Source organism: Pavona decussata, unplaced genomic scaffold (genome assembly GCF_977016875.1).
Source record: "Pavona decussata unplaced genomic scaffold, jaPavDecu1.1 SCAFFOLD_87, whole genome shotgun sequence".
Classification (NCBI taxonomy): domain Eukaryota; kingdom Metazoa; phylum Cnidaria; class Anthozoa; order Scleractinia; family Agariciidae; genus Pavona; species Pavona decussata.
Genome location: NW_028145504.1, coordinates 796,878 through 868,068, shown reverse-complemented (window position 1 = coordinate 868,068; position 71,191 = coordinate 796,878). Strand labels below are relative to the sequence as shown.

Here is a 71,191-nt window from a genome sequence, read left to right as displayed (position 1 = left end):
TTCCACCGGCTATCGGTAATAGCGACGTACCCGCCATCAAATATTTCGCTCGGTCGAAGCTCTCTCTCCACTGGCGATGAAGCGACTGCACGTCATCAAGTTCCATCCTTGCTGGGTGTTCCACAAGGTTAATGTAGATCGCACCACCAGCTATAACTCCAGTAGCGACTGTAGATGCGAATTTCAAAACCTTGAGAGCGTCCTCGGCCTCCATGCTTCAATAAAGATTGATTACGATTCACGACACAAGTTTTGCCTTCGCGCGCGATGTCCGTTCCGGCTCGCAGTCTCAGTACAGCTTACGTGAACAGACACTGGTGAATTTAATTACAGAAAGGGTGGAATTTTTAATTCATGATAACAGCTGCATAAATTACACGCAAAGGACGTAAACACAAAAAGTAATAAGAAAAAGAAAATAGAAAATGAAATAAGTTCAAAAACATAATATACTGATAGGAAGACAAAAAGGAATTCTGTTATAGTAAATCCGGAAGCATGTTTGCGGCTTCCGAAATTTGTGGGGCTTTCATTCAGGCGGTGGGCTTTAATTTTCGAAGGAGCTTATATCCGGAATTTATCGGTTGGTTCCAGTATCATTGAACGTGGAATATCCATCTACAGTCTAATACAATGTGAAATACGTTTATTCACCACTTTTGCAGGCTACGTGTAACTGAATTACAGTGGGGGTCAGATTAGTGAATTATATTTATTACAAAATGAAATATATATATCAACGCAAAGAGCGAAGATTATGAGAGTCCGGCATGGAAATAATGTTTAATTTGTTTGTTCTGTTGACATACGGCTAACTGGTGCAGAATTACCATAGCACAGATTATAACCGTGGTGTACGTGTGTAACTAGTCTGTAGTCTAAACCTTGGTCTCTTTTGTGAGCGATTTTGAAGGAGTTTGAGTTCGCCGTTGACTGTTCCATATATATCGCTCACAAAACCGCTTTTGAGGTAAAAGGACGACTATATACCACAGATAAGGTAATTCAACGTTTGTTTATCATTGATTTATATACATAGTTAGCGATATATCGCTATAGGTGAAGCAAACGGTAAATCCAGTGCATTTACTATATAATAACAATCGGCTACACAGACACATTGTGTGGGCCCCCTATGGTTGATATGGTATAAAGCGCCGCGCCAGCCATGATTCCCGTGGTTATTGTTGAGGCGAGTTTGATTAACTTCAAAGTGTCTTCTGGTTTCATTTTACAGCTGTGTTACTTTTGAGGTCAGTTTTCTGTCTGAGTTGAACACAAGATGGATCGTCACAGAATCCTCGGCTGATTTGCATACGCTATTATTGTACCAGGGAGGGATCACTTACGCTTTTTAAATTAAACTTTTCTTTGATATTCCCTTTGAACTTTTGACCCATTCACGTCTCAGAAGTGAAAAGAAAATATTTTATGGTAAAATTTGGAGAAATAAGCAGCACTATAGTTTAATTAAGCTGCCGGTGCATGAAAATTATTTGTATTGTTACGCTGCAAGGTTAGAGCGGGGCTTACATTGTACATCGGCTCTAGGACTGAGAAGAAAGGAGACGTATTTCGTGACTTGTTACCAAATGAAACCCCTGCTGTCACAAGTTGCGTGTCAATAACCTGCCAATGTAAATTAATTTCAACCGTATCTTGTCCATTCTACCTTCAACAAGATAATGACCAATCACAATTTCGCTTTCTCACCAATAAATTTGGGAATAGACGGCTTGATTTATTTTGATTATTTTCTGCATGCACACAAGAATTTACGTTGCTCTTGGCCTACCTGCCCAAGAACCTAACCCTTTTCCATTATTGACAACTGTCACAGTTTTTCTTTGCTCCTAAAAATTAATTTAGGTCATGTCACGCTATCACGCCATGGGTGGTGTAATGTGATTGTATATTTTGACAAGCGGTTAGCGTCCCTTTGCCAAATGCTAATTATAGTAAGCGTCAGTTTATACTCTCTAAATTTTTTTTCGGCGATCAAAAGTGCAACCAAAACGACTTTGCTATGGCAAGCTTTGACGTGTCCGATTTGAATCCAGAGAAGATTTTTCTTCTGATCGAGTTCATCAACACGTTTCTTTGCGGCCTTATGACGGGCATAGCAATGTACGTGGTAGCTGTGGAGCAACCGTCACGAATGACCATGAAAGACCCTGTAGCAATTCACCGCCAATGGCTGACAAGCTTCCATCGCTGTGCCCGTCTCATGATGAGCCTGTCCGTGTTCCCTCAGCTCTCCGGTGTTGCCGTGTACTATATGGACCGTTCCCGGGGTTTTCCTTGGCTGATCGTCGCTGGCTTGCTCTTGTTTAACATGCCTTACACCTTGCTGGTTTTGAAGCCGTATTTCATCGATCCTATCCTTGATGAGAATACCTGCTCCAAGAAGGAACACGCGTATGTGGTGGATCGTGTTGTCAAGTGGGCTAGGGCTCATTTAGTGCGAGTTCTGATCAATGTTGCTGCCTTTGGAGTGAGCGTTTATACTGTTGTTTACACTTGACTGTGCATCAGACCTTGCGAGATATATCATTATTCATGAGGAACTGGACGTAAATCGCTTTCTGGCTTAACCTGAATACATAGTATCGGTTCATTTACCGACGGTAGCGCGGTCTCATTGTAACTAAAGCAGTTTAGTGTGCATTTACTCTGTTGAACAATTTTGAACTGACTTATGCTAATGTAAAATTCTTTCCTCACTTTCAAAGATAGTGCTTATTAAAGTATGTTGTTATAGTAAACTGTTGATTAAAAGCTTGCTAATGTAAAGGCTTCACTAATCCTTGATATAATTATATATAATTAGTTCATACTGTTGTTTAAAGTGCAGGTATTTGAAGCCGTCTTGTAGAGTATAGGAGGGTCTTTAGTTCTAAATGTGGGGAGCTGAAATCTCTTCACAGTTATCCGTTAAATGTTTGACCACTTTTTAGCTTTATGTTAACGTTTTTATAGTTATTCATCAACTTTCAATAATTTGTTTGGCTTCTTTTCTCACGATTAAGAAAATGCGGCTTTTCTCTGTTGACAGTTCAGGATTTTTGGCCAATTCCATCCAGCAATCCGGTTAAACTCCATCACTGAGCAAATCCCTGAATAAACCCATGATATTTATACATGCATGCTTATATTTATAGAAAATATACGTACGGTACTTGATCTTGCTATAGTTATGATGGCTAACGGTGTACGGTGACTAACTACCAGAACTACAGGTTGTGAAATAGAATATGTCTTATCAAGAGACATCCTCTCTTGGTCTTATATAAATGGGCGTAGTTTGTTGTTTTCGGATTACCGGAAGTTTCAGTACGTAAAGCCAAGACGGTCTGACCATTCCAGTGAAAATTGACTGGCCTTTCCGGGCCAGCCTCTTCAGTCCACCTCTCCATCCAATGCTGAATTCAAACTTGCTCTATTTCCTTTTCTATTTAAACAACAGAAGCAACCGAAGGGTTCAGATCGGCTAAAAGTCGTCGGCAAAAATTTGGAAGCTGATATAAAAGCAAATAAACCCGAAGCGGACTGCAAGGGATTAAGTGCTAAAGGGGCATAAAAAAAAGTTTCCAGGGGACACTATCAGACCGCTAGTCGTGCGAACTAGAATCACTCTAAATTATTTTAATTGCAGAATTTTCAAGTGAAAATTTACATTTCACCAATTTGCCTTTTAGGCGATAGATTAAAATGAAAAGACATGGTAAACCATGCAAGTTGAATAATGCATTTCTATTGTCCATTGTCTTGAGGATTGAGGGGGGGGGGGTGGGTGGGAGGTACTCCCCTATATAAGCTATGTAGGTATGCGGCGCCAAGGTATAGGGCGCCGTTTAGGTCAGAAATAGGGTGTAGATATTAACCCATTTTGGTCCTCGGAAAGTCTGAAAAACGGGTATAGATTTTACAGAAACGGATATGGATCCTAGAAACCAGGTCTAAAAATTAGTTTTAATTTCAGAGGTCAGGTCTGAAAAAGGGCACCGGAAAATGGTACATTTTGCTTTGGAATAGGGTCAGGGTTTGGACAACCAAACCACACACCCCCACCCAAAATTCCTTGGCGTCCCCGGCAATCCCCCCCCGGGCTGGTGGATTCCCTGTACCATATGAAGCTGTTATTTCGAGCTGATGTTCCTTGCCATTTATTCTTCATTTGTTGATGTTTATGATTATGTTCGTGATCAATTTAAACCAATCAACTTGGAGAAATTTAGTGTTTAACTGTTTTTGGTCTCCTTTCATTACCTACTGCAACACATTACTTGACGGAACAGAACGCCGGGTATATAGACTACACTGCACTTACTTATATTACTTTTTCACAACACGATTACTTACAACACGTACACAGTTCTTGCTACGACTTTATTAACCGTTAGTACGGCATAACAGTACATTTCGGACATTGCGTTGTACCAAACGCTTCAGCAAATTATACAACTTGAAGTGTACGTTCATAGGAACATGTTGGTCTACTCACGATCAATGAAATTATTTATTTTACATGAAAGGAAGGAGAAAGTTCCATGATCTTAGTTTTCTCGTTGTAGGAATATAGATAGATATCGATAGTTTAAAATTGTAGGCACTCAAGCAACCTCAAGCAACCTGGGGATACCGGCTCAACCGGTTTCAATGCCAAAATGTCAATTTTTCGATTTACCTCAGCGTGGAGACTGGGCTCCGGACTAACCCTTGAGATTTCGCTGGGCCGCCCCTTTTATTCAAACACACGTGGTACATTCTCTCTCTTTTCGCCGGCCATCTTGAATTTACGATAAAATGGTAGGTGGAAGGGAATAATTTGAACTTTTTGTATCCTTCTTGTTCATGTAATAGCATAAATGTAGTTCAAATAGACTCATTAAATTCCAAGTTACAAATATGCCAGATTTGAGGGTAAAACATCCACAGATTCTATCAGAATGTTCTGTGTAGTTGGCCACTGCATTTCACGAATTTCACAACGTGGATTCTCGTGAGCTTCTATGTCTTATATATAAATTCGGTTTTGGTATAAAAGATCAGTTGTAGGTTCGTTGGATCATATTGGACTGTTCCTATTGAAAGCCTTCAGCCGGTCCAAACGAACAACCTTCTTCAAACTTCGTCCAAGTGTCCCTTTTATCCAGGAAGTTCGATTTAAAAAAAATTATTCTGTGAATTGCTCCAGAACATTAAAGAACACCTAGCGGGAGTCTATTGCTTGCTTTCAATAACCCAACAGAATTCACTGCCAAATTTGGAGACTATCAATTTTTTGGTTGCTGTGTTTATATATTTGGTACTGACGAGATTATTTGCTTGTCAAGTGAACTTATCCGAAAATCATTTGTAAGCACTGCCCCCCCCCCCCCCCCCCCCTTCCTTCTCCTAATAACATTGCTGTTATAGTTTGATTACTGACACAGTTGTTGATACAGTAGCACCATAATTTCTTGGTGATTATTATTTATGTCTTGTTGCACTGTATTTGCCGGATTACATGGTGAGATGGCTTGGCCTGATTTCTTAATCCAGCTAGAGCAGATTGTGTTTTTAGTCACCCAATTTATAGCTGATTTGTGAAATGGAACTTAGCCCGATTCAGAAAGTCTGATTTTTTTTTAAATCAGGCCAGCAATCTCAAAGAAACTGCCATGTCAGTCCAAATTCAACATTGAATTTGGTTGTCAAAATAGATAAGATTTGATACTGTCGAGCTGACTAGTTGGGCTGGCAAATCACGGCGTGTACACCGGCCTTAAATCCTGGTTGTTTGGCAGTTTTTGCTGAATTTACTCCAAATTCATGTTGTGTACAGTTCAAAACAGTCAATTTAGGCAGAAATTTGGCAGTTAATTTGGATATGAAATTGAATCTGCTGTACAAGGAATTAGTTGTTTCACTTGGAAATTTCCAAAAATTAGCAAAAATGTCAAAATGAGGTTACTTGTATCTGTCCGCAACCCTGAACTTGTGCTGATAATTCAACCAAGAAGTCTCTAAGCATTACTTTCAACTTCCAAAAGTGAAATTGCTTGGTTGATGAATGAAAACCAAATTCTTTGTTATAAGAATGTTTCTAATTTATATTTGAAACAAAGTAACTTCTTACTGTCAATTCATGCCTTCGTGACTCTCAAAGGCAGAGGGAAATAATTTTTTTAAAAATCCCCTTCAAGATTACCTCAATTGTGGTATTGATTCTGTTCTGTTTCATTATTAATAAGGCGGCTAGACCTTTAATAACGATCTATGATGAGGCAGGAGAAAACGCAGGTCAGACCACCCTCCCTGCTGTCTTCAAAGCTCCAATCCGTCCTGATGTGGTCGGCTTTGTGCACACCAATATGGCCAAGAATAAGCGGCAAGCGTACGCTGTAAACAAGCTTGCTGGCCACCAGACCTCTGCCGAGTCCTGGGGTACAGGCCGTGCTGTGGCCAGGATTCCTCGTGTGAGGGGTGGTGGAACCCATCGCTCCGGTCAGGGTGCTTTTGGCAATGTATCCTTTCCACAATAAAATATTCAAATTATTGTACTGTAAAATTGGTTCTGCTGTATGAGGTTATCTTTGTTGACTCCTGGTGAACAGGCCAAGGGTGGATATAGTCACATTTATTGTTTTGGAAAGCTTCAGAAATTCAGATAGTTTTGTGCTTTTGCTAGGTTTTGTTGGTACTGGAAGTTTCAAACATTGGATTGTTTTCATTACTTATATGTATGAACACACAGTGGCTGAGTTGAAAATGCAGTGCAAAGCAGAGTTTGTTGGAAGAAATAAGAGGTTTTTGCTCTTGTCTTTTAGCAAGGACTTGGCAGTATAGTATTTAAAACGCCTTCTCCAGAAATTAAGCATTCAGTAACTTTTATGTGATAAAATAACTCATATTTCATTACCATATCTCCTTCGTTAAGTACCCACCGTTGATTAAATGTTCTTTTTCAAACACTGCCCCCTTTGGTCTTGTGATGACTGACATAACCTCAAACCTTCGTCACTGAAAATAAATTAGAAATAGTACATGAGGTAGGAGAGGGTTGAATCTCCTTCAAAATGACATTGTGCAAAATAAAAGCAGTTAATGAATTTTGAGAAGTCAAAAATGCAAATTTTATACTTAGTCTCCTGTTAATTAAGAACCATTATAATTATACACAGTGAACTGAGCTAGATGTTCTTATGATAGCATTATCTTTTTTGTTGTTTTTTAGCATCCTTAACTTGTAATTAATTTTAGATGTGCCGTGGTGGCCGTATGTTTGCACCTACAAAGACCTGGCGCCGCTGGCACCGTAAGATCAACCAGAAACAGCGTCGCTTTGCCATGTGCTCAGCACTGGCTGCCTCAGCTCTCCCCGCACTGGTCATGGCTCGTGGTCATCGTGTGGATGAGATCCCTGAGGTCCCACTTGTTGTATCTGACAGCATTGAATCCCTGCAGAAGACAAGTGCTGCTGTTAAACTGTTGAAAGCTGTTAATGCGTATGGGGATGTCGACAAGTGCAAGGAATCTAAAAAGATCCGTGCAGGCAAAGTAAGTTGATTATATTCGCGTTAGTGCCAGGGGTGAATTTAGTTCTTTCTCAGTTTTTCAAAGGAATATGGTTGGCATATTTCTTTTTCTGCTGAGACTTCCACATTGTCTTTTTTTGTAATTAAATCACTTTGTTGCTCATAAAATTCCTTATTATATAAGTTAGATGATCACATTATTAAGTAATTTTAATTGTTATGTTTACCGTACCGGTTAAAAGTAAGTTGAGAGTCTCTTTTGAGTCCCATTCGTTGAGTCGAGTATCACGTCTCATGAGTTTGAGAAAAAATAATGAGCTTGCTGCTTAACTGATTCCTCGATAAACTTTATAACCAAAACAAAAAATATTTAATGCCAATCAATGAAACATTGAGACTCCAAGAGGTTGCTGCCAAGTTTTTTTGAATGGGTTAGGGTTAAAATTGGCTCAAGTTGGCAAGAAGTGAAAAGGCACTGTCGCTCTTGTGATGATCAAATAAATAAACAGCGAATGTAGGATTCATACTAACTTTGCAAAACTGCCGAAGGGAGAAGCAGTAATGCTGCCTATAATAAATATTGATGAAAATTTATTAATTTTGCGACTCCCTGTGGTAAAAACAATTAAAAAAGATTTGAAGTAAAAGTGAAATCTTCCCAGAATTTTCAACAGGGCAGTTAAAAGGCTTCTGTTTTCGTTTTATGACATTGAAAGGGGTTTCTGTTTGTAGAAGTTGCTATTTTGGCTTTATCCAACCGGAAACTTTACCTAGAAGTTGCTCCATAGCCCACTTTGAAAAAGAGTGATGGCCTGGGTCGAGAGTAGCTGCCCAAGCGATTGTGGGATTGTTTGGGGGGACGATAACAATAGCCATCGTCCCCCCAAACAATCCCACAATCACTTGGGTAGTTACTCTCGACCCAGGCCATCACTCTTTTTCAAAGTGGGCTATTGAAGGTTTTTATTTGCACCCAGTAGGCCATAGAGACCATTCTTGTTACCCAATCTTTCACATGCAGATTGATTCCACTGACCTGATCTGCGGCACAAGCCTTTCTATTTTCTGTGCTTGTAAAGCGACCAGCATCTGCAATTATTGTTTTTTCCTCAAGATATAAAGAGTTCCTCCAAAACTAGATTCTTGTATGAATAATTAGGGATGTTTTGAATCAGCAATTCTCCTGAAAAATCTACATGTAATAGTAGGGGTCAAGAAGAGTTTGAGTGAATCAAGTTGCGATTCTCCACTTGATCCTCGTTGTCAACTTTTAACTGGTACTGCAACAAACTAGGGATCTTATATGTAGTAAAGCAAGGACTACAGGTATTGACTTCTGTACCTGACTGTTTGCTTAAGTTGTTATTTACATTTACTGTTTCTTTCAAAATTTTAAATCAGGGCAAGATGCGTAACCGCAGGACCGTCATGCGCAAAGGACCACTCATCATTTACAATGAAGATCATGGGATCAGTAAAGCCTTCCGCAATTTACCAGGCGTTGATATTCTGTCAGTGGATCGTTTGAATCTCCTCAAGCTTTGTCCCGGTGGTCACATGGGCAGGTAAAAGGAATTTAGTATCATTACAGTTGAACCAAAGCTAACAAACACCTCCTGTAGGCGGACACTTCTTGTAACCGGACACGTGGTCATGTTCTCAGCTATATACAAACACTACATTAAATTTTTTAATTCCCCATAAGTGGACACCTCTCTTAAGTGGACCAGAAGTTTACAGGTGGTTCAACTTTTTATCTTGTTTTATAGTTCACTACCAAATTTTCTCAAGTTTCTGGCATAAAAGTGTTCATACGTGGTACATCACTGTTTGATGTAGGAAAAGTGATGCAAAGCTTGGAGGACTTGTAGGCTAGTTTTCAGAACGTCAAATTTCCAAGGGAAACTATCAGACTGATAGCCTCAAGAAATATGCACTCTAAGGTTTTTATAGTTCACTAATGAATTTTCTTCTGAACAAAACTCTCTGAAGCTTGCATATTTACGGTTCAGCAATATGACCTTTTAGGTGAAATATGAAACTTGTGATATCAATAGCATAATATTCTGGCACATTATTTTGGAAATAATTTGAAATCTGAACAAAACTGAAGAAAGGCAGAAAATTTGACTTGAGTCAGTTGCTCCCAGTAGCTCACTATGTTAGCAAAAAGTGTCAATACTGCTAGCCCCAAGGTGTGTGTTTTCAATGTATTTCTTGGCAATACATTTACTCTTAGGTTCTGTATCTGGAGCAAAGGAGCAATTGAGAAGCTTGATGGCTTGTATGGAACAGGGAAGAAACCATCCACTGAAAAGAAGGATTTCAAGTAAGTTAATGATAATAATAGTAATAATAATAATAATAATAATAATAATAATAATAATAATAAGGCTTTCTTCAATCTGAACAATGTAAACATCGATACCATGAACAGGAGATACCAGAGGTTATCCCTATCGAGGGTATCCCCTTTTAAATCAAAGCAATTTAAATCAATTCAACTAAACACAACACAAATCAAATCAAATCAAATGTTAGTTTTTTATAAGTTAATACCTCATTGTTGATGTTATTTCATTTGATAGTCAAGCCTTTGCTTGGCTTGATGCTCGCCAAGTAAATTCTGGTGAATGAAACATGCTAAATCTTGTATAGAACTAAGTAGCATTTATTTGATAGTTTTGTTTGTTTTAACAGCCTTCCACGGCCAATCATGAGCAATGCGGACCTCAATCGTCTGATCAACAGCGAGGAGATACAGTCTGTTATCAGACCTGCAGGGTAAGAAAAAGCACACTATCTTCCCTTGCTTTGTGAGGGCCTTTAGCTGTCACTTTTTGAGGAATGAGATTTCATCAAATGCTTGTAAGAACTTTCATTTAGCTGCTGCCAGATTTCTCTCGTTATCACACAGTGGTATTTCAAAGGGCTAAAATAGGCCACAGTTTTTGGTGATTCTTGTCTGTCTGGCTCATTTGTGGGCTGTTTGCTTGAAAACTAAGGGCAAAAACAATATTTGTTTACATATGAAACCAAAATCTATACACTGAAAGTAAGAGGTAAGATTTTGCAGCGTTGTACATATGTGCCACTATTAAAAAATGTACAGATTTGTAGATGGTACATTTTATCCCTAGCTTTAACGTAACAATGATTGTCAGATCTTCTCTAGAGAGTTTCTCCAAAGTAAATGTAAATTTATTTATAATGTTGACAGAACCCTCATGGGTAATAGCTTTTACATGTAAAGTGACTGAAGTACAGGAAATGAATGTGAATTAAGCACATATTGCAGTGGTTACCAATAACACACGACCTTGGTGGACATCAATCATAGAAAAGCCATTGAAATTATTTGATTTCCAAGCCAGTTTATCTAAAAGAATGGGCATTGTTTAGATGAAACCTTTTTTGTAACATTTTATAATAGCTACCCATAATAATTTTGCAAAATCAGTGACGTGTGCAAGTGAGCAAATTATCACGTGCAGTAAAAATTAGAATTTTTAATTCAAAAATACCTTTTATTTTCCGTTGATCTGGCTCAGAAATCAATTTAAATAAAGTTTACCTTCTCTTAAAGATTATTAAGATTATTATTATTATCTTAGCGAGGTAAAATTCTTAGTTTCTTGCTGGGTTACCTTGGAATCTTGTCAGAATTTAAAATAATTGAGATGGCTTTTCGTTGATTGACGTCCACCATAATGTAACTTTATCGGACTCTTTTGAAGACGGTAGGTCGCGTGTTATTCTAACCCCTGTAAAATTAAGGATCCACAACACCCCCGTTTAGGAGGCCTGTATACTAGAATTGAATGGGTGCCTGAAAATAAAGCCCTTAGTGAAATCCAATAAATTGCCAGATTCTCCTTCCTAATTGCTTTGTAATCACTTGTGAAACAAAAGGAGAATTTGATCTTACATCAAGTGTCAATTAGGGCCTTCTTCCATGCACCCCTTCAATTAGTAAATACAGGAAAGGGAATTATTACATCAAGGTTAGGACGGGAAGGGTAATAAGTTGCCAACTTTTTTTTCAGGCCATCAAAGACCCGCCGAGCCATCCGTAAGAAGAATCCTCTGAAGAACATCGGCATCCTAATGAAGCTGAACCCTCATGCGAAGAGCGTAAAACGAGCTGAAATGCTTACAGTGGAGCGGAGGAGGGCAGCTAAAGAGGCTGTGCTGAGTAAGAAGAGGGAAGGAAAATAAAGGCTGTAAACAGATCAACAATAAAACAGCTATGAATTCACTGGAAAATGGATGTGTGATTTTGACTATTTTAACATAATTAATATTTGTTGTGGCATGAAAATGTTGTGTACAGGGTCCATTCAGCTCCTGGAAATCTAGTCTCTGCAGCCGCTCGGGCCGGAGTCACGCAACGCTCCCCACAGGGAGCATTGCGCGACTCCAGCCCGAGTGGCTCGAAGGAGACTACTGGAAATCCTGAAAGGCCTGAGGTTCTGTTGTGATGTTTTCTAGTAATAGAAGGTCTTGGACAATATTATTATTTTAGTGATTATCTTGTAGATATGTTGGTCCAGTTGTTTTAGTTGGAGAAATTTGGGCTCATCTGGAGCCCTTGACAATCTTTAGTAGTTGTTGAAAGCCCTAGAAAATATTAAAATAATTGTTGTACTTTTAAACCCAGAATTGCAGAATACTCAAGAACACAAACTTGGGTTGGTTTATTGGAAGCTATCTTTAAATTCTCATTAGACATTTGTCTCCTCCAAAGAATGCCAGTTTGAAAAGTTTGTTGCTAGTATTTACTGTTACATTTCACTCAGGCGAGACAGACTACAGCTGAAAACTGACTCTCGAGCTTAATATACATTTTTTTTAAGTTACATCAAGGAGGTAATGCTACAAACGTGGCCTTGGGTTCCCATTTCAGTAGCTATAAGTTAGCACTGTGTGCATGTGCAGTACTAGTGACTGTCATTCTTAGCCACATCTCACAAGTGTTACACCAAGGCTGCTGCCTAACGGGCGCCCGGTCGCCAGAGGCGCCCAAGGTAAGAGCATGGGCGACCAAATTTCGGTACAAGGAGCCCGCGCGGGCGCCTGACTTAACACACGGCATTAGACTTAACCTCCTTGTACATTATATTCCTTTAGCTGGAGTAGGACTTTAAACAGTGGAACTGTTGATATGGTTAGCGATGATGCGATTAGGCAGTATAAAATTTCCACAAGTAAACCGTAAATTATGTAAACCTAACGTGTTCAACTGTGAAGCTTTGTCGAAACGAACGAAGCCATCGTTTCCGAGTCCGGATGGCAGTTGAAGACTGGGTCTGAGATTTGACTTCCAAATATGGAATAGCAAAATTATGGGCTGTTTGTTGCCTATGTTGACATTCGTGCAGTTCATCGTTTGCTTGGGTTTTCGTCGATTTGATAACTTTTTTGTGGCGAGAATGGGAAGCTATCTTGCGTGCTATCGACTGGACGTGCTTGATGTTCGATTTCATGTACCAGTTTGCAACGTATCAGCATTTTCAAGAGACTTTAAAAAACAACACGCCAGAGAACGCAGTATGATATTTCATATTTGTAATGTGATGTCTTTACCTTGAATAAAGAAATTAAAGTAATGATCAACTTTGTGTTGGTTGTATTTCTGCCTTGCTGCACGTGCTTAGCGCCCTTTCCCGCTAAAATCGGCAAAGGTTCTGCTTTTCCCGCTAAAATCGGCAAAGGTTCTTCTTTTCTCGCTAAAATCGACAAAGGTTTCAGCAATTTGTCTTAAGCCCAGTGACTACAATGGAATTCTCGCAACAGGTAAGCAATGTTTATTTCTTACGACTCCGTATGTGAACATTTATATTAATATAGATAACGATTTGGAAACTGTCTCTTTCAAAACAATGAAATATATTTCCCGCTTTTAAAACACAACCGAAGATGCTGTGCCTTCATTTGACCTATATTCAATGCGGTTTTATTTAATCCGTAGTGACAACTTGACATTCTTGACCTTCTAAACGAAATAGCAGATCAGCTAGGTAGCTGTCTGTGATTGCCTCGCAAATTCATGCAAATTTTCTTTGACTAATGAAATTTGAACCGCGTTTGTTTTGAGATCAAAGATACTGTAAGCTTGATATTTCACTTATAATAAAAACGGCTTCTTTTCGCGTACAGTTTCTACAGCTTCGATACACTGATGTTGAGTTTGGTTCTGGAACATGCTCACAGAAAAGTGCAGAAAGTTTAAGACAGTAGCGCTTGAAATGTAACAAATATCATTTTCGTGACACGGCTATTTTTGTCGTGGAAGGAAATTTGATCGGGGCAGATTTTGATCACGTGCTAGGTAACCAGTTCTGACGGCTCAGATGGAGAATCTCTCTTTTCCATAACCAAACCAGGAATTTACCTTCAAGATGACCATGCAACGATGAATCTCTTGTTTATTCATTCTCATCTTAGTTGAACATTAATTATAAGGAAATTTGGCAAAGTTAAATTTTGTTGCGGGAAAATACTCGGTTATAAGACGCACCCCGAGTTTTGAGAAAATTTTTATCGAGCAAGCACAAATTTTCGTAAACAAAGGTGCGTCTTATAAGTGAATAAATACGGTACTTCGGTTATCAATTGTTTTCTTCTGATACTGACTTGTAATTGGGCTATATTTTTATTCGCTTACAAATACAAAATCTTTCGGGGTTTGGCCGCGGGAATCTTTATTCCTTTAGTGACAGATATAAGATATTTTAAAATGAAATGCCACTTGATATCTTTATAGTAACGCTACACTGTGTATAACTGGTCTAGCCTCATTGAGGCCAAGGTCCTCAATAAAATATAACAAGTTTTGAACAGTTCACAGAGTGGGCCGGTTTTCTTTATATTTCAGGTTGCTGACTTAAAAACTTTGAAAGAAGCCCTGATTAGCAATAACCAAGATTTGTGTTGCAAGTTAAGGGACAAATATTCGCGAAAATTAAACCTTAACCAGTCCTTCCCGAGATCTGATAAGCTAAAACAAGACCAACTGGCACAGTCCCTTATTCCGTGTGATGCACCAACTGGCCTTATTGCTCATGAAGTCGCTGGGGATGGAAATTGCCTGTACCACGCCATTTCTCTGGCCCTTGTGGGTACAACAGAATACTCTACTTGTCTTCGTATTCTGACAGCCATTGAGCTGTTTGAAAATACTGCCTACTATGGAAACCATCCGCGATTCCGGGAAGCTCTTCAATGTGGGTGTCCCTTTGGAGAAGTCACCGTTTTCACGCTCGCACTGAAAGAAAATGGAATAGCAGAGTGGGAGCACAGTGGCAACCGTGAGTCTGCTATCCAGAGTGAGGCAATTGGGGGATGTCAGCTAGGTGAATGGTCGTCGCTGATGCACATCATGGCACTTTCCACAGTGATTTCCAGGCCTGTCTTTACAATCTATCCAAGTTGTGCAGAAGCTATTCGCCCCCTCTTACATGGCTTAGTGAAACCACGTATTAACAGGCCAGACGTGTTTTCCAATAATGATTGCTTTCATATTCTGTGGTCAAGGGATGGTGGATTAGACAGCCGCCCAAATGCTATTTATGTTCCTAACCACTTTGTCCCCCTTTTTAAAAAGGAATATGCCGATCATGCAGTCAAAACTGCTAAAGACTACCGCAAAGTTGCTGACCAGTCCACTAAAAAAGCATCCCCCCCGAAAAGGTCGTTTAGTTTGGAAGACTTTTGGTTTCCAACAGAATGTAAAAAGAAAAAGAGAAATGAAGCAGGCATAAACAATAAAAGAATGAAAATGGGGGATGATGGGAAGACAGAAAAGAAGACAGAGGACAAAATAAAGATGAAGGAAAAAATGCTGGTGGAGGAAGAATTAAAGATTCAGGATGACATGAAGATGGAAAAGGAATTGAAGATGCAGGATGAAACGAAGATGACAGATGAATTTAAGATGCAGGACGAAACAGATATGGAAGATGAGAGAAAAATGGAGGATGATCAGGGGAAGATGGATGCAAGAAAAATGGCTGCAGAAAAGAACATGGAGGGTGAAAGAAAGGTAAAGAGTGCAACGACGATGGATGATAAAAGGAAGATTGAGGTGAATAGGAAGATAGAAGAAGATGGAAAGGATGAATCGGATAGGACAAGGGAAAATCACGCTAATGCTATGGACAAACGTAAGGAATATGAACAAAAACGGACAAGGTCATTTCAGTGGAAGTGGCTTCAAGCCCATTCTTGGTTGCGTATAAACCTTGTAAGAAAAGGCACAATGCAGCCATTCATTACTAACACACCCTACCCAAATTCACAACCTGTTGGAACAGCAGTGAAATCAATGTACTGTGGTGTTTGCTCGAAGCACCCTTCTTTAGCATCAAAGGACAGTGAAATAGCTAAGAGAAGTGGGTCAAGCAACTTCAAAAACGAAACATTAAAAAAACATGAAACAAGCCAGAACCATAAAAAATGTATTGCTGCGGACAAAGCCATAAATGATCCGAAAAAAACTGAAATGTACAAGTGCTGTAAGCAGTTATACGAAAAAGAAGACGAAAAAATGGAGAAGAAATTTAAAACAGCCTTCTACATTTCAGCATTAGAACGGCCATTAGATGACTATTAAAGTCTCTGTGCGCTTCAAAAGTTAAATGGGGTGGAGCTGGGTGAAACTTACTTAACACGATCTGCATGTACTGAGTTCATTGAGCACATAAGCTCTGTTATGAAGGAGGATCTCGCAGACAAATTGAAGGAATGTAATTTTTTCTCCCTAATGATTGATGGAAGTACAGATCATGGTGTCATTGAGGAAGCCATTATGTATGTGCGCTACTTGGAAAAGTCAGTTGGAAGACCGGTCACTGCATATCTTGGAATCGAAGAACCTAAGGCTGGAACTGGAAGAGGTTATTTAGATGCGGTTGATTCCTGTTTCCAAAGAGTAACCAACATGAATTCAGTCACCTGGAAGGAGAAAATTACAGGCCTGGGAACTGATGGCTGTGCGGCAATGACAGGTGAGAAGAACGGAGTGGTTGGTTTATTGAGGCAAGAAAATAGAGAATTTATGGGATTCTGGTGCGGAGCACACAAGCTTGAATTGGCAGTTGTCAAGTGCCTAGAAAAATACCCAGATTTTGTGAAAGTACGTGATGTCCTTCGCAGTTTATACCAGGAATATCACTACAGCGCCAAGGCCCTCAGGGAATTAAGAGAGTTAGCTGAAGCACTAGATAACCAGATCTCTAAGCCTACTAATGTGTTTGGAGCTAGATGGTTGCCACATCTTCAAACCGCACTCCAGGTACTGTTTCGGGGATATAAAACTCTCATGATGCATTGCCAGAACACAAGAGAGATGCGTGTAGGATCAAGTGGTAGACAGGGGCGAGCATCATTTTCGGTCAAGTTCTTAACCTCATTCAGAGGGTTGCTCTTTACCAGTTTTCTGTGGGACATTGCGGAGGAAGCAGCTCATTTAAGTAAGGTTTTTCAAGCTGAGTTTCTTACAGTTACAACCGCAGCGGCAGCAGTTCGAAAATTTGAATTACAGTGTCTTAATATGAAGTCGTTAAATGGTCCAAGACTTGAGGCGTTTTTGAAAGAAGCAGGGGATGGCAGTGTGTTCAGAGAAATTGAGATCAAAAGGGAAGACAATGATATTGAACAATTTGAGAAGATCAGAAAGTCTGTTTTGGATGAAATTGGACAGAGCATGGGGGAGCGATTCCATTACCTCTTTAACGACCCAGTTGTAAAGGCTTCTTCAGTTTTAGATCCAGACACGTGGCCTACAGATCCTGAAGAGTTAGCGTCTTATGGTTGTGATCAGCTCTGTGTAATCGCTAACAGGTACCAAGAGCAGTTGCAAAAAGCTGGTTTTAAAGCTGAGTCTGTCAGTAGTGAGTGGCAGGGAGTTAAGAGCCTTGTGAGTCTAATGAAGCACAAGACAACACCTGACATTTACTCTGTGTTGTTTTCTAAACAAGAAGAATTTCCTAACTTCCTTTTGATTGCCGAGATTGTGTTCACCTGGCCTTTGTCCACCGCAGCTTGTGAGCGAGGTTTCAGCTCCATGAACCGCACTAAAACTATTCAGCGTTCAAGTCTTGCAACTAGGACACTGGACAACAACTTGCGTATCTCAGTTAAGTACCACAGCCTGAACAAATCAGAGAGAGTCAAGGCCTTCGCTCAATCTGGGCACCTTGCCAATGCAGTCAAGCATTGGCGAGAAAACAGTGTCAGAGCCCGACGAGAGAACTGGGTGGACAAACATCCAGAGGCTAGAACCTGGAGTTCTCTTAAGGGGACAAAACCAAAAGACTGATGAACATTGCTCAATGCTGTGATTTAATTTATTGTAAACTACACTGTGAATTCAAAGGATCTGTTTTGGACCCAAAATTGGGAGTTTTTCCTTGAGTAAAATACAGTACTATTTGAGGGGCTAATTAAGCTCTTCTAAAATGGAGCTGTTTTGGACAACTCCGAGCTGTTTTGGAGAACTTATAAGACTTAAAAAAATGATCTTTTGAATTTACAATGTAGTTACATTGACATAAAATTCTTTTATAGCACAGAATCAGATAGGAAAATGTTATTCAATTTAAATGATTCCTCAAATGTTTAGCACTTCATTTAATGAGATCCATCCAGGCTAAGGTTTACATAAGGCACTTGATGTTCTGTTCTGTTTTTCCTGTTCTTGTATAAAAAAGGCAAGGAGAGGATTGGTCTACTTTAGAAAGTTTTTGGAAGACTAGTTAAGTTGTCATGTGGAACACAACTGTTACTGAACAAATGTGAAAGTCAAGTAAATAATTCTGAGTTGAAATTACCTACTGTTATGTTATTCTTTTATTGTGAAAATTGAGAAAATTCCTTTTACACGCAAATTAAGCCCCTCAAATATTTTTCCGGCTCATGAATGTGTATAAGAAAGGTAAGAAGCAGTTTAATTGTTACATTTTAGAAAATTCTTTGAAGGCTCTTCTAGGTCACATTGAACACAACAGATGTGGAAGTTAATTGAATAAATTAATAAATGAAAGTAAATAATTCGGTTAATTCTTGTTTACGTGTTATTTATTAGGCCCGGCGAATTCTTATTAAAGTGTGCAAGAACCTCTATAACCTATGTAATGATCTTGGAAAAACAATACATGGATTTCAAACTGGGCTCCTAACAATGTGGCTCGGGCTCCTAACTTTAAACTTTAGGAGCCCGAAGGGCTCCCTAAAATTTTTCTTAGGCAGCAGCCTTGTACACTCTGTTATCACTTGATTTGTTCATATGATACCCCTGCTGATAAGGCCTAGCAATGGCAAAACAGCTGTCGGGCTACCCGGGCTCTATTATATTTTTATGAATATTTGGTTTTATTGACAGCGTTGGTAAGGTAATAGGCCATTTCCGAGTTGCTTTGAACCTCATTATGATAGCAAAGCTAAGTGCAAAGTTTTTATTATGAAAATTAGTTTTCATTCATATGCAAACAAAACTAATTTTCATATGAAAAGTTTTGCACTTAGCCTCGCTTTCAAAATGAGGTTCACAGCAACTCGGAAATGGCCTATTTGGCCACCGAAAAGAGATTAGAGTGCTGAATTAGCCCTTGGTCAGAGGAAATGAGCCCTTGGAGGCGATTATTTTTTCACACGTTCGCTTGAATTTAATTTTTCTTTTCAATCTTTAATTCCTCTCTACCCCGGTTGTGCTAGAAGCCTCTATTCTTGTGCCCATATCTCCGTAAACAAGCGAGGTTTCAAAAGTGATTTTTATTAAAATTCGAATTTTTGCTGGTTTTAAAGACCAACTTTTTCAACCAATGTATCTGACTGCTAACCAGGTTTTGGCTTTATAGTTTTATTCATTGAAAGTTAGAGGAACGAAACTGGACAATTTCAAAAGCGATTTTCACATTCTTGACAATTTCTAACCCTTCACAAATGCTCGCACATGATACAGTTCGGTACAAATCGCTATTGTTCTCTTGTGACTTTGTTACTGTCCCGTTCACACCTGTCCATTCCATTCTGAGGCAGTGAAAAAATCCACTCCAAGATCATCCACACTAGCTCCATGGGCTTTCAGAGAATTCTTTCTTGTTCTGGCCAGGGAAAAATACTGCGACGCGTATTCCACCAAGTCCTGAGGCTTGTCACGAAGTACCACAAGCACAAACCCTTCCAGTAGCTCCACAAGGCCAGGAGGAATGGTTCGTTTTGGCAAATCTATGGGTAAATTGGAATCCATCTGTCTTGGTTGGTCTTAGTGAGAATCACTGCACGAAAAAAGCTAGTCAGTTCAAATCAGTCGGTCCTTTTTACACCGAATTATTTACTTATTTTCTTACGGAGTCGTTGTGACGTAGTTATAATAATTTGTTACGTCACCTTATTTGCGCGCGTTCTTTTCTCCGAATTACATGCCCCAGGGTGTTCTCGGTGTGTACAGCTGGAAGACACTGGGTGTTGTGTGCATTTTAATTTAATGAGCAATCACACTTCTTGACCAGCGGTATCACATGAGGCGACATGAGCTTTAGCAATCTCGTATCTAAAGTCCTCTGGCTCTTCGGCCAGCGGTTGGTCGCTAGGAAGAGACTCTGGCGAACTAAAATTTTATTACCGCCAATCAAAAAAAAAAAAAATAAGTTTTGGAATTCTCCAGAATCTCTCCCGACCAAAAAAGCCTGAAGACTCTGGGTTCGAGATTTGCTGAAACGCATTTTCTAATTCTATGGACAGGGGCATCTTAGCTGGTTGGGCCCGAATATCGAACGCGAAGCGCCAAGATAATCGAAAGAGAATTAGAACGCGCGCGCGAAAAAGTAGTGGTAGGCTTAATCAGTCGACTTTATGCGTAGACCTCAAAAGTCTGAAATGTGAAGTTCGGATACGTGTAAAATGAATAATCTAATTCATGTAGGAGTATTTTTTGAGGCTGGCTTTCCTAAGGAACTCAAGAAACTAAGAGGAGTAGTGAAGTGTCATGGCGAAAGTAGTGCACGCGGAAAAAAAACTGATAAGTTCTAAGGACCGTTTGAGAAACGCACGCCAGGTTGGTCAAAGTCCAGATGAACTGCCCAGTAGGCCACTCACAGATTACCTTCAATGCAAAGCCGCTGAAGTCAGTTGTGTACGTGTGTATCACACAACAGCAGCTAACATGTGTTCGAGAGGCATGTAGTTTAAAATCCCAAGCATTACCCGCACCCTGACTCTCGAGTGTCAGTTCCTGTCCTTGTTTGTCTAGCGGCTCCGGAGGAGTCAGTGGGTCAAATACCGGGCACTCCACCTGCCCGCAGTGACGTTTAAGTTCTTGTTTGTCAACATTTACTTTAATTAGTACATAACGGAAAAGATTTATCTTTATAGTAGATCTTTTCCGATCATTTTTCCCATCTTTTCCGTTGTCAGTAGTGATTAAAATGGCGCGTGCCATTTTTCAGGTCGCCAAACATCTGAAACGTGCCGAAAGCGTGTCGAATTGTCTCCCGATATTTTCGGCGAATTTTTTTGGTTGGCTATGCTGGTGCGAGTAAACCAAACTCAGTTTAGGACGCTTCTCTTTTTAATATTTAAATTTTTATTTATACTTATTTATTTCCTTTACTAACGCTTCCAAATTCCGTCAACCTTTAAGACTTGTCAAAAGTTCTTTGATACCGGCCATTGGTTATATTCGCTTGAAAAAAGAACTGAAAACGTCGCTCATGTAAAACGCTGAGCCGAAGTAAACGGGTTCTGTTTTAGTTTTGAATTTTAATAGATGTAAGATGTTCCTGTTAAAACACAGAATTTAGTATCGCTAGGCCGAAAGAAATAATTATTAAAGTAGCAGTGTATCGAACTGTATGAGTTACATTGCCGGTTGAAGTGCCGTTGAGTTTTCCGGCAGACCCAGACGCCAGGTGGGTTTTCTATCATAGTCAAATTTGTTTGTTGTTTTTGTATTTTTCTAAAAATTACTTCACAGCTTGAAGGCTTGTTAAACAAATACGTTGCAAATTATCTGAGGATGAAATTTCAAGTTAACAGAATCCTAATGTCTCTGAGTTAATTTAGGATACATTTCAACAGCCTACAAAAAAAAAGAATAAAATTCATTAGCCAAATTTCTGTGGTAGGTGTTTATCTGATGTAGGAATATAATGTTGGCAGATGATGAAAGTATATCATAATAGCGCATTACCGTAATAGTTTAGGTTACTAAAGTTGGCAGTTTTTGTGTCCAAGTTTCCAGCTTGCATTGATTGAAAATATATGTTTTCGTTACTTGCACTACTTCGCGATTATTGACCATTATACTTATTCGTTCAACTTAGTACATTGTAGCCGAATTATCCTGGAACAAAATTGTTAGGAACACTGTCCAAGATGATAAAAAGATTGAAAATTTCAGTTGCCGTCATGTTCTCACGTTCTCCACAAAACCTCAATTAAAGGCATTTCCCGTTGTTTTTCTGAGGACCGCCAAGAAATGTACAAAGATTAATAACACACTTCCCAACACTGAATGATTCATCATCATGCACCTTCATGAAGGTATGAATGTAATTATGATTCATTTGTTACAAAGTAGCAATCCAGTGCACTTGCACACCTTTGTCTGTTTCAAGCAGTAGTAGTGGAATTACAGTCAAGGAGAAAATATTTTCAATTACTCCTAAAAAAAAAATTCGGTATTAAGTTTTTGAGGCTCTCTGAATCCTGAAATACGCCCTCGCTGCTGGGTGCCGTGATCTTGTTAAGGACATTCGTGCATTCAAGAGTGTGAGGAGAACTGCAGACCATCAAGATTGGCTCTCAACCAACGGAAAGGGGACATGTCATATGGAGACCCATTTGAGCGTAGAGTTCATCTATCCCTAGCTGGTTGAGTGTCATATTATAAGATAGTTTTTGGTTTTTACCATTAATTTTAGAGACTAGATTTTGTTTTTCGAATTCAGCTGCAGTTAAGTCCAAAGCTAATTAGTCCTACAAACTTGTTGTTAAACCTGCGCCATTGATCTGCTATAAACAGCATGTGATGTTATATAAATTATTAAGAACGACAATAAATCTTGTAAGAAATATTTCGCGTATTCTCTGGGGGATCAATCACCACGATTCGTGCATACTCCTTAAATGAATACATACATAATGAGAGCAAGGTCCTTCGCGATCTTGTGGCGAAGTTAAGGCATACAGTCGAAACAAAAGCGTTACGACAAAGCACCTCTTTAAACGTCTCAGACGCCATCTTGGTTGAGCAGACAAACACAACTAAAATTGTACTAAACTGATATATGGAAATTTAGGTGACTTGAACCGTCTGTAACTCTGCTCCAAATTGACAGATTTTAGACACTAAGAATTATTTTAAAATATCTCAACTAATCATTCATCTGATGAAAAACGAGACCGTCACACATTTCTTAGAGAAATCCCCTCGTGTCGTTTGTAGTTTCGCGGGAATTCGGCGTACATCAGTTTTGGTTAAGAGTTTGTATGAAGTTTAGAAATTTGATTTACGGCCGTTCTAGCTTGAGTCTATTGTCTAAACATATTCACAGAAATTTAAGACAAATAGATATATTGGGAGTCAAATTTCAAGTGGAGTTACAGAGGTTGAAGAGTCGGCCAAATCTCATACACTTACTGATTCCAGTAAGCTTAATTTTAGACGTGTCTTTGCCCCCAACCAAGATTGCGTCAGAGATTGTGAAAAGGTTTACTGAGCGTTTAAATTTAGCCTACATTTGCACTCTCGTCGATCGAGAGTGTTTTTAAAAGTGAAAACAAAATTAACGTCAACGTTTTCCACTATTTACAAAAGCTTCACTCTTAAAAGTGGTTTATCAGTTTAAGATAATTCTAAAAGAACGAAATCGCGCGCTAGTGTGAATCTATTTTTTTCCTTCTTCGTAATCCGCCTAAATCATGTGTGCAAAATGAAAAACTTTAGACTGCAGTTGTGGGTTTTTAAGTTTATTTTTTTCTATGTAAACTGGCCTGCATAGTGTTAAACTCTAAAAGAGTTGCTGAGCAAGTGCCGTTTTGGGAGCCGAAGTTTCTTCAATTGTGAACAGACTTTTCATCAGGATCTAAACCGTTTAATAGCGAGGGTTTCGTGTTTCGTGTCTACGAGAACGTGTTTGTTAACATGTGCTACATCGTTTAATTTTCTACACTCCTCTTTACTGCGATTTTTATGTCGGCTTTTGTTATGTTTTATTTTTGTTGCGGTAAACGTATCCCAGCGGGGCTCCAAAACATGGCTACACTATCTAGCTATGAATCTCTAATATATTGCTTTAAAAAGAGAAGTCATTGATTAGGTTGAGTGAAGTTAGATAAGCCTAGCTATAGCTTAGCAAATGTTGCTCGGTCTATGGCGAGCAGATAAAATTGAAGACTTTTCCAAAGTGTCTACCAATTCACACCGAAGGGGCTTACAAAATTTACGTTGAATAGTTGATACTGTGCTTGAACATATAGATATTCAAAATATGCTGTATTTGCGACAGGAACTAATTACCCTTAGCATTATGATATTTTTTCGATAAAAGCCCTGTGACACGGCGTGATTGTACCGTGAGCGACTTATCGGATGACAAGCTATGTTTATCCGTTCTAATCCCTCACCTAAGCCAATTATGCGACTTACAAGGAACAAATGTGGGTTTTAACATCTTATTTGGCTAACCAGACCGGGCAATATGAGAGTTATTTCATTGTGCTATCTCCGGCCACTTCATTTGGTCAAAAGCGGTATCTATATTAATGATTGCACTGCCGTTTATTTTCATCCAAGCGTTTTGAAAACTCTTTGTCGCTGAACATCGCGTGAGAGGTAATTTTGTTTTATTAAGTGAGCACGCTATTGCACCCTACTCAAAGTCCAGTGAACGACAAAATCACGAAGAAGTCGCTGATTCTCCGCTGTGATCGGTCTAGAAGTGAGACGAACTTAAAGCGACACTGCTACAGTTATGCACCAAAAAATATCTTCTGCTGACAGAAAGTTGTCGTCTAAATTCGTACGCCGTGCTTGTATTACAGAGGAACTTATTTGTCTCATGGAGGGATTCACGATTACTGCGCTAAATGAAAAACCCAATCCTGAAGATTTGGTGGATTTTGCTTCAAGCTATTTTGACGAAATTCGAAAGAAAAGGAACTTGTTAGCAGACAGAGGCGTTAGTAACTTCCGAACTGGTCTGTACCTCTCAACCGAGTGGAACGGTCAAGTCTAACAAAGCGAAATGAGCTGAATTGATGACCAACTGAAATGAACTGAGATCAGACTTCAGGTTATAAACTCAACATGTTTAATGATATTAAGTTTAATTACTGTCACGAGCCATAACACTCTTAATTATAATTATAAATCTATCAGTCAACGGAGAAAGAACTGAACTTCTTGGCGGCTGTACCTCTCTGTGACTGTGAACGAATCATTTCCGTATTACGGTGGGGATCTTTCCGGCCGACTCCACAGCGCAACACTTGAATACTTTCGACTAATTGAAGACAGCAAGCACATACGTGTCGCGGACAAGACTGTTCGACAAAGAGCACTGCTTAAATGTTCTAAAATGTTACCTTACACGTAGCTACTTGCTACTAAACTGCTAGTTTGCGATAAAATGCTGATCATTTCCCCCTGGCGGAATTGTGTTGAAGTTATAAACATCTCTTTCAAGTTTGAGAACCATACTGACCGACTTGGTATTTTGTCAGTGAACGGCACAGAAAACAACTTTATGACAATGAACTATTTTTTGTCATTTGAATGAATATGGCATTAATCCACGAAACTAAATTAAACTTTATTTGGTGCTTGGTTTTCAGAATGACCTACGTTTCAGTGTCCACCGAATCCCTTGTTTCAAGAAAAGTAGTTCGTTTATACTCTTTGTCTGAAATTTTCGGCTAGATCGACACGCGAACGGGCTCACAATTACGTACTATCTAAGAAACGTGTCGTGACAATATTCTGATAACATATATTGGGAACCTATATTAATTCACCTCCCGATCGTTCAACATCACTCTGGCAGAACGATAAGCTCGTTCGATATCGTCACGACACTGATCGATGACGGAGTTTAAAAGGATTTTTCTTGATTTTTGTACATTATTATAGAACATCATATAAATCTTTCCCTTGGATACACTATATTAATCTCTCTTACTTTGTTTTCTTGAAGAAATTGCTTTCAAAGTGTCGAGTGCCAAATTATGCAAAACGCGTGTAAATCATGGGCACGATTTCCGTAAACCAGCCTGGAAAGAAGAAGTGAATTTAAGAAAACCACCACCAGCAATGTTATTCGTTTATTAAAGTTTATTAAAGTTCTGTCAGTCGGCTACTAGCTCGGCAGATGTGGGGCAAGGGCATCATTGCATCATTGCAATTCTGCTGCCAGAATCAGTTTGTCAGGGAAACGCAACGTATTTTTTTTATAGTCACAAAACGGTGCAACTTAGCGAATCATACACGGTTCAACATCGTTCAACTTCTGTTGATCAACAAATGTTGAACATTGTTGCCACTTGTTGACTTGTAACTTGTGGAACGGAATAGAGCCAAGCTCTATTTTCGTTCAACAACTTTCAACATGTTGAACGGCATATTTCAACGTTCAACATCACATGATACACTGTTCAACATTTGTTGAACAGCAGCTGCAACATTTGTTGCTCAACAAATGTTGAACCGTGTTATGATCATTGGCTTTTACTTTGCATGAGAGTATGCAAAATACATCTCACTTGTCAACCTCACTTAAACTCATGAAATAAATCGTCATATCGCTGACAAAAAACTTAAAGTTATCCCCTTGCGGTCACTTATCAGTTATAACTTCTTACTTTTAGCTTGGCCTCACTAATATTTTTTGTTTTCGATAACCACAACTAGGCTGATTATTTTAGATGAGATAATCTAGAAAACAATGCTTAAGATTTTCGAAGCGTGAATTACTTCTATAGTACACCAATACAAAAAAAAAAGAAAGAAAAAAGCGGAAAAAAATTAGTATAGTAAACAAACAACAATTCTCTCGTTATGCTTGAAATCACACTCCTACATCTGCTGCATTTTTGAAAAGGCATTTCTTGGGCCGTACAAACCACTGACACAAGTAGGGTACAGACCGCACCGGCCTCCATTCCGCTACGCCTTCAGTTTCCGGTAAACAAGGCGAGCTGAACAGGCGTGTACGGTATACAGCCGGTGTTTCAGGATAGTGGGTCAACACGAGCTTCCGAAAGATACTAGCAGACTACAAGAATAGTTCTATGGGTGCAAAGGGGTATTCTTCTAATTAAGATTGTTTAACCGCCAGCTCTGAGGTGGTGAAAGGCTATTTGACTCAGTACATCTGCAACGCTCGAATGACAGCATACGAGCCAATCAGGTTGATTCGTTTACTCTAAATAAAGGAGGTAATTTCCTAACTAACGTAGCGGCTCATTTGAAAGTCAAGGTTAAGTGTAATTTACAGGCCAAGTAGTTACTTAATTAGGTTTTACTTTAAGCTGTTCAAGATTATAAATCTGCGGTCCGGAACGTGACTTTAATCGTGCTAAAAATATTAATCGCAGTTGTTTTTGTCAAAGATAAATCAGCTGTTTTGGATTCCCGACATAATCGCACTTTCTTCTTATAGTTTCATTTATTACTTGAGTGTCAGCCAAAATGGAAAGATATCACCAGTTGTGAATCTGTCAACTTGCTAAACTGGCTAAATTCTCTTAATTGCGATCTAAATGAACTGTATATATAGCTATCAAGATAAAAACAAAGGCGACATTTCGAAGGTTAAGAGGAGTAATGAATGAGTTATATATCTGACGCATCAATGCTATCTTTTGTTTGGATTCAGTCGCATCCCAACTAGTCTATTTTTACTCGTTGTCGGGAGGTAATTTTTTCATAGACTAGCTCGACGAAACGTTTTTTTTTTTTGCATTTATTAAACAATAGAATGAACTGGGCAACGTTCGGCTTACCCTCTGAACCGAAAATTAATTCAATCCATCAATCAACTAAGAGCTTACGTTCCCGTGGAAAAGAGTATATTGTTTTAGTTTAGAAAAGATATCTTTTTTACTGCGCTAGACATGATCACGCGGGTACTCGCGTTGAGCGTCGATAACTGCGTGGGGAAGCGTGCTCGCTCCCACGCTACCGGTTCAGAACCGCTTTTATGTTATACTTCCCTGACCGTGAAATCAGCCTTGCTCTTTTTTTAGATTTTATGTTATAAGACCGCTAGTCAGCTTCCCGAAACTAACAAGATAACGGACGTAAAGGTGATGGGACTAACTAGTTTGCTACACTGCGAAGTTGTAAAGCGCAAAAGTGGGGAGAAAAAATACGCTGTTATCTGTGATATTAGCCTAAAGAACAGGCGTCACTATTATTTTTTTACGCTTTTTCAGAATAGCAGAGGCAAGCACGAGGCTAGCGCGGAGCGCGAGTCACGCGCGACGAGAGGTGCGCGAAAAAACATAACTAATCAGTTTTTTCGCGCCCCTCCCGTAGCGCGTGACTCGCGCTCCGCGCTTTCCTCGTGCTTGACTCCGCTCGCCTGAAAAACGCAAAAATAAATAAATAAACAAATAAATTAATAACGCCTGTTCTGCAGGCTACTGTGATATTGGAGTGATTTATGATTATGCTGTACGGCAAACGCCACCGGAAGAAATGACCACGTGACTATGTTTATCCTTCCAGTTGCCGGTCGCAGTTTCTCAGTAAAATTGAGTAGTTTTGCGTTAGCATGAAAGGCCAGAATTATTTTGCACTATTCGGCATCTATGCACTAATTGTTTAAAGAAAACATAAAGCGAACTGGCTCCCGTTTGCCGTGTACCGTACTTGGACGCTGACGTGTGGCGTCCGCTGGCCTAAAAAGCATGCGGACTCTGGGGTCGAGATTGTCCCAGAGTCAGCTTCCCTTTTGCGCAAGGGACTTGCGCAGTCAAGCCAAAAGCTCTGAGGTCGATAATGGCTGGCACGCCGAGGGACATCATTTGCGGACGCGACAAATGCACTCCTTTTTGCTGTCCACAGAAACACAATAGGCTTCGTTTTCAAATGACTCAACGCTGGAGAGCTGAATGTTTGCCTGTTCAGTGAGACGATCAGAATTCGATCGTTCCAGTTTGGACAAACAGGCCAAAACGCCTTGAAATGTGCGCATTTTCAAACGAGAACCTTTAATTGTGGACGGGGCCTGAAAAGTCCTAGGAAAATGTCTTCCATTGGCGGACACCGTCAGTGAATTGCTGTTGCATTTATGTCTATTAGTTTGCATGGCAATTTTAAAATTTAAACAGGAATTCAAAGTTGAACACAATCACTACTTTTGAATAACATTCAATTATGCACCCACATTATCAAGATTACAGGGTGCCAGAAATTTGTTGTAAACAACCCGTTATTTTGAGTTGTGTCCGCTTTCTAAAGCATCAAAATGACAAAGGATTATTACATCCAGATACCATTCAACTTTTCCATGAGGCTAGAGCGTGAATACTCAAGAGATACAACAGGAAACAATGAACTAGAGTAATATTTATTGAAAAGCATCTGCGTTGCTAAGCAGCGGTTATTGAACTAATTACGCACAAGTGCGCTGCCTGCGACATTCAAAGCAAAGCAATTTATTCATGATATTATTTGCGAACGTCAAGTCAGTAAATTTCGTCCATTAGCTGAAGGCGCACCACACGAAAGAGACGAAAATAACTTACGTACGACAGAGGAAAGACTTGGTAAAGTATGTCCGATGTTGTTAAAAGTTAAGATGTTATTGTTCATTTGGATTTTTCGCGGAATTATTATCATTTGTTTGTCAAGTGTTCGTTTGTTTCTTCTCGGTTTAATATATTTGCTTGTAACTGTTTGTTTACATATCAATTTGATTTTTGCATTTGCTGCGAGGTGATAAAGTGAAATGTACTGCTGTCTGGTCGTTATTGAGCCGACAAATGTTCGTTTTTAAGGAAGTGTTTGGTTTAGGAAATATCCGTGAGTGAGTATTGTTGGAAAGAAACATATTCGAATGCAAATTGCCAGTTCATGAATGCTATTGAACCGTATTTTTACAAAAGCTTTACTTCTTTGCATAATGACATTTATAGTTTCTTTAGAAAACCGGAAAAATTAATGTCACAACCGACTTATCGTAAATCATCATGGTTGCGGTTTGATAGTAGAAGGACAATGTGCGGCAATTCTGCTTGATGAAAGAGTGCAGCTAGTCAGCCATGGCCAGTCTACTACGATCAAATGCAAATCGGTCAAACACTGAAACGATAGTACATTTTAAATGTCTTTAGTAGTTATTTGTTGTGGTTATTTGCACAAGTGGGCATCGAATATTTTGTGAGCGCGAAATCTGATGGGATAGTTTCGGTCGCGTAAACATTAGTTCCTCGGCAAACCGATGTCTTTTTCATAGCACCTAAAGTTTGTAACCATGACATGATCAATCCATCTTTTCATATCCTCTTCTCTATTTAAAAACGTCGTTGTCAAAGCTATTTGGATTTGACCATTACTACGGTATATCATAAGATGTTTTATAAGCGTGCTCTTGAAATTGTTTCTCAGGAAACAAGAAATGATTCGAACAACTGAAGATGGCTTATGTTCAAATAAAAACATGTTTTTCAAACTCAAAATCGTTGTGCTTTTTATTCGAATCATTTCCCAGTAACCTGTGAACACCCAAAGATGTGTCCTCTAGCACGTAGCCCGTATAAGAAAAATTAAAAATAAATATAAAAATAAAACAAACGGCTGGTTACTTTTCGTGTATTGAGAGGTAATGTAATGTGATAAAAAGAAATCCTGCTGCCATCATCTACTAATTATCTCTTGCATGGAAAATAAAGTAGCTTCTCTTTTCTCTCAATAAAGCTGCAATTATTTCACATGTTCTTTGTTCTTATTTCGTAAAATTACGCACTTTATATTTACGACTCCCTAAAGACGAAAACTCCATTAAGCAATGCATCAGTAATGCATTATACTCGAAAAAGGTATATTCTGACAGATATATATTGATCGGCGAAGGATAATGGAAAACTCTCGAATAGAACTCTCAAAATGAATCTTTTCCTAAACTAATGGCCTTACGAAAATTAACGAAAATTGCATAATAACATCTGCTCACTGCGGTCGGAAATAACCTTTTTATGCCTTTTGGCTAAAAGCAAAAAGACGTGTTCGTTTTTTGAACATAATGAAGGTTCAGTGTACTGTTTCTTTTGAAATATTTAGGGTGTCATCCTCAATTGAAAGTCAACCGAAATCGTGGAATGACTGATCCAAATTCGCTTCTTGAACTGTACGACTATTATACAATTGTAGTAGATTTGAAAAGATTTTGAGCATAGGATTTTAGATGATCCAGAAGGATTAAGTCTAACAAATGTATCTCTTATCTGTTGACTTGCAGATATTCTTGACGCAAAATGTCCGGTGAAAACGAAGAAAAGATAGCTACGCAAAGCGTGCCTGCTTTCAATGTACAAGACGTGGACGCTAATCACAACATAAGGATTGACAGTTCCCGGACCGAAGTTAAAGAGGGTATTATAACTGAAAGCGACTCCAAAAGCAGGCAGAAAAGCGGAAGAAGTAGGCTTTCCAGCGGTGAGTACGATGACATCGTGAAGAGTAAGAGAGCTCTAAAATAAGGAGTTATCTTTTTTCAAGTTAAAAAGGATAACAACGGATGAGATAAGCGGTATATGGGATTACTCATTTCCATGACAAAAAAGGGTATTGTTATCCGTGCCAGGATAAAGTTAGAAATCTAGAGTGAAATACGTTCCACATCTGGCCGTTTACTGCTCAATAATTAAGAAAATTTGTGGAGTTTCGATGAATGTATTTTTTGTTAACATTAAAATGCTGATTTAACGAAATCGATGCGATGTATTAAATGCGGCGGGGAAATTATTGCATAAAAGTTGGCCATATTTCAGTTAACTAGTCTTAAGGCAGAATCTAATTGATAATGACAGAACGTGACTTGCGCCGCATTTATAATTTGGCTTTTCGATTGGCCCATTCGTTCAGTCGAAAGATCCCCGAAAACTTGTGGTGTTACATTCAAAAAAGCTTCAGTTTTAGGTCTACTGCAGAGAATATCTTAGGATCAAACAGAGCATATAGTATAAAAGGCATAGGTGTTGTGGGAAAGCTGAAACTGAGATGTTGTGAATTATCTGTTCATCTGTATTCAGTTCAGAGTCAAGGAATGAAAATGAACTGCCCTCGGAGTGAGTCGATTTGTTTGCAGTGTTGAGTGAATCAGTGTTTTGTACAACTGTGCTATATTTTTTGCTATTCTTGCATAAAAGTACAGTAGCAATAATTACACCTTAGGCTAAGGGGGTTAGTTTCAATAGAAACTGTGGGGTAGGGAGTAGAAACGAATGTTTGGTTTTTCAACAGTTGATAACTAAAGGTAAATTGGCCACCGTAATAAAGAGATTCAAGAGCTGACGTTTCGAGCCTTTAACTTAATTAGCCCTTCGACAGAGCGAATCAAGGAATGGTAGGCTGTTTGTATTTATATAGTGGGCAGTGGAACTACGCTATATGATGAAATCATGGTGAAGTGGAAAGCGAATTAGTCGAACGAAAAACGTTCGTTGATTCCGTGGGGATTAAGAGTGGCGATTTAGAAGATAAATTTTTGTTCTAAAGTTTGGCGAGTTTCTGAGTTACCATGATGAAGGGAAATGCCACAGACTGCCATGTGTTTGTCAGAGTAGTTACGCAGATTAAAGCGTTGAGCGACTGACTGGTTTAGATGCGTCCTTGTTCTTTCTTTCAAACGAGGCGTTTCAAGTAGGTTCTCCATTTGCAGCAAAATCCAAGCGAGCAGGAACTGGGAAGAGTAGATTGACCCCAGTCCCCACTCCAGCGGAAGACGCACCTAAATCGGAGCAGTACTCGGACGGAGAGCCAGCTGAAGATAGTGATTATGATACAGATCTGGAGTATGAACAGCCTCGTGAAGAGTATGATCCGACAGGTGAGGGTGAGGTAGATTCAAATAAGATCAGAAGCAAGATGCTAGACCTGGATTAGTAGCTATTAGTCAGTACAAATTTTGTCAGCGTATCTGTCTTTGCAAGCTAGGTAATTGTCAAGAATCCTGGTAAGCGTGAACATGTATGACTTACTTCAATCTTACCTAATTTTAAAGTTCAAGGCTTTGTTCAATAGAGCGTTAATAGAGTTTTATGACCACTGATGCAAGCACAGTGTAACGATGCACATGACATTACGGCTCCCCCCAAATTGACGCGCGCAACAATTTCGCATGTAAACGATGTCAAATGTTGACGTACTCATCGGAAGGACACGCTCTGAAACTCTGTTGTACGGTTCGTACCCAACATTGAGCTTACGCAACAAGACTGTTACTGGAATTAGGGGGATGGAAACTGAATTGTCTTCGTGTAACCAGCGTAGTAGCTAAATATTACACGCGGATATTTCACTGTAACTGACTTGCCTATCTCTCGCTTCTTTCATTCTGTGAACTTTCAAAGGCCAACAGTTTAAGTCGAAAATTGAGTCTCTTCCCTCAGCCGTGTTGTACGTAAGCTCACCATTATTGCTTCACGGGAGAGAACAAATTAGGAATTTTTAGACTGTTTTAGGAGTGACGCCAGCAAGGCCGTTATCATTACCACGTTCGTGTACGCGATTCCGTTTAGCCAGTTTTCTTGCCTTTGCACATTTTAAGACACCAACAGTTTTACATGTCGTCTTTTTTGGGAAACAGTTGTCTAACGGTAATTAAGTATGGCAAACACTATTTAGTCGTGAGCTCTAAGTATGCTATCTCCATCTTTCTAGGTCGCAAAGCGTACCGGGATGCTTGTTCGCAACTCGGAATCATCCCAGTCTCCTTCGTTGTAGAACACATCACGCGGGAGAAAATTGACATCAACCACCATGGACTGGGACCGAGTGGCGCCCGGGCTATCGCGTTTGCACTCATGAGAAACACGACAACAACAACAGTAAACTTACGAGACTGCGCCATAGGTAAATTGTGATCTGTCAATCATTTCCTACTCATGCATGCTCGAAATTTGTAAAAATTTGAAAATGTCGAGATACATCAATGCGACAACCAATACATGAAAGTACTGCTCCTTGCTTTTATCTGATCATATCAGAGTTTTGTCCACAGATTAAACTGTTACGTTAGAAGAGACCCGGAAGCGACTTAAAAAGTTCAGGAGTTGTCTTGGTGACATAGCTAATCAGTAAAACAGCAATAACTGTGTTTGAAAGGACCACCGCGACGAAAGAAAAGTACCGAATCCTGTAGTCAAGGATCTAATCAGCAAAAAATTGTAGACAAAATAATCTAATAAAAGAAGGTTGATTTCAGGGTCAGGGAAATATATTTTTCCAATATTTCGAAAGGCACGGCCTTTCTCTTTCAGGGTATTTTTGAGGCTAGCCCTATGGCAAAGTCTCTTTCGGAGTGAATAAGAGGGAGTGGTTGATCGCCTCGCTCACAAGAGGTTAAAATCCTAGGAAGGAATCGTGCTTCATTTCAACGGGTTACTGTGCAACCAAGAAAATGAGAATTCACTTGGTCAGGGCTGCCTCGCTACCGTACAAGCTGTAAGAGTTTTGTAGAGTCAAATAGAAGTACTGTCCCATTCATAACCACAAGTTATCTTCAGCCATCGCCACTGTATTATTTCTTTTTATCCAGGTCCTGATGGCGCCGGTTACATCGCCAGGTTACTAAAAGAAAACTTCTACATAACTGAATTGGACCTGTCTCAAAACAAGATCAAGAGCCCTGGCGCCCAGGCCGTGGCAGAGGTGCTTAGTGATAATAGCACCATCAAGAAGTTAAACTTGTCATGGAATGATTTTAAAGACAAAGATGCAGAGTGTCTGGCGGAAGGCATCCGCGTCAATCAAACATTAACATGGCTTGACTTGAGTCATAATGGGTTTGCAGAGGAGGCCGGGATGTTATTTGGTGAGCATAACGTAGATACAGAAGTTTCTTTGTGATTTCTATTGAGAGTAAATCGCCCCGATTGGTCGCTTTTCGAAAAAAAAAAAATAATAATGTGCTGTATTAGCTTTTTGAAAGTGTGTCGCACCACATTAAACGTTTTGCTGGCTTATTAGATTTAGAGCACGCCGCGAAGTACTCATCATGATAAATTCTAGGAGTAAGTTACGGTCATTTCATACATCATATTTCATTGAGTCGAGTTGAATGTAATTCAAACCTCAGAAAATCCGCTCCCAAAAATCGCCGTAAATTGGACAGCTAACCACGCGATGAATGAACCAACAATATAACTTACACTTTAGTTTGAGAAATAAATGGCACAAAAGTTGAAGAAGAGAGTGCGTAAAATTCAATTTTTATTTGTGACTTGGGCGACTGAAATCAGTGCAAAATCCTAATTGCGTCATTGTCTGCACTCTGTGCCAAAAATCGTTTCTAAATCTAAGGAACTAAATCTGTTTTAGGTCCCGCCATTGACGCGAACGGTGGATTAGAATATCTAAATCTCAGCTGGAATCACTTGCGCGGCAAGGGAGGAGTGGCCATCGGCAGAGGTCTTCGTGCCAACTGTAGCTTGCAGAATCTCGACATATCCTGGAATGGTTTAGCTGACGAAGGGGCCGCGGCGTTCGGGGAATCACTGAAGGAGAATAACACATTGACTGATTTGGATTTGACCAACAACAGAATCTCTACTGAAGGGGCGTTGGCGTTTGCTAAAGGCCTTCAAATCAACAACACTTTAAAAATTCTAAGGTTTGTGAACTATCACTGTTGGTATCGTTTTCTTGACTTCGGTCAATTCTGGGACTCTGAGTGTATTATTGCGGGAATACAATCTATAATTGGCGATAATTAAGGATCATAGCTTTTATCTTTTGGAAAATGAGGGAACAATTGCCCAAACTGGGAAATATCCCAAATCCGACTTGGACAATTTCCTTAAATTTGAAATATAAACAAATTAGCGATCAGATAATCTGAGGGATTTTGTAGATGTTGAAAACGTCTGAATCATGTATTATTTCTTTCATGCATTTGTCTATAAACCCTTACAAAGCCGAGTTGAAACAGTCGAAAACGTAACTGCTTTAATTTTTCTCAGCTACATTGCTCAAATTTTGTCAGAAAAAGCTGCCTTTTTAATTTAACCTGCTTTCTTTTTAATTTCTTGGTATCAAATTTTACGCCGAAATTACTTGGCATTGGAATTTGATTTAGCACCCAGGCCTTATACTTAATTGGAATTGAGTTAGTCACATGATCTGTGTAGTTTGCAAGATTGGGCTAAACTCATTCGTCTTCTTAAAGACACTCTGTCACCCCAGGCGCATGCGCGCGTTGATGAGAATCTCTTTGCAATGGTTGGCCAACTTTTTCAAATACCATCGGAGAATTCAGGAAGCTGTTTTAATCTGTTTGAATCGCGTTCATTTCGGGAAAGTTAGCTGAATGTTTAATTTACAAACGTCCTTTAGTAATTACAGAAGATGTTTGTTGCGATATTTTTGAAAGCTTTTGCAATGGCGGAAAAGCAAAAATCCTGCGACGAGTTACATGTAAATTAGTCTCAACCGGACTCTGCTGCGCATGTGCCCCAGCTTACATAGTCCCTTTAAAGGGGAAGTACACGCAAATTTGCTGTCATTTCAAAACCCAAAAATGTTTCTCTGTCAGCAGAAACAAAGAAATAATTGTCTAATTTTGTTTTAAATTATCATCCCAGTGCGATGAAACTGTCGATTAGTGCCTCTGACTAGAGACAGAGTAGGCCAGTATGGACTGAAACTTGAAAAATATTAGCCTAATGTTTTTCAAGTTCTCGCATTTTTGTTTCCAAAATGCGCCAGAACATATCACGAGTTGTTCCTTTCAAGAATTGAGTTGATTTCTTTCCTCTCGTCATTCTATAATTATTTGGCAGCTGATTGAAGGTCATATTTCATCATTTTTAACAAAAGATACCAAAAAACCCATGATACTTCCCTTTAATTACAGAAGAGACTAAACATACTAGTCCACACACCGGGATTTTTTTTGTATCTTGCAGGATTGGACTAAATCCACTACAAAATAACGGCGCGTTTGCCTTGCTCACAGCTATGAAAAACAACGTGGACACCGCCTTGGAGAAAATCCTTCTCAACAGTGTTGTAGTCACATTAGAGACCCAAGAACTTGTAAAGTTGCTAATGGGGCAACACCCAGGTTTAACAATCACCTGCACTTTTAGCAAAAGATCGGAAAAATTGGACGCCCTTGACGATATTTACGGGAAAAACAAGAAGAATGACCTGATCTACATCCTTAAAAAGTACGTAGAGGACAAGAATTACCGGTTGATAGACCTGTTTAACCAGTTTGACAAAGATAATAGCTTGTCAGTGACCAGGGAGGAGTTTCGAACGGGACTAAAGGGCATTGGAGTTCCCATGACGGATGATCAGCTGACCAAATTGATTGACATGCTGGATGAAGACGGCGATGGAGAAATTGACTATAGCGAATTCACGTGGATAAATGAAGCAAATTAAATGAAGTGTGTTATTGGACTGTAAGGCCGGCATCTAGCAAACAACAGTTGCTGAAAATGAAAACTCGATAGTAAGGCATAAACGTCAATGAGAACAAGCGCTATATTATAGCGCTTATGAAAGCCTTTAGAGGAAATAATCTTGAGCCTTAAGATTTAGAGTTGGCTTTTAAGTCTACGTTATACGTAAGTCGACGAGTGGCGTTGAGGAAATGAGAGAACGGGTTAACCAGAGCACCAACAGATTTGGCTTAATCGACCGATCCATTCGAAGTTTCGTTATTCACACCCTAGATAGATATAGCCTTTATTTTTACTCGATAAATTTTGAAGCTAAAAGTTTTTAGGGTCGGGTATTTGATTGTGCATCAGTGCTCGTGAGGTGGGAATTTGAGGAAAAATCGAACCAGACATCTATTTGCCTCTTTTTTTGCACGGTTTTCTTTCACGGTTTGTGGGAAAGGAATTTCATCTTTGTGAGCAAAAGGCTCACTCGAAATGGCTCCGAAAGTGGTTTGAAGGTATTTGTAACATATCTTCGTCACAAAGCACAAGCAAAGCCTGCACCACATTCCATTGGCTTCTGCGTGCACGCCTTTGCATTCCATTCAAGATCAATATTGAAACCGTCATTCACTCGAAACTGAATGACAATCAAGGTATGCTGACATAAATTGCCCTTTGGAAGCCAAATTTTTTTAATACAAAAAACATCAATAGTAGAAATTTATGAAAAGTTGAACATGGTTTAACGAAAAAAGTTGTTGTTTACAATGGAGACCGTGCAACCATGCAAACTAAACGATTGTGGAAGATGGGTGTTTGACTGCTGATAAACTTGGGATGTCACGGCATGTTTTTTTTCTGAAATGCCTCGACTGCTAGTAAATTATCCAAATCCTCTTAACAGACACTTCCAAACCGTGGAGAAGCGGCCTCCATTTTGTTGACAACCGCACACTGTTAGACTACTCACTCATACTCACTATCTACAACAGAATAGATAGTGAGTAGCGTACCCAGTAAGAGAACAGCATTCGTGATAGAACGCTTGTGGATTTATAGTATAAGTTAATATAAAATGTTAATTTATTTTTATTTATTGCTGATGGACTTGTGTGAGGAATCAGTATGCCTGTACCTGTAAATATAAAGTCAGTTTGAATCTTTGATATTGCCTCGTAATTACAAACAATACATCATTTAAGATGACGCGTTTTGTGAACAAAACATGGACAAAAGAAGAAAAAAAAGACCTTACATTTCTCAAGAGCTCTTTGTTGAGAGATTTCTACAGGTCTTTTTATAGTGCTGAACGCAGTTTTATCAGATTAGTTTTTGGTAACTTATCGCAACGATGTCTTCCATTTCACTCACCTATCGAAATGCAGGGATTCCTTACAAGGCGGATTCGTGATCGCGAACGCAGGGCATGACATCTAAATTAAGGTTAAATAAAAGCAAAAAAGGTAAGAATTGCATATCGGGTTAGTGATGATGTTGTCAAATGAAGTAAAAAGAAAACGAATCCTTTGTGAGTCACCATTTAGTCCCGGGCTCCTTGCCATGCACCTACATCCCCAGGGACCCAGGAACAGATAGTCGGGCCGGGCAAAGACAAGCAAAAGTTTACAAGACGGACGAACGTACGCCGTGTAAACTGCCACAAGTCTGATTTCGCCCATGAAATCTTCGTCCTTTCCTGACTATCCGCCCCTTGGGTCTCCGAGGATTAGTTACCTCGCGTCGTCCGGTATATAATTCGGTTCCCTGGTAATTGCTACGTGAAGGAGAATTCCTCCAGACAAACGACGTGCTACAGCCTCGTTATCAAGCCTCAATATGCTGATCGAGCATGCCTCGGAGGCTTGGGACTGAACTCGCTTGCGCTCGCATCTTCCCGTTCAGGCCCCGTCAAAAGAGCGTGCGGATAACTCTATCCAGTGGATAAATCGCTGAACTCCAAACAATAGTTTATCCGCCGGATAGAAAATTACCCGCTTGATAGAGTTATCCGCTCTTTGAACAAGTGGGGCCTGCTCAATAGGTGACGTCAGATTCACGCGCGCCTTGGGCGACTAAGGACGGGGCTGGACAGGTTCAGTTTTCAACTCCGGCTCTCTTTCTCGTAGAGAGGAAATAAAGCTTTCAATCTTGACAAAATTCTAGCAAAGTACACCGTATATTGTCCTGCCTACAGGGTAAAACAGAGAAGCACTGAAAGCATTACTAATATTGTTTTAAATGTTCTGCTGTTGTACTTCTACGTGCATGCTCAAACTTTGTTAAAGCGAAACGTATTGAGCCCCTCATTTTTTTAGTGTTTCTAAATGAACCGTCAAACTTATAACCTGAATTCTCGCGTTCTATTTCCTTAGGTATATCAGCTCTCTTTAGAAACCTACCCCAATTTATAAAACTCACGACTCCTTTATGGCCTGTTGTCATTAATGTGCGGTTCACCGTTTATAGCATGCATTATTACGTGACTAGATGGCACTAAGAAAGGCGACAAAAACATTTTTTATCCCATGCACATCAGACTTGCAGTAGACCAGAACTTCTGTATCTGAACAATGATTTCAGTTCTCGATTATGTAATTTGTAATGCACTCCAAATCATGCAGGTCAATTTGATAGCAAAATGGATCTTGTTTTATCACTGATTAAGTAACGCATACACTGTGAATATCTACTAAATAAAAGTTATATAATCCAAGTATGACATAACTGAACTCGATTATGCGGTGGATTATAGAATCATTGATCGAGTCTCTCTTCAAGAAAACAAAATTGAAGTCCTTCAGTATTATGTTTTCTGTGGTAAGCGCAGACCAGTCATTTCTTGCAGAATCGCTTTAAAAGTTTTCATGTAGAAGAATGAAAAGAAGTGCAACTAGAAATTGGTCCATGGTTGACTCATTAAACACGCGTCGACATGTTATGCTAAACTGTTTTACATCGATTGTTTCCTGACAAAGTGGTATTAATAATGCTTGGTGGTTATAAAACAAAGGCTCCGTCATGGTGCATATTAACATTTCACAGATGTTCGTATTGAAAGAACTTGCGATATCTTCAGAGTAACTCAAAACCTATAATAGACTTTAATCTGTGGTGCGAACGTGATTTCATGTCTTTACTGGAATTTTTTTGTTGGATTTAACGGAAATAAACAACAAAAAAAGACAAAAGATGTTGGGTCAAAGGCGGAGTTTTGTTATTGAACTCGCCACTGCTCCTCCTAATTCCTTAGTAATTGCCTGCGTTAGGTATAACGACCTCAAGTTAATTGCAGACTGAGTATGTGCTCTTAAAACTGACAGATCATGATTTGTACTCAGCGAAAACAGCGATTCATGTGACATCTGACGTTTTGTGAGACAAATCTGATAACTGGCCTTTCTTTTTCGTGTGCTAACACAGTTTTGCAGATATCTCTTGCACGCAATTCGAAGTGTTCACGTGAACAAATTCATGCACGATGTCAGAGAAAGTTTATTTGAGTATTTCTTGAGGCCTAAAACCGACGATTTTTGTACTGGGAGACAAAAGGTTATTAACTTTTCGAAAAATTGTTTACTTCAGGTGACCAAAACTTCACAAACAACTAAAATTAAATTATTTCTGGCCTCTTGAGATTTTTACACGGAGTATAAATTAACATAACTTTTTTTCTTTGCATGAGAAAAGAGCAATTTCATATTGAATGGGGATTTGGTCAGGAATTGACGCCGATTTACTGGTTTGTCCGGCATAGAAACGTTTGTCACGTAGTATAGTTTGTACGTGCCTGCCTTGGGAAGTAAGTTCGTCAAAGTACAATCAAATGCACGGATAACTTACTAATTTGTTTTACTCCTCAAGCAATGCAACATTTCCATGACAATTAATAACGACATTGTAATGTTATGCTGTCCAAGATGCGTACAATAGACGTCTTATTCATCATTGTGGTTCACATGATGTGATATCAAATGTTCATGAAAAGAAGCTATAGTCCCGTTCTTGGGAACCTGTTTTAAGAGATTAACGATGGAAATGAGGTATTGTCTTAATGTCCTGTCATAGATCAAGGAATGCTAAGTACATTCCATAAACACAACAAAAGCCTTGTGCTGGTATTCAAAATTGTTAGTTGCTTCAAATCGTGAAAAACAAAACATCGTGAAGGGACATTGCCAGCTAATCGAGGTAAGGGAGAAGAATTTTTCGTTTGATCTCAAGACATCACCGACACTGAATTGCTAAGAAGTAGACAGCGTTTATGGTATATTATTTTCAAAAAGCCGGTTGCAGTAAACTGTTCGTTGAAATTCCGGCATAACCTGCAAAATGTTGGGTACATGCAGTTGTTTTGAAATAACCTGAACATCCCGACAGGCTGCTTCACTGATTTGTCAATGCGAATTATGGGAACTATTTTAAGCTGCAATAGAACAGTAAGCTATACCTTCTAGTGAAAACATCAAAAGTTTGTCCAGGTACCTCGAATCACACTATTATTTTAAAACACTGTGTTTCGCGATAAGTGCAGTTCGCATGTTCGAACAAGGCGTTAAGGGATTTTTTATCACTGCATTTTGCGTTGAGCTACGTACTTTACTTAATGTGAGAAGTCAGATTTGCAGAAACACAAAGCAAGCAACCATAACTAAAAGCTTAACCTGCCCCCAAACGGAAGCAAACAATATTTTCACCTCTGAAACTAAAAGGCTTTTGTTCTCTTTCACACATTAAGCTTGTAAACGTTGACATTAGCTGATTCCGCGCGAGTGTTAAACGATACCCTTGAGCTGAATTTTTTCGGACTAAAGGATTTTAACTCTTTCTACCCTGAAAGGAACATTACGGCAAGTTTTTCGAACACATCGGATTTATTTCTAAAACGTATAAGTCTTGGTCTTAGTTTGAAACTTAAGTTGATTTGTCAAGTAAGAGTTAACTAAAAATTTCAGCGCGGGAAATTAAAGAGTGTTTAAGGTACCCTCCAACCTGTTGGTGAAAAAGTTTTATTCGGTTTGTGTGACTTGTTACCGTTTATTTGTTTAATATCAGCTTATGAAAGTCTGAAGACGAAGCCTTGGGCTGAACTTGGACAAATTTGCGCGCTTTGCAAGGTGGCTCTAATGGTTCAAGAAATGTCAGATTTACCAACAGGAGATGCCAAGAAAGAAAATTCTCGCAGTGAAGAACTAAACATCGAAAAACTGCGGACGTTTTCAAGGTCTCTTGAAAATCTCAACTCGGAGACATTGTACAGTAAGTGGAAACGTGCGCGGGGCGAAGGAACCAGGTCCACGAGACGCATGCGAAGTATGTCTCTCACATCAGCACCAAACTTCACGTCCGACGGAAAAGATCAGAGACGACAGCCGGCCAGGAAAAACAGCTTTCATGTCCTACAGGAGAACGTTTTCAGGCCTCGTTGCTGGACAATCGGAGTGAGCGCTATGGAGGTTATCAAGGAACAAAATGCAATGCAGACCCTGGATTTCAACAATAACACGGTGGAACGGAGCACGCAAGGATCCTCGCCTCAATTGGAAAAGAGACGAAGAAAGTTAGGACAACAGTTCAGGGTAACACTTCAAATTCCAAATAAACAAAACAGCCTACCAACTGCTGATCAAAACAAGATGGAGGGAACAAATGAAGCTGAAATCAAGCCGTTAAATGTTGAACAAAAAAACAAAAGCAGTGGCAAACAAGCGGTGGAAACAACTTCGGAAATTTTCATTAAGCGTTCGCAGCGGCTACGAAAAGTTTCCGAAGATATCCGAGAAAATGAACGCCCTCCGATAGTGGTGCAACCTGTGAGCGAGGAATTTGAAGGTAAATCAGCCAAGACAGCTGACATGGCCAGTGGGAAATCTGTAAACAATCTAATTATAGAGGCGGTACGAGTGGAGATCCCGCCGCAACCGATGAGCATGCCAGCCTCGCCAAATTTTCAGATGCGCAAGCCCGAGGTTACTTTCATGGACACGGTTGAGAGCCCAATGGAGCCTTCTTGGGGGCTGAACAGTACGGTTGTCAAAGATGCATCTGAAATGAGAACAAACAATGACAGGTCAAAAACATTACAGAATACTTTTTCACTCGGTTGCACTTACGCTGTAGTCAGCCAACCGTCCCCGCGGACGAAAGACAACTACGTTAATCAGCCAGCGGTGAAAATGAGCAATGGAATCACGAAAGAACAACGAAAAGAACTTGAAGAACAGTTCAAAAAGTTGAAGAAAGTTTCTCTCGAACTGGACAGAGCCGAGATCGAAGAGGGGAGCTTTAACAAGCTTTATACATTACCAGAAGTCGGTACAAAGGAAAGTTTGGACTCTCAGCCACTTCGGCGCTTTTCAGAACTGAATAATTCCATTACCAGGCGGCGGAAATCAAGCCGACCAACCGCCAAGGCTCTCTTGGAGAACATAGCGAACGCTTCTCATAAAACAGAGAAAGAACGAATTCAGCAAATCGAGAAAGCTTTTGAGTGGATAAGAAAAGAACTTGCTGAACTGCGAGCACAGGACAAAGACATTATGCGGACATTTACGAAGATTCAAGCAGGGATAAGGAAGATTAAACTTCAAAGGGCCTTTAGCAACGATATGGACGAACCTTATGAATTTGACGTTGTTGACCATTCGGTCGATTTAAGCGCTAGCTTTTCGTACGTTCCCTTGGTTAAAGACTTTCATAATACTTTTCCAAGGCGAGCTAGTCTGATTTGATAGGTTAGATTCAGAGCATTCAGATGCATTCAGAGCATTCAGATGCTGCTACTGTAATTATCGGCTGTTTGGTTGTTGAGTTTGCAAAACGAAGTAGGAGTTATGAAGGAGAGATAAGCGGGTTTTTAGTTGTGAAAATCAGCACAAGTTTGGCATGCTATCGGAGCATGCAACACTCATTAGTTGTAAAGAAATAATTCAGATCACATGTAGTCTACATGTGGTAACGAGAAATTATAATCGCGCTATCGTTCCAAAGAAGCAATTTTAACTGAAATTCTAGTGTGTAACAAAGCACTTGAAGCTGTACATTAGAAGGTTGACAATCTAAAATCGTATGTAAATTAAGTTATTATGGAGTTAACATTATTGTATTGTCAGCTATCGGAATAGTGCCGTTTGTAAAATAAATTTATAGTGTGGTAGTAACCACGTGTGTTTAAGTTACATACCCGCTGTGAGGTTACATGAAGTCCGGTTACGCGGAAACTTGAAAAGAAAATAATCAACCCTTCCCTGATAATTTGTGAAGCTAATTTGTCAAACCGAAAGTTTCCCAGTAATCATAAATTTTCTCGGTTGCATTCCCTGACAACAATATGCTATTGTTTAGGGAATTTGAAAAATCTAAGCAACAAGTACCTGATAGGAAAACATTCAATTTTCCGCAACGAGAATTTAAGAGTCAAAGTTTCTTGAACAATGTGATTCAGTGTAAGTAAAATTTCACGCGTATTGATTATGCTCAAGTTTGTTAACAGTCAGACATGAAGTGTTAACTGAATGCAAATAATTCTTTTGTTGTTAAATGCATTTTAGCGGCACAATAGCTGTGTAAATCGAACGAAATCTGTTAATCACTCACTATAGGCGCCCTGTTTCCGGTTCGCGTGAGTGACTATTTGATTCCTATTTGTTGTTAGTTATTTTTTCCCGCGTTTTTATGAACAACGCATGGAGCTCAGGGCTCGGTGCAGCTGTTAGTTAGCGTTGAGAAAACCCTGGAACGGCAGCAGTTATTGTAGTTAAGCCTCGGCAGGAGCGCATAAAACTGTTAGAGAATGTTGGCTTCAACCCTTGACATGCATTTAACGTATACGCGTAGAGGTGAAGACCTTGGCACCGTCAAATTAAACTGTGTTCTGAATTAATAAAGAGTTTTGTTTTCAATGCATAATAGCATTCATGATTAATTCCCTCCGCCGCCTAAAGATTTGAAAAATCGAAAAGGGAGGTTTTAGTTAAGGGTTAAATCTTGTCAGTCAAGAAAAAACGCAAAATCAAGCAAAGTAAATTATCTTAGTCGGGGTGTAAATGAGCAAAAATACTGAATGTTGATTGGATGGTATCTGATTAACTCAGATCGCCCCCATATTTGTTTCATTTCGGGTATCATAGCAACCACCGATACTTTTTTCCCACATGACAAAGTCGACAAACGATACATACTTTAAGTAGCCACGGCATCACCGCAGAAAACAATATTTGGCTGAGAGGGCAGGGGGTGCAACTTAAGTAATCCTCCTTCAAAGAAAAACGCAAAGCAAAATTTTGAGCTTGTGCGTCAAAAAAATGAATCGCTTTCAATTCTTTTGTTTCAACCCTTCTAAGGTATTTAAGTAGCACTTAATATTAATCCAGGTTTCGTTTGGGATTGTTTTGGTTCATAAAAAGAGTGACGTAAAATTGCCATCATGAATTTACCCAAAATAGATGATTAAATTCCATTGTCTCTTGCAGAGATAATGGACGCCATTTTAGGTCGTTATCACTTCTTAATTACAGAATGTGTTAAGGGAGCAGGGATGGCGCAGTAGGGAGAACATTCGCTTCCCAACAGTGTGGCCCGGGTTCGATTCACAGACTCCGCGTCATATGAGGGTTGAGTTTGTTGTTGGTTCTCGTCCTTGCTCCGAGAGGTTCTTCTCCGGGTACTTCGGTTTTTCCCTCTCCTCAAAAACCAATATTTCCAAATTCCAATTTGATCTGGATTATTGTCAAGCCGGCTTTATCATGGGCTTCTGGCTCAGGAGATTGCGCGGGCACTCCCCGTGTTATTGACAATAAATAAATTACTTTTTACTTTACGTATTTTAAATAAAGTTTAGAATCCTCAATCAATTCACATGAAATTTTCGCCTTTTTGTTAGAAGGAAAAATATTGGCTATAATGACCATTTTAATACTTCGTCGTATAATAGTCCCTTTAGTAATTCAAGGTATATTAAAGTGCCGTGGTTAACGTATGTTCAGCTTGAAGTTTTAAAGAGGTTCTGTCACGGAGATGCTTGTGTGTTTTGGTCGAAACTGCTCAATTATTGACAAGGGAACTTTCTCTAGCATCAAATTGCTTTTAGAGCGCCGAGAGGATAATATTTAAGTGATTTCTCTTGGGGAGAACAAAGTATAATAAGCTTTTGAGTGATTTTTTCAAAATACCTTGGAGAACTTGAAAAAATTGGCCAATTTTTTCAATTTGCAATCCATTTTAATCTTGGCCATCCGCGGCCAAAGATAAATAAAACTAGTTTCTGTGTAGTAGTAGGATTATTGTTAACAAAACTGAATAATTACGTTAACGTTTAACGTTTCCGTTGATTCAAATATGTTTTCTGGCCGCTCAAAGTAACACCATAAATAGGTGACACCGCCCCTTTAAAGTGAAAGTCGTACGCCAATTTTAGCCAGTGGTATAAAAATAGATTTACAAAACAAATAGGTTTAATTCGCAATAATCCTCGTTTCAGAAAATAAGAGCAATTATCAAACCCTCTTTATGTGCAGCTAATCCCATGATTCATCGTATATTTGTGTCAAGCAGGAAATCACGTTTCACTTGATGCCCAGACGAAATGTGTTGTATTAGCGTTTGTGGAACTTCAAATGAGTAGCTTAAGAGCATTACAATCTAAGTCTGTATTACTGGATCTTGAGGACTAGAGCAATCTGGAAAACTCGTATTTAAAGGAAATACCTAGCAGACAGCTTCGACTGAAATAAGCATCACAAACTTTTGGCGCCGATTAATTACAGGTTTGTTCGGATAAAATGAAATTTAATGGTACATCAATACCAGAAACGTTCTTGGACACTTGAAACAATGGTATAAGACCCTAAATTTCACTTAGAAAAGTTCAAATCACTCCTAATGCCCACTTAATACTAGTTAATCCAAGGATTATATAATTCACAAGAATGCTGTGGTTAGTTTTCCGCGTTTGAAAATTCAATCAGTTCAAATTGGGGTGCACGTTAAAGGAAATTACAGGAAAACCGAGTTTTCGTTTATTGCAATATTTCCATGCTTATCGGAAACGGAAAAAAAAAGATTGCTGAACTGCACGGCCAACGGTTACTGCTCCACTTAAACTTCATTTGGATCGGCAGCAGAAAAACTGTTGTTTGGATCGGCGGAAGGCGGTTTCCTTATTGAATTGGGGAATTATAAACTTCTACTATCCTATCAACATAGCAATTTCTGAGATGCCGCAAAAATGACACTTGTGCTGGATATTTGAAAATAAAACTTCTTAATGCTTTGACTATTTGGTAATCTCCGCTAATGTGCAGTACGTTGTTTGTAATTCTATTGCATTGTTAACACAAAAATTAACACCATTTTATCAACAAACGTTAGTTTAACTCTCAGTTACCCGTATGTAGATGAGTTTACTAATTGTTGTTGTAAACCAGAGCCTAAATTACCCCTTGTGGTTACCCACACGGTGCTGTTCATTTGAGAAGAAAACTTCACTTGAGAATATGTGTTCTCGTTACTTGCACTATTTGGCGGTTATTCCAATCAACTTGTTCAATATCTGTAATGTAGCCAAAGTATCCAGGAACTAAATTGATAGAAAAAGCGTTAAAGTTGAGACAGAAAAAAAAAATGTACCGTCATGCACATTTGCTCAGCTTAGTTTGACATATTAATAACTTCTCCGCAGTTCTTTTATGATAAAAGTAAGGGAAAATTCACTTGGGTGATCATATCCTTTAATAATTCTCATGACCTCAAGGGTTGAATAAGCATTGATATTACAAGGAACTCAGCTCTTCCATAAATATATTCAGAAGATGTCTCAAAATGATCACCCCATTAACCTCCTCAAGCCGAGAACAGCAACTAGCGGTCATAGTTACATTCTGCGGCCCGGCGGCAACAATAGAAATAATGTTTACGCTGATAGAAGTTGTTGCCGGACCCAGCGTTCAGGTTTCTTTATTTCATTTGCTAGCTAGTAAATATGTGAATAGTTATTTCAAGATATTTTTTATTGTTCCTATAGTAGTTGTAGTTTAATTATTTATTGATAGTAAATTTACAGCCCTTTAATTCCGTTGCCAGTCCTGCAAAGTGGCAAATAAACGGTGTATTTATTTATTTAAGGAGAAATTTGATGTTGATCACTGTTAGGGCTTAAGGGTTAAACGACGGATAATGGACGGAGGCTGCTATTAGGAAAACAAACAAACAAACAAACCCTGACGTGATAACCGCCTTGTTCCAATTGGCATTTATGATATAGCTGAACTGGTCTGCGCTGAAAAGGAACATTGTGATTGGTCTCGTCCTGTTCTTCTTTGCAAGTAAAAAAACAAAACAATGAAAAAAAAAAAAAACAACAAAAAACAACAACAACAGCAACAACAAGATGCCTGCTTTACTGGCATTACGCGTGATGCTGGGGCTGATTCATTTTTTCCAACTGTATGCTTCGCCGATTGATAAAACTATCCTTGCTAATGGAATAGTTTGAGTCACGACGATCGCGTTACGTTGTTTTCCTTGTGTTACGCGACTCAGACTTTCACCGGAAATGTGTGGAATTCCATTACGATAACGTAAGCTTCTCAATGACCTCTTTTTAGTCTCGCGTCGTGGTCAAGGACTGTCAAACAAAGCACGATTCCTTCGCCATGAACTCACCAATTTCTACCGTTTTAAATGTCGAGTGCTTCTAAGAAGTTATTCTTTCGATTTGCCGCTTCAAAATGGTGAAATTTCCGTTTGAAAACGGCACACTTGAGTCCAGAACATGTGATAAACAATATCGCCCCAAATTTAATCCGTTTTTAATAAATAGATCAAATGATGCGTTGACGTCACACAGGTAGGGGTGAAAGGGTCCCCTACCTCGCGATGTAAGCGACAAGAATGGATTTTGATTGGCCTGCTTCTGTTGAAGACAATCAGAACAATACACCCCGAGTAGGAGAGGGGTGAGTTTAATGAATAAATTAATGTACCGATTTGAAGCTACGACGAAGAAAAAGAAATCGTCCCGTTTTTAGACACGGTATGCCCCCTCAGGGCATCCCGCGTAACAACAACAACAAAAAAAACTCGACCAATGTTTTTCCAATACGGACTTCACGCTTGTTCAATAGCATACATAACCGACGACTCCCTCCTATAGCATGTTAACGCTGCACGCTGTTTTGCAAGAATGGACAAGTAAAGATGAAGCGAGACTTGCTTTCAATCCATGTTTTATTATATTACCAGCTTATATGAGTTTAACAAAAACGTCAAGTTTTTTCGTCAAAATTCGTATTGATCAAGGATTGAAGATATCATCAATTGAAATTTATATATATTTTTTATAATGCTTGATCAGCTTGATTACAAAGCATCGTAATCTGGCAGTAATCCGACTCTCACACGCTGAAAATTCCGTTTTCTTTGTACGGAAACATAAATTCAGTCAACTACCATTTAGTGGACACACTTTCTATATAACTATTTTTTAAATATATATTTATGGCTTGCAATTATCATATAAGCTACTTGCATGATAAAATGATGTCGTTTCTCAACCATTTGAGCCAGTCACGAGCTGTATTTCAATCCTAACAATTTACAACAGTCAACAAATTCGGAATGTTTGCGGCATCTCTGCGGTTACGTTGCGGCATCACTGTGTTTAACATAAGTACGAAGTCAAACAACTGTGGTACGGTTTTGACTGCGGTTTGATTGCGATATGATTGCGGTTGACTTGCAGTACTCCTCATGACGGACCAAATCGTCTCAAATCTTCTTTTCCTTTGCATGTGGCACTTGTGGGTGGTGTAGTTCTTGGAATTTTTGGTGGAGTTTCAGACTACTAAACGGCTCAAAAACCATACCCCTTGGGTGGCACATACATATCTGGCTTATCTTAAAAAGTAACCACCACCCCCTGGAGGTCAGGAAGGAGAATGAAGGGACCAGTCACATATAGTATGCTGATCCAAATTTTCCGGAAATGAATCTAAATTGAGTACTTATGTTAAGTTGGTTTCGGAATTTTGTTATCTCCTTTACTTCGAAGTCAAAAACAACCACTGTAAATTCAAAACATCTGACATCCCTTTCGTTTAAAGTTGCACATAAACAAACAAAGCTCAGTTTGAGATTTTTGTCTTGGAGTGAAAATGTTTCAAATCTCAATGTCCGATGCCTTGATAAGTACTATTTTTCAACACAGTACTTCTATGAACTGATATTCACTGAAATGGCATCCAAAACACAAATTTACAAAGGGTATATCTTGAAATCTAATTAGCACAATTACAGCATTAAAAATCATCTATCAATATAAATCACTATTTATCTACTTTTCTAAGCTAAATCTCTTTTTTCCACCAAAACTACAATAAAAAAAAATCATATTTCGGATTACGTCTTCTACTTTCTACATATAATTTATATTTGGTTTTGTGTTTAATATTATCAAAAATGTCCTTATTGATAAAAAAATATTTTCGTCCTTTGTCTCTTGCTTGCATACCTGAAGACATAAACAGATATTTATCAGTGTGAGTGACATAAAATATATTGATGTAGAGCCACAAACTTTAAGAAATGGTATTCAAAGAAATGAATGAGTATTGGGAACTTTGAATTAATTTTTCGAACTGGGCTGAAAGAGTTGGACAATATGTATTTGATTGTAACATCAAAGGTGACTTTTCCTTTTTTCTTTATTTGCCATCAAACACATTAATGTAAGACAAAAGTAGCATTAAAAATATGGCGAGGAGACCCCAAGGAACCATCGGGCTTATATGAAGAGGACACCTCGAAAACATGCTGCATGAACAATTCGAAATCCTTTCAACGAAAACTTGTACATTCGTTTCTTGAAGGTAGGAAAGCTAGGTGAACCGGTGATATGACATCTCGCCGAAAACGTAGAAAACTATTTTCGTCCGGGGATATCATTTACTGTCCAAACTAAAACGCTGGAAAATAGTGAAAACGACCGTGGCCTGGACTGCCCATTTGCAGATTCTCGGATCTGGACTAGACCCGATGTTGCGTGACGCTAATTACGTCACCGTTTTCAAAAATATTCGTTTTCACCAGTCGACACACAAGACGAAGCGCGATTTTACTACGGAGGGTCTTAATTGTGTGTGCTGTCATTAGTAACACTACTTTGATAGAGTGGGTTGAAGCAAAATACAGTTCACGAAACGCAATGCTAAAATCGACAAGTCCCGGTAGTGATCAACACCTAAATTCTCCCTACAATATCATCAGGAAATCGAACGGATTTCGATTTTACACCTTTTTCAGTCTCTTTGCAACTTCTGCTTAACCGGCTACGCACAACATTTTGAACCAATCATAGTGAACTGTATTGTTCGCCTTTTGTAGGGATTCTGATTAGTTCACCGCGCCATTCAGTGCGTTTGTTAGAATGGTTTTCATTTGAATGTCACAAAACCAAAGGACAGTGAACAATACCAAGAACAATCAGAACTAGAAGCAAATACGTGTAGCCAGCGCGGGAAAGCACGTGCGAGCAAGTCGCCATTGGGTTTTTGTTTGCTTCCCATTGGTTAAGAAAGTGGCGCCAGTTTAGTAAAACAAAACCAAAGTCACGTTCGACACTCAACTGAAGACTGCTGTATGGGTAACCACAAAGGGTTATTTAGCTTAGGCTCTGGTTTACAACAACAATAGCCCTTTTCACGGTTAACTCTGCTCATTTGAATTACAATGAAATCTAGCATGTATGTAAGGCAATTTCGGGCTATTTTGTAGTTTTAGCTGGCCGAAATTGCCTCGCATCCACGTTGGATAACATTGTAATGCAAATGAGAAAAATCAACCGTGAAAAGGGCTATTAGAAAATACATCTACATACGGGTAACTGAGAGTTAAAAATAGCGTTTGTTGATAAAATGGTGTTAATTTTTTGGTGAACAATGCAATAGAATTACAAACAACGTACTACACATTAGCGGGGATTACCAAATAGTTAAAGCATTAAGAAGTTTTATTTTCAAATATCCAGCACAAGTGTCATTTTTGCCGCATCTCAGAAATTGCTACGCTGATGGGATAGTAGAAGTTTATAATTCCCCAATTCAATAAGGAAACCGCATTCTCCTTCCGCAGATCCAAAGAACAGTTTTTCTGCAGCCGATCCAAAAGAAGTTCAAGTGGAGCAATAACCTTTGGCCGTACAGTTCAGCAATCTTATGCTAATTAAAAGCCGTTTCCGATAAGCATGGATATATTGCAAATAAACGAATATTCGGTTTTCCTGTAATTTCCTTTAACGTGCACCCCATTCCAATTTGAACTGATTGAACTTTCAAACGCGGAAAACTAACCACAGCATTCTTGTGAATTATATAATCCTTGGATTAACTAGTATTTAGTGAGGAGGGATTTGAAATTTAGGGTCAGTTTATGTCATTGTTTTAAGTGTCCAAGAACCTTTCTGGTATTGATGTACCATTAAATTTCATTTTTTATCCGAACAAACCTGTGATTGATTGGCGCCAAAAGTCTGTGATGCTTATTTCAGTCGAAGCTGTCTGTTACGTATTTCCTTTGAATGCGCGTTTTCCAGAATGTTCTAGTCCTCAAGATAATAAAGACTTAGATTGTAATGTGCTCTTAAGCTACTCATTTGAAGTTCCACAAATGCCAATACAACATATTTCGTCTGGGCATCGAGTGAAACGTGATTTCCTGCTCGACATACAAATATACGCTGAATAACATGGGATTAACTGCACACAAAGAGGGTTTGATAATTGCTCTTATTTTTTGAAACGAGGATTATTGCGAATTAAACCTATTTGTTTTGTAAATCTATTTTTATACCAGTGGCTAAAATTGGCATACGACTTTCACTTTCAAACTTCAAACTGAACTTGCGTTTACCACAGCACTGATTTTAATATACTTTGAATTACTAAAGGGATTATTATACGACAAAGTATTAAAAGGGTCATTCTAGACAATATTTTCCTTCTACCAAAAAGGTGAAATTTCATGTGAAATGATTGAGGATTCTAAACTTTATTTTTACGTAAAGTAAAATGTAATTCATTTATTGTCAATAACACAAGGAGCGCTTGAGCAATCTCCAGAGCCAGAAGCTCATGATAAAGTGCTTGATAATAATCCAGATCGAAGTGGAATTTGGAAATGTTGGTTTTTGAGAAGAGGGGAAAACCGGAGCAACCGGAGAAAAACCTCTCGGAGCAAAAGACGAGACCAAACAACAAACTCAACCCACATGTGACGCTGAGTCTGTGAATCGAACCCGGGCCACACTGGTGGGAAGCGAATGCTCTCACTACTGCGCCATCCCTGCTCCCTTAACACGTTCTGTAAGAAGTGATAACGACCTAAAATGGCGTCCATTGTCTCTGCAAGAGACGATAAGCGGCAGAGGACTGGGTTCTAACCACACTCGCTCAAAATTAATTAATTTTTGTACAACAGAACACGGTCTCGTTAACATCAGGGAACTAAACAAAGACAAAAAAAGTATAGCCAATTGAGAAAGATTTCGTGAAAAAAGGCCGAGAATTTTTTTTTTCCTGGAGAGTAATCTTCGCTATCAAGGAAACAAACCACCGCAAGTAGTGAATACAAATAAGCTACATTTGGATTCGGTGTCAGCATAAAAAAATTTCAAAAATCGAAACGGAAAGACTTGAAAGCGACGTTGTCAAGTAAGCTAACAATTTAATCATTTATTTTGGGTACATTCATGACAATTTTACGTCACTCTTTTTATGAATCAAAACAATCCTAAACGAAACCTGGATTAATATTAAGTGCTATCTAAATACCTTTGAAGGGTTGAAACAAAAGAATTAAAAACGACTCATTATTTTGACGTACGAGCTCAAATTTTTGCCTTGCGTTTTTCTTTGAAGCAGGATTACTTAAGTTGCACCCCTGACCTCTCAGCCAAATATTGTGTAACTGTTTGGATATTTTCTGCCTAAACACGGAAAGGTGACGTGGACATTGACACGAATCTTTGCTCAGCATTTTCTGGTCGGTAGTATCAAAACACGACATTGTTCGCTAAGGGACTGAAGCACATTTGCGAACGAGCAATGTAATTAAAACTACTTTTGTTTACAGAACGAAAATGAACAAATCATTCCCTTCGTGACAAGCTATCGGAAGTGGCAGATGGCAAATGTTATGATCCGTTTTGAAGCATCTATTTGTTCGCGATTTCGTCTTCAAGAGCCGAATGTTTTCTTTCAAAACCCCTTCAACGGGAAGAAATTTCAAGCATTTAGCTCGGCCCGAACAAGTGTTTGCGTTCGATCGATGCTGCGGTTTGAAAGGAAAATGAACGTAATTTGCAAAACAAAGGGAATTCATGGAAAGAATAGAAGACAATAAAATTGTTTTGGCTATGAAAAAATTGATCATTGAGCTTAAATAACGTTGTCGCGGTAGAATGGTTTTCCCACGCAACCTATTTTCGCTTCATGACAACAGCTGGGAATTACAAAGGGAACTTTCAATTTCCCTTGAAGTTGTCATTTTTAATACACCCAATTCGCTCTTTCGCATTGCTTACAACTTCCTTCTGTGTACGCTGAGACTTGTTTTAATCCTAAGGTGTGACACAAACAATGCCACAATTTGATATCTTCAAGCAGAGAGTATGAGGTTTTGAATGTAAACCGGTTGTTAGGCTATAAAGTATAACAGCAGTTCACCAGTGCTAAACGTGTGCCGGAAACAATAACTGTTATGAAAGAAAACACATTTCTTCACAACTTACCCTCAAGAGAAAATATTTTCCTTTCAACACCAGCTGAAACGTCTGGAACGAGCGTTTGTGATGCTGTCTTCTGTCAGCAGTTTTTGGGCGCTGGTTTCTTCAGCGGGGTCAACAGAGGTCGCATCAAACTCTTCCGTTTTCAGATCAGCCTTCAAGTTTACAATTTTCGCACGCAAGCTTATAAACAAACTAACAAGTTCCCTGTCCGGGGTTTCGATACGATTAAGCTCCTCTAGAATCCACTTAAGCGCTGTGCTCAATTCTTCCAGTCTCTCTTTCTTATTCTTGTACTTTCCCTCCGACTGCAGCTTGCTCAGAAGTTGCCGCGCCTGCTCTAACGCGCTTTGCGTGCTGTATCCAGACAGTTTTGCCGTTTTCGTTGGATCCAGTGAATGCGCAGGGCTAATGGCCGCTACTGAATACCTGCGCGGTTGATTTTTGGTCGAATTAGAGCTGAACGAAGGTTGAAGCGAAGCTCGCCGGATTTTGTTTACAGCGTTCGAGGTTACACTTGTGTGGCCTTCAGCCTTGTAATTCGCTAATTCGCCGGATATCGGCTTAAATGTTAGGGCGCTACATACATTGCTATCACTATCAGACGATGAGTGATACGAACTGCTTGATGAAAAAGATGCTTCGCTGCCAATGTCGCTATAAACTTCCTCAATCTCTAAAGAGCGACTAACGTTCCCTTTCACGTCTTCCATGAGTGCACCTCTTGGTCTGATAGCACCATTCGCTTTACCACACTTAAATCCTTGCGCTTTAGCGACTAGTTCCTTCCAGCGGTCGTCTTCCTCGTTTTTGCTGCAATCAGCACTTTCAAAATCCTTCACATCGTCTTTGACGCGCGTAGCTTCTTCAGCGTTGCAACTTATCGCAGGTTCTTCGTTCACGCTTCTCCGCGGCTGGGGTAAAACCACGCTGACCTTTTTGTATCCTTTGTGCGTTGGAACACTGCGAAAGCATCCATCGGAAAATCGGCGGTAATTTAGCGAAGAAACCCCGCTGTTGTAATTGTTAGCGGGGTTTACACAAGACGGGCTTTCATTCGAACTCTGTTCCTCTGATAAAGTACTATACACCATAGCGTTTCTACCAGAGAACGGTGCAGAGGAAGCCAGTAAGCCGTCCGAAGCACGGCGCCCGTTACCGTAAGTGCTTTGGAGCTTTGACCACAAAGGAAATGTAACGTTGCAAGAAGGCGTAACGTGGCGGATCGGTTGTTCAATTGTTATTTGAAATTGGGGTCTTTTCATTTCTTTTGCCCCGGCTTCCGTTGTCAGGCCTCCACTTACAGAATTTGCCAGATCACTGCCGTTAAATCGATAAGGTTTTGCGCCTGTTGTTGCGGTTGGAATACTTTTCTGAACGTCATCAAGAGATCGCGAAACTTTCAGCTTGGCTTGATCCCAGCTGTTTATATCTCGCTGTACGCTCCACTCTTTGTACATCATTTCTTCATTTGAGTTACTTTTGCTCCACAGGGACATCTCATAACTCGTGTCTTTCATGGTCATCGGGCCGCATAACATGTTGTGTATAAAGGCTTTGGCGGTTCACAAACAAGTGATAGCAAACATCTTGTGACGTGGTGTGTTCCTTATAAACCTTGTGATTATTCAAATAGCTACAGCACTTATTTCTTCCTTGTGGTTTTTCACTCAACGGATATTGGTCGCCCGCAAATAGAATTGACGTGTGGTGTTCTCGATGTTGAGCACTGCTTTCGGGCATTGTCCATCGGTTATGTAGATCAGAAATTTGCGGTAGAAAGCTATGAATCTCCTGATCGCTCGTTTTGACAGCTAGGAAGTCATTTACCTATTGTGTGGTTAATAACTTTGTTATTACTGACAACAGCACGTCGATTATGACCTCTCTGATATCTGAAAACCCTTCCCACGACAGGGGGTAAAATACTAACAATAAAATCCCATCTTTTTGGTCTCTTAATTGTTCTATATCTCTACAGGCAGCTGTTTAAATGTATGTACAACACTTTTTATTAGTAATATGCAAAGAAAAGCTCAATTTGTATATTTTAAAAGTGATCGCAAAGTCATCTCTTCAAGGGAGGGGTGAAGCTGTGCGGCTTGTTCTACATCCAGGAAATTTCAATAATATCAGGAACTAGTGGAAAATATTTGACAGGTCAAGATTCTTGTTTGACCGAATAAATTGTTATCGATTCCAAAAGAACCAAAATATAGACGCATATTTTCAAACTCTCAAGCCAAGACAGACAAGAAAGCTTAAGGCCAATCGAGAACCAAAACGAGCCACCACAATTTGTACTCGAAACACTCAAAACAATTTGGAAATTTCTGAAATTCTTAAGCCATTCGTAATCCCACGTCAAATATGTTTGTCTGCTGGGTTAACAACGTTGACGCCAAAATCCCATTCAAGGTTCTTTAATTAAGTTGGGGGTCTTTTGTTAATCTACTCAAAAAGGCTCACACCTCGAAGAATTGATTCCAAAAAGTTCACTAATTAGTCAGACATTTCTAGCTGCCATTGCTCTCAGAGAAAGTAACACATTCAGCCTCGTACTGAACGCAGTCAGCGCTCGATCATTCCGGCGTATTCTATATGAGTTCTTAAGTAATATAGGTCTTTCCAACAACTCAGTCTGAAGAGTAGAAGTTTGGCAGAATATGGCTCAGACTATCTGTGAAGCTTACTAGTTTTGTGATTCATTCTAGCAAATTTTTCGGAATTCCACTAGTACTTCCTACTGAGATTACATCACCGCCAAAGAAGATAAATGGATCCAGAAATTCTTATAACTGCTGGCAGCTTTTTTGCGCTTTTTTCCTCACTGCCATCCGATTTCTTTGACCGGAAAGGAGTAACATACCAGAGCTTACTATCAAACAGGGGCAGTCCGACGACAATGACTTGCTATTTCTGGAGCTCGAAGCGCCACATTTATCAAATATAGAATTGTCATTCTCGTCTGACAGGCAGGCAACATAGACCGAAGAAACGCACTCGCCTCATTTTGGTTTTGCTTAACACGCACGGAATGTTCAAGAGCTTGATTAATATCATGTAATTGCATTGCGATAAGTATGCTCTAATTGCAAAGCGATTTACAGGTAATAAGGTATGTCAAGACTTAAAGGCTTATCACTTTAGGAAGGGAGGGCTGGGTGGAAACGTGGACAAGCGAAGAGCGCCATTAATATTAAACTTTGAGATATTTCATAATATGTTTTATAATCACGATAGCATCGGAAGGAGGTTGGGTGGAGAAGAGAAAGAAACAAGCATGTGGCAAAAATGTTCAAAACATGAAACCACATGCATAAACGCAAGTAGACAGCGAGGTATTTGATAAGACAACAAACGGTTTTAGTGTGGTCAGTTAACGAATGGCAGTCACTGTTGATAACAACGTCAGAGAGCGGAATGAAACAAAACTTACCAAATATACAAAGGTTAAATGAAACAATTATATTAAAATAAAGCGGAATAACTCAAAATAAATACGAACAGACAGTAAAGTATATCCAGGAAAACGGACTGCCTCATACTGATTTAAAACAATGAAATCAAATGGTTATCACGATGTTGGCGATATTTAAAGCGGAGACAAACTCCTCTGCGAAATCGGCAGTCATAGGAGGCTTGAGACTCCTCATGTAATAATGGCTCTGTGGTTAACAAGCCGACCTGCCAATATACTTCAGTTGCAACTCAATGTAAACTTTATGCCTTTAAGTAATTTGTATGTTGTTACATGCCTTCTGAATTGAGGAGTTGATCTGATTAAATCGGGCGATATGAACTGGAAAACCTCGCGCCACTTGTGCAGGAGAGGGACATAACAGAGATGGAACGACTATATGTTACTTCGTTGCGCAACGAAAATACCAAAAATGCTAACAAAGCGCTTTATAATTATAATTTTACTTGAGACTTTGTAGGTCTACAAGGCTCTCGGGTTTTTATAGCGAAGATTCAGTATTGAATATTTTAGACAATCAAGTCTCCTATTCTTTCAATCAATACTGGCTACTATTCAACATTGTGAATATTTTAGGCAAAAAAGTATCAATTCAATACAAACTGGCTTGGGTTTTTCATCATTGTAAATAACTCGATCAGAACGGTAGGAAAGAATGGGAAGAGATGTTTACCATATAGTGGTTTAGAAACTCAAACGATTCAACCGTAAATTGACGATGCTGAGAAAAGTAAGCGACTTGACTGACCATCTTTTTCCGAGCAGTTGCGCAATAGATTGCTCACAAGCAAGAGAGGATCACTCCTCTCTTGCTCACAAATCATTGTATTCAGCTTGTCTTATATTTTGAGCGCCATATATGATTGCGAAATAACAAAAAATGTAAGGGTTTTTATACCGTCCAATACGAAATTCAATGGACGTATTCTTTATAATGGCTTCGTTGTCTTCAGCCCACCTGACAGTGGAAATGCGTTTTCAGAGGAGAAAGCACTTCAATCACTGAATGAGCTCCTAAGCCTTGTCATGGTGGGAGACAAACAATTTCTGCAGGCAAAAAATATTAGCTGCCTGAATGTGCTGATGCAAAATGAAGCTCTTCATACACTCCTCATGCTCTTGTCTTTCGCTTGACGTTTTCCTTTTGCTATCTTCAGCCCGAGCTTCCTAAACACATCTGATGACCGCGGGTTCTCAGTTGCGACCGCTGCCAAATTGGTCATAATTTGTGGTCAGTTTCTAGAAACAACACTTAAAAACAGCATAGGATCTCATAACAGAGAAATTAAACCGACTGTAATTATATCAAACTGTTCCCAAAACGGAGAACACTGCATAATTAAAGTTCAATCAAAAACTCATTAATAATTCATACGCCCATTGACCTATCACTGATGGTCGATAAAACATCACGTGCAGTGGTTTTATATCCGATAAAACCTCCTCCTTATTAGTATGCGGCGTTTTATGTTTTTCTCCTACGCTAATTTCCAACGTTCACAAAAGCATCATTGTTATGAACTCTCTTGACACACGCTTTTCCAGGAATGTTTTTGAAGCGTTCAAAAAACTCGTAGCACGTGTTTTATCGGGTCTAAAACCACTCGGCTGCGCCTCGTGGCTTTAAATCCCGATAAAAACTGCTGCTCGTGTTTTAAACATTACGTGGACGCAAAGTAAAATATTTGATTCATAAATTGCTCACTATTTTACTGTTTAGAATATATCCGTGTAACCCTTATTTATATATTGTCACAGCTTTTATCACAATGGAACGATAATGTTTTTCGGAAATACTTAACGACACTCAGTCACAATTAATGTCTTTTAAAGCTTGAGCCACTTTTGAAGTACATCTTTAGCAAACTTGCAATTTGTCAGTAAGGGCATGTTAACGTCACAAATTGTTTATTCGTTTACGTCCAACCTAGAAGTTTGTCACAAGTGTTGCAAACAACACACGGAAGATGTTTTTGTCGAAGTTTGAGACATTTTTAAATTGTCTCCATAATATCGTTTCTGTGGGCACGGACGAGTGCTTGTCGTAAAGCTGTCTGATTTGCAAAACCGTTTCTTGCAAATGGTACCTTATACTCAAACAGTTCCTGCTTGAAATTAATAATAATAATAATAATAATAATAATAATGATGATGATGAAAATAATATCTTTCTTTATTATAATATTCCAAGCAAAATTGATATTTACAAGTTAAAAGTAGAAAAAAGAGCTATTAAAACCTATTTACAATTCAATATTTAAAATTCATTTCGATTAAAAAAAGCGACTATTTCCAAGCACAACAGAGCTATTTTCAAGCACAATTTTTTAACAATAGTGATGATGATAATAATAATAATAATAATAATAATAATAATAATAATAATAATAATAATAATAATAATAATAATAATAATAATAATAATAATAATAATAATAATAATAAATTATGTCAGTAAGGATCTCTTGTGTCGTAAGCTAACGACGGCACCGGAGCGTCCATTCATAAGTTTTTGAAAAGTGGTGTAAAGTTTAGGCGCCTTATGACTAAATTCACTTTATCGTTACTTAAGGTCTCTTAAGAATATTAAACATTCGCGAAGAATTAAAACCTTCTTTATTAATGCCACAATATACAAAACTGATAAAATTTAAGCTAGTAATCAGATAGTGAGCAGTGATCATGATATGCATCAGGATTTTGAAATAATACATTGTCAGCTTCATTGAATGTTTCATTGTGAGATTTACAAGCAGGATTTTTAAAATAAGGCGAAAAAGAGAAAACCGAAGAGAAAAGCCTTTTTCTTTAAACGTTTCGGATAGGGATTATTTTGGACGTTGTTTGGAAGGCAGTCAGTTAATAGTATTGTTCAAGCCACTTTCTGACACAATTAATCATTCCCTCAAGGGATCATCATAACTTCCACATTAAATTAATTAACCCTTTCCTTCCCAGACGTTTGTCACTGTGGCAAGTCTGTAATTTACTTTGCAACTGAATGAATTTATACGACATCTTCTATATACTAAGTTAAATACTGAGCTGCAAGGAAGACCAGCACAATCTATGCGGCTTATAGGGCTCTGGGCTCTCTCACTACAAGCTTTTAAACGAAAAAGCCGGGAAGGGGACGGTAAGCGAAGATTTCACACGAATGGGCACACTTAGAAGTTTGACTCTTCATAGAAGGCAAAGGTGACTGTACACGAAGAATTACGACTGAAATGAATTCAGGAGAGAAATTTATCGACTTTATCAAATACTTCGCTGCGTGAGCAACTGACAATCATTCAATAAACACCGTGCGCCGGATTGTGAGGCCTGTTTTGCTACATTCACTGAATCGATATATTTAGATGATTCGTCGTTAATAATTCGTAATATCTGCCTTATCGGCACACAAAGTCGAGTGTTCAATACTGCAGGCGTTTTATATCAGTCGACAGTTAAACGTCAAATAAAACTTCCAAACTCCTTCTAATATCAAACTTATTGCGACATCATGTATAGTTGTGTTTAGTTTGGATGTTTACTGAATTTTTCGGACGTTTAATTCTTTTGGCAGCCCAACCAGAGAAGTTTTTCAAGAAACTCCGGATAGCTAACCGCCAAATCTGACCAGTGCGCTACAGTGATAGATGTCGACAAAGAAAAGGTTTCTTCACTTTCCTCTTCATCTTGTTTATAGCAATATCCCTTCCACTTTAGATTGTGATATTATTTCTATTGACTTAAGAGTGGGATACTTTTTGATATGATTTGCGTCTTTGTTGTAATTAGCTCTAAGGTTAGGATTAATTATTAGTCTCAATTTACCTTTTGTCTAGAACGATCAGGCACCCATCCTTTCCTGGTATTTTTTGGATGCTTTCAATTTATTAAATCTACTCGCTTCAACGATTCCAATGCACTGCTAAGCTATAAGAAAGTCGAAAGGCAATACTTCTGCTAATCTGCCAAATCAGAAACTCAGAGAAGTCCCGACCGCCAACGTTCTTGGAGCGCAAGACGTGTAACTTAAATTTAATGCGGCTAGGTTTTAAAATACAAAAATTAGCTTAATGGATGGCAATTTATACTATTGTCTTGCAAAAGGTTCAGTTTTTCACAGTCAATAACCTTCATGTTTAATTCCAGTACGTGGCCCACTTTTACTTTCAGGCGAAATATATATATTGTCCATTTCCTTCAAGTGGTGGTACAATATATTAAAAATCAATCTTCCGACAGTTTAAAAACAGCCTGAGAGACAACATGACCAGTGACTAACTGCTCCTGATCTTAGAATTGATAGTCTAAGTGAGCATGCGCAGGATGAGTCTTTTTTAAGGGCAGAGCCTTGTATGCTTTCATTGTTATATTTATTTATCGTCTGTAGTGCATTCATAAATGGGATATCTTCATCCCAAAAAAGACTGTCATCAAAAACGGTTAGTATATAAATGCTGCGTTTGGATGATAGTTGCAATAAACTTGAATCGACAAATGGTTGACACACACTGGGTACGAGAGATTCTTACCTAAGTTAAGGTCACTACAAATAGCTGGTCCTAAAGCCGTTAAATGCGCTACAATCACAAATGTCGACACAAAAAATTAGAAAAAATTTCCGTTTCTTTTATCTACAGTATTATGCAGTGTCTCTTCTACTTTAGGCTGCGACATAGTCAGTTAGCTTATGGAGGATAATTTTGATTTTCTTTTCCATACATCCCGGCCAGTTGCGATTAGCACGATGGGTATGATGAATCACAAATCTTGATCGATTTACCTTAAGTTTTATTTTCTTGGTGTGTTGAAATTATTATTGATGTACTCACGTCAACGATAGCAATGAGCTATTGAATCGTAACATAGCGATCGGTACGTAGCACTTCTTCTCCTAGCGGATACAAAAGGCACCGAAAAAATCTCTTGCTGCGCAAAGCGTGCAAAATTCATTGCGGCCGGGTTTCACAACATAAAAAATTACTTTGATGAATTGCAATTTACTTTACTGCCTGCAAATATTCCAATCTTTTATATTCTATAGCCTTTATGCGCAGTCTTAGCACGTGCTCACTTGTACTTTCAGGCGGAATACGCCACCTTGTCTATTTCCTCTGATCCAGGGATACAATGTTACAGCTCTGTCTTCCGACACATGGAGTGGTGGTTTAAAACAGCCCCACAGACGAGATGTGCCAATGATTGGCTGCTCTTCAGGAACATGTTTGAATTGATTGATAGTCTGGCGCATGCTTACCAGAACATGCACAGAGAGAGTCTTATTTAATAGCAATTCCACGCACTGACCCTTAATGTTAAATTTATTTTCATCAATTTTCCTTTTTTTCGTTTTCTTCTAGGGCATGCGCAGGACGAGGCTCAAGTACAGCTAGAGTCATGTTAGCAATTCTATTCGTGTTAGATTTATTTTCCTATTGGTTCGTGAGATGTAATGATTTTGTATTTGTTTTCAACCTTGAAATGTAAGAATAACTGAGTCGATCATTCAGAATATACTGCCGGTATAGATGGTGGACAAAATTAACTTATTCGCTTGCTATCAATCTCGAAGAAGCTTGTTCTAGTTCTAGCCGTTGCCCACATCAGTCTGTGGTACATTCACAAATGGGGCATCTCCAATCTAAGTACTTCAACTATCACCTAAAACGGATTAGTATTAAAGCTGAATCCCTGATGACAGTTGCAATAAACGTGAATCAAGAAATCGATGTTAGTGTGTAAACTGACAACATGTATTTTGAAACAGGGTCGGGAACGGCCTGAAGATGCTGATAGTCGATTAGAGTTCGTCGGCTTACAGAGAACTGAGAGAACACGGAATCGCGCAAGGAAGCCTCCGACACCTGGGGTATGAACAACACCAAGAAAAAGAAATACGGCCAAGTTTGGAAAAGAGATACAATAGAAAGATGGGGGTCTTCATGATTATCAACGGATTATCTCAGATAAATTCTCCGTATACCACAAACTTTGTAAAGAAATTCAAAGGTCGGTTTGGCAATGCCAAAGGTCCAGCCGCTGACGTTCTGTAACCGACATACACCTCCAAATATTAAGATATCATAGTCATTTTTCTTAAAGGCCAAACACGGCAAGAAGCTCCGAGAAACGGTCATTTTTCTGAAGAAAATTCCAAAAAGAATTTTAAATTAAGGTTATTCAGAGCTAGCGGCTTTTTAAAAATGATCAAACAAAATCCGATTTTAGTTTCACGGCACAATTCGAACTGAATCGATTTTTTCATTTTTTATTTATACTCGTCGATCCCAAGTAATAAGAATAGAAAACCTGTTGTATTTTTTCGGCCAGAAGCGCTTTAATTTAGTAAAACCGAAGCTGGGAAAGCCATTCTTGTGTCAGGGAGGTCAATAGACCATTTTATTTCCGACTTGCTTTGAACCTCATTATGAAAGCGAGGCTAAGTGGGAAGTTTTTGTTATGAAGATTAGTTTTCATTCATATGCATACAAAACTAATTTTCATATGAAGAGTTTTGCACATAGCCTCGCTTTCATAGTGAGGTTCACAACAACTTGGAAATGGCCTATAGGTTGGCCATTTTTGGAATTCCGTACTTACAGTATAAACTCGCATCGCGTTAGCAAAGTACGGCTCATAGACAAAGGACACTTTCTGTAAATGGAAGAAGCCTCTCTTACTTGCTAGCTAGAGTTACTAGACATTGAATGATTAGAGGGCAAAAGCGAAATTTTTCAAACCAGAGCAATTTTAAAAAACTGAAGGTAGGTTTTTACGATCAAAGAAACTGTAATTTGAAAGCTATTTTCTTCATCATAATTCAGTTTGTACCATTTATACTCCTAATGGCTTTATTTGTCGCTAACCCAAGAGTTTAAACTGATTGATTAAATCACACCTTACAACTGGCCAGGGGGAAAGCTCATCAGGTCCGATATAAACAAATTCTAACCACGGCAAAATGGTGGTTATATAGTTTTTCCGAGTTGAATCGTTCCATCACACTAAAACACGACAAATCTGTTCATTGAGAGATAAGGTTTGTGTTCCAAAAAAGGGGACGGAAAAAAACAAAATTGAGCGATTATGAGCTCTCAAATCTCACTAATTTGCATTGCGTTACCACCGATACCGGACTCATGAAACAATGGAAAACTTATCTGACACGAATTTCACGTAATTTGCATATTCGATGTCACGTTACGTCACGATGGCAGAGTCACAAAAGAGGATTTGGTACACGAGCCACAATCGCTCAATTTCGACGTCTCCCATTCCTTGATTCGAAAAAAACGGAACATTATAGCTGGATATCATGAAGTGATCAAGCAACCATGGAGAAAAGAGAGCTTGTTTAGCAAATTTCGCCGTGCTTCGGAAATCATTCGCCAAATTACTGAAGATGTATCGACGGAAGAGTCTGCCATGACTGACGCCATGCGATTTGTGAGGTATATTCTTAATCAATCTATCAACCGTTAATGTTGCTTTAGCAAGAATTGAGATAAGTTAAGGTCAGGAGTTAAGGTCAAGCGCTCCTGACCGGCTACCCGTCCCACCAAATATCTAACTTAATAACTGCTCCCACTACTGTTTCGTAGTCGTCGCGCTACAGACGAATATACCTCGTTCTTTAATCCATGAACCGAAATTTAAGTACCCATCAACTCTGGGACTTCGGGACTGCGGGTGCGTTTTACTCACTTCATTTTAAAGATATTCATCGACCCTGGGACTGCGAGAGCACTCCTTTTTTCAAGTAAGATATTTAGTGGGCCGGGTATTCTGCAATCGCTTAAGCATCGCTTTGGCGGGATATGGGATAAGAAACTGTAAGAGAAAATTTTGATGGCGGGATGCGGATTGATGAGAAAAGCTCAGGGTGAGATCCGGGGAGGGGGGGGGGGGGGTGATCTAGCCTGCGTAGCAAGCGTTTCCGTGGGGTTTTGTGCTTTGTTCGCTGTATGAACATGATGAACGCGGAAATCGAAATCTCTCCTCTCCCCTTCCCCCTCACTCTGCTTCTTTGCTCTCGTCCTAGTATCCGCGCGGTCAACCAGCGAAAAACGCAGACTTGCTACGGAGGCTAAACGTGATCGGGATATGCTAATTTTAGAGCAGTCTAACGGGTGTAACGCCTCTCGATTACGTTACAGATACCCCACACCCATATCAATTTAACGCTTATGGAACTGGCTACTCGATTATTATTTAAGAAACAAAACAAAATAAAAAACAAAAACAAAAACAAGAAAACAAAAAAAGTTGAATTTTCCGCGAGGTCCACACTTGAAGATCTAAATCATCTTTCGAAAGTTTCAACTAAATGAGATTTTTGTATTTTATGAGATTTTGATGTTTTTCTGAATCTGGAAGTGTGGAGTTCAAACCCAGAAAAACGTTCCGGAGTTTTCTCCTATTCGATTACTGCTACCGCGCGAAAACGGCTCTTAACGAAAGTTCCCCGCGAACAAGTCCCCAAATTTGGTTGAAATTCGACAAATCGTCTAAAGACCAAGAGAAAATTCAGACCTAACCTGCCCCTGGATCTTAGGCTGCATAAGAATGTTGCCGCAAAAGGTGCTTCTAAAAATAAAACACTGATAAGCGCTTGCAGTGCTGTTTGTATAACAATATCCATAGTATAAAACTAATGAAATTTCTGTTTCGACTTCGCTCACTTTCGCATGTTTTCAATTGTTTAAAACAACATCGTTACTCAAGCTATCTCAGCCTGATACTGATACAGTCAACTCTTTCTAAGGCGGACACCCTCGGTACCAGATTTACTGTCCGCCTTAGAGAGGTGTCCGCCTTAGAAAGAGTTCATGTAAACTGATACCCGAACATCAAAACTGAAACCAGTGCTTTATTACTTTAATTACAGTGTACAATGTAGTCATGAAGGGCCGGCTGTGTCTCTTTTATATATTCCTTACGGAATCCAACACAGTTCATGCACACTTTGAACATTTGTGAATCAACCTTAACAAAACTCGTTTGTGTCGCTTGTTATTTAACAGTACGTGGAGTCGGGGTTCATAACCCCCATTCACTACGAAAAAAAAAAACTGTTGTTGCATTAATCTACACCCGCTATGTCAGTTGTTTCTTGAAACTTGAATCAAGCAGCGTCTCTTGTGAAGTTACAGAAAAAAGATTAAACCGTGGGGGTGGCTACGGGCTTGAAGTCCCATGCAAGTACAAGTTTCAAGGTGTTCCAAAGGTCGTGGCCTGGATAGCAAAGTGCATAGGTAAAGAAAACGAGAAGATTACAACTGCGGTTGATCTAAACCAAGACGCGAAAAAGCGAAGGAAGAATACAAGTGACTCAACTGATTCCAGTAAACGGCAGCGCAAATGAGTTGTTGTATAAATGACGGGAAAAGTGACTTTAATATTGTATTAAGACATATTGTAAGGCCTGGTATATTTTATTAAAACCACTGTTATCAGATTGCGCTAATTTTTCGAAATTTTGGACCTGTTATAAAATTTCAAAAACATCCGGTGTCCGCTTTGATAGGTTTTTTGAACCAATATGCTGGAAAAAAGTGTCCACTGTTAGAGAGGTGTCCGCTTAGAGAGAGTTGACTGTACAATTAATGTCAATTACTATTGTTGTGCTTTGCAGTTTTCGTGGTTTACAAAAAGTTTCGAAATCCTGAAGCACGTTTTCTTGTTTTCCACATTACTTGCAAGTGTAATTTACAACACCTAGACGATTCACGTGCTGCAAACAGGGCGTGAACAGTTTGTAGGCCGGTGGTAAATATTGAACTTGTATTGTGTGATCGCCCAATCATGCACTTATTTTGCCACTATAAATTATCACAAACTACGCAGCCTCGTAAGTAAATATCTTGAGCCATTGGTCAAGCGATGTGTAATTTGATTATCTATCTGTAACTCAAATTGGCTCTTGAAAAACGCTCCGGGATACCGAAAATCCTGTGTTTATGACAAGCAATTCAAGTGGTAACTAACGCTATGCATAATTAATAACCAACGTCTCAATGTTATGCAAAACTATTACTTCGCTGAAATTTTTCTGTTCTTGAAGGTTGATAAGGAGAAATATTATGCTTTTAAATCAACTGTGAATCGTGTTTTTATTGTGAGTTTGAGGTGACATACGGAGCCAAGAGAGACAGCGAAGGTGAGAAGGTTTATAGTAGGATTGCTTATATTCAATAACATGCAGGTGACTACACAATTTATAAACTACAAAAAATGAGACGGTAATAATACAACCCGAATTTATAGGCGCGAACGATAAATGGCTTTGGTGCCTTCAAAATACCTTTTTAGCAATTTTTCTTTCATTTGACTCGGCGTTGCCCGCTGAAATACACTCTCAGAAGGCTAAACGTGTGCGGGATTGTCACAAATTTACATGATTGCAACGAAGAGGTGGCGGCATTACGATACGTATTACTGTACGTCGCATATGCTTTGACCTTATTTTGATCGAATTGGTTGTAACGTTTTCAAGTTTATAAAAACTCGATACTATGCATAACTTTGATTAAAAGGCTGAGATTATCGATTTTATTCAGTCGATGTGCTGAGTCGAACCATTCATTCAAGTCGCGAACCGCTGACCGATCATCATTTCTAACCAAGCTATCATCAATATTTAACACTGATAGATTCAAGTGTATTTATAGCACAGGAAACTGTGTTTAGGTGTGACTCGTGGTTATTTACCAGGTTATGCAATAACACTATTTTTAAAATGTTCAGGATTGGCAAGAGAATCCACTGAGTTGTTAAATCGATCTTTTCATTCGCTTTTATATAGATGATAAACTGAAATTCCAAATCATATCTTTGCTTCATCTTCTGTATTTCCACCTCCGTCTCGGTTCAGTGTAAAAAGTTTACGTGGTTAAGGAAATTGTAAAAAGGTAATAGGTTTCACATAATGGGTTGTGAGATCGTTGTTGGACGTGATCAGATTCAATTTGACATGAGCATTATGGGTGATTTAGTTCCTTGTAATATTAAGGGGGTGTTTATACATTATACTGGCGCAACTTTCGTTCCGGTACAAGTTCACTCCAGTTTCCTCTTGTGGCTCTGTATTCATTTATTTGATACCAGCACAAAATCTCATGCCGGAGCGAGTCACACTGGTATGAAACTGATCGCACCGGTGCGAGTTTTCACATGTAAACACCCCCGAAGTTTAATTTGATCATGAGTGGTTAAGGACTCGTTAGAATTGTTTTAGGTTTCAGACCAGAATGGGAGGCGAGGTAATTGTTGGGCGTGATTAGATTTTTAATATAATATGAGCATTTTAGGTGATTTCGTTTCGTGTCAGAGTGACACTGAATTTGAGTGGTTAAGGACTCGTTAGAAATGTAATAGGTTTCACATAATGGGCTATGAGATCATTGCTGGACGTGACTTGTTCCAATTTAACATTAGCATCATAGGTGATATAACCTACAATGTATTGCCATGGTTAATTTCATTTCATCAAAGAGTACCCACGAAATTGGCAAAGAAAGACGTTTTATGGAATTAAGTTCAGAACATCTTCCGGAAAAACTAAATCTGATGTAAGTAGAGAACATTAATATAGCTTTAAGAAATTCCAGGATAATGCCCGAAGTGATCACAGCGTAATAACTATAATTTTTTAAGATATTTTTTTGTTAGGATTCGCCAGAAATTGGCCGAGTGTATTGTGGTCACAGGGTACCCAAAACCTGGCTCTCTTTAGCGGTTAACGGATAAACGAAACAAAAATTCTTTTTTTATTGTGTTTTATTACTGCTGTTCACTTTATTGTTTGAATTTAACTTTTGTGCAGTTGATTCTGACAACTGGCTTTTGAAATCAATTGTTTTAAACCAGATGATTATTTAATTCCTTTATCTCTTTTAACGTCATTCACGTAGAGTGGTGGAATTACTTATAGTAACGTTAATCTAAGCGTATGGTATATATAATGAAACTAACCTGAAACACACGCGTGTCGGTTTTTTTTAACGAACAAGTCTGTTTATATAGTTACTTATCCTAACACGTCCCTTTTGAAGCTACAATTGTAGGAACGTTTATAGGACACCTTATACAGCCCTCTCTCCCAATCTTATATAGAAATAAACCCGAAACGCCGTGGACGCTTTGTTTTCTTACTTAAACAAGGTGATGTAGTTTCTTACCTTCATATGCGCCTGAAATTAAGCTGACATATAGGGAATGGTTTGTTTGGCAATTTCGACGGCCAGGTTAGGACAATCACTTATGTACTGCAGCAATACGTTAGCTTGGGTTTGTAGATTATTTTCGTATTTGTAAAACTAAGGAAATCAAGCGACTTCATACAATGAGAAGCCATGCGCTTCATAAACATAGCCAGCTTACATACCCTCAATATTGAAAAAGCAGAACTGTGTGTAGAAAAGAAGCTGGTTCTTCGCCCTTCAAAAACAAGTTGGAAGTTCATTCTGATTACTGTGTCTAAATTTACACTGAAACTGTTTAAAGGCGCTATGTAAACTTCAGATAAAAGCTTCAGCATTATTATTTTGCGTGCGGAATACTTGAATCGATGACGTATAAATTGCGGAATGAGGTGACGGGCAATTTCATCAAGAAAAAAAAGTATCTAAAACTAATGTAGTATCTATTAGGCCAAATAAATGTTAGTGTTATGTAGCGTCATAGACTAAGGGATGTGATGTTACAATTTTCACGTGGCTAAAATGGGTTCTACTTAGTACAGAGTATGTTCTATGAAAGTTCCTACACACTGAAACTACAAAATTGAATGTTTTCAAAACAAAT

The 71,191-nt window shown here is 39.0% G+C and overlaps 8 protein-coding genes across 10 annotated transcripts in view; 6 read left to right on the top strand and 2 right to left on the bottom strand.

The window, feature by feature from the left end:
- LOC146474652 (uncharacterized) overlaps positions 1–321 on the bottom strand; it is a 903-nt gene extending 582 nt beyond the window's left edge. The window contains exon 1 of the mRNA XM_085116436.1: positions 1–321. This exon is cut by the window's left edge and continues 582 nt beyond it. Within this exon, the coding sequence (XP_084972562.1) occupies positions 1–214 (214 nt within the window). The 5' untranslated portion in view covers positions 215–321.
- Positions 322–1,149: 828 nt separating this feature from the next.
- LOC146474651 (uncharacterized) lies at positions 1,150–2,793 on the top strand. The gene has a single exon (XM_085116434.1). It carries the CDS (start codon positions 2,027–2,029, stop codon positions 2,522–2,524), a length of 498 nt encoding a protein of 165 aa, XP_084972560.1. The 5' UTR covers positions 1,150–2,026; the 3' UTR covers positions 2,525–2,793.
- Positions 2,794–4,739: 1,946 nt separating this feature from the next.
- LOC146474650 (large ribosomal subunit protein uL4B-like) lies at positions 4,740–11,786 on the top strand. The gene is made up of 7 exons (XM_085116385.1): positions 4,740–4,809; positions 6,237–6,509; positions 7,246–7,542; positions 8,922–9,085; positions 9,760–9,849; positions 10,221–10,304; positions 11,567–11,786. The coding sequence occupies exons 1-7, from the start codon at positions 4,807–4,809 to the stop codon at positions 11,736–11,738; spliced, it is 1,083 nt and encodes a 360-aa protein (XP_084972511.1). The 5' UTR covers positions 4,740–4,806; the 3' UTR covers positions 11,739–11,786.
- Positions 11,787–16,272: 4,486 nt separating this feature from the next.
- Positions 16,273–17,862, top strand: LOC146474649 (zinc finger protein 862-like). The gene has a single exon (XM_085116384.1). It carries the CDS (start codon positions 16,285–16,287, stop codon positions 17,839–17,841), a length of 1,557 nt encoding a protein of 518 aa, XP_084972510.1. The 5' UTR covers positions 16,273–16,284; the 3' UTR covers positions 17,842–17,862.
- An 11,165-nt stretch (positions 17,863–29,027) lies between these two features.
- Positions 29,028–38,588, top strand: LOC146474648 (uncharacterized). Its single transcript, XM_085116251.1, has 7 exons — positions 29,028–29,294; positions 30,986–31,182; positions 32,408–32,575; positions 33,409–33,600; positions 34,286–34,561; positions 35,068–35,359; positions 36,654–38,588. The coding sequence occupies exons 2-7, from the start codon at positions 31,002–31,004 to the stop codon at positions 37,135–37,137; spliced, it is 1,593 nt and encodes a 530-aa protein (XP_084972377.1). The 5' UTR covers positions 29,028–29,294; positions 30,986–31,001; the 3' UTR covers positions 37,138–38,588.
- Positions 38,589–41,214: 2,626 nt separating this feature from the next.
- LOC146474647 (uncharacterized) lies at positions 41,215–44,999 on the top strand. Its single transcript, XM_085116250.1, has one exon. It carries the CDS (start codon positions 42,266–42,268, stop codon positions 43,868–43,870), a length of 1,605 nt encoding a protein of 534 aa, XP_084972376.1. The 5' UTR covers positions 41,215–42,265; the 3' UTR covers positions 43,871–44,999.
- Positions 45,000–49,346: 4,347 nt separating this feature from the next.
- On the bottom strand, positions 49,347–56,912 carry LOC146474646 (uncharacterized). The gene is made up of 2 exons (XM_085116383.1): positions 54,922–56,912; positions 49,347–50,646 (listed from the first exon to the last, which is right to left on the bottom strand). Exon 1 carries the CDS (start codon positions 56,454–56,456, stop codon positions 54,945–54,947), a length of 1,512 nt encoding a protein of 503 aa, XP_084972509.1. The 5' UTR covers positions 56,457–56,912; the 3' UTR covers positions 49,347–50,646; positions 54,922–54,944.
- Positions 56,913–65,608: 8,696 nt separating this feature from the next.
- LOC146474644 (tyrosine-protein phosphatase non-receptor type 13-like) overlaps positions 65,609–71,191 on the top strand; it is a 37,333-nt gene continuing 31,750 nt past the window's right edge. The window contains exon 1 of one of the 3 annotated variants that reach the window (XM_085116400.1): positions 65,609–65,838. The gene's annotated coding sequence lies outside the window, so the exon portion shown is untranslated. Of the gene's footprint in view, positions 65,839–68,392; positions 68,547–69,836; positions 69,958–71,191 lie in introns of those variants that run through there. The other 2 variants (XM_085116399.1, XM_085116401.1) reach the window with 2 other exon arrangements.

What these genes read in the sequence shown, in the direction of transcription:
- LOC146474651 (XM_085116434.1), top strand. Translation starts at nt 2,027, where the DNA reads ATGGCAAGCTTTGACGTGTCCGATTTGAATCCAGAGAAGATTTTTCTT.
- LOC146474650 (XM_085116385.1), top strand. An exon ending in GTCAGGGTGCTTTTGGCAAT is followed by an intron (nt 6,510 to 7,245) that starts GTATCCTTTCCA and finishes AATTAATTTTAG; the next exon opens with ATGTGCCGTGGTGGCCGTAT. An exon ending in AAAAGATCCGTGCAGGCAAA is followed by an intron (nt 7,543 to 8,921) that starts GTAAGTTGATTA and finishes ATTTTAAATCAG; the next exon opens with GGCAAGATGCGTAACCGCAG.
- LOC146474649 (XM_085116384.1), top strand. Translation starts at nt 16,285, where the DNA reads ATGATTGATGGAAGTACAGATCATGGTGTCATTGAGGAAGCCATTATG.
- LOC146474648 (XM_085116251.1), top strand. Translation starts at nt 31,002, where the DNA reads ATGTCCGGTGAAAACGAAGAAAAGATAGCTACGCAAAGCGTGCCTGCT. An exon ending in AAGAAGTAGGCTTTCCAGCG is followed by an intron (nt 31,183 to 32,407) that starts GTGAGTACGATG and finishes CTCCATTTGCAG; the next exon opens with CAAAATCCAAGCGAGCAGGA. An exon ending in CTTACGAGACTGCGCCATAG is followed by an intron (nt 33,601 to 34,285) that starts GTAAATTGTGAT and finishes CTTTTTATCCAG; the next exon opens with GTCCTGATGGCGCCGGTTAC.
- LOC146474647 (XM_085116250.1), top strand. Translation starts at nt 42,266, where the DNA reads ATGGTTCAAGAAATGTCAGATTTACCAACAGGAGATGCCAAGAAAGAA.
- LOC146474646 (XM_085116383.1), bottom strand. Translation starts at nt 56,456, where the DNA reads ATGTTATGCGGCCCGATGACCATGAAAGACACGAGTTATGAGATGTCC.